The 58,815-nt window shown below is 39.0% G+C and overlaps 1 protein-coding gene across 7 annotated transcripts; it reads left to right on the top strand.

Moving 5' to 3' along the window:
* Positions 1-19,569: 19,569 nt before the first annotated feature.
* Positions 19,570-55,381, top strand: BTLA (B and T lymphocyte associated). Of its 7 annotated transcripts, none has more exons than XM_040980488.1 (7): positions 19,570-19,885; positions 40,474-40,797; positions 46,279-46,326; positions 47,961-47,996; positions 49,324-49,467; positions 50,636-50,688; positions 54,603-55,381. In XM_040980488.1, the coding sequence occupies exons 1-7, from the start codon at positions 19,798-19,800 to the stop codon at positions 54,876-54,878; spliced, it is 969 nt and encodes a 322-aa protein (XP_040836422.1). In that variant the 5' UTR covers positions 19,570-19,797; the 3' UTR covers positions 54,879-55,381. The 7 variants fall into 7 exon arrangements, with proteins under 7 accessions (XP_040836422.1, XP_040836423.1, XP_040836426.1 ...); XM_040980489.1 differs by having other exon boundaries at positions 46,288-46,326; XM_040980492.1 differs by lacking the exon at positions 49,324-49,467 and having other exon boundaries at positions 19,571-19,885.
* The last annotated feature ends 3,434 nt before the right edge of the window (positions 55,382-58,815 follow it).

Here is a 58,815-nt window from a genome sequence, read left to right on the forward strand (position 1 = left end):
CTTGCACTTTGGTATTTGATGCTGGAAAATTCCTTATTCTGATAATTGTCCTCTAGATTGCAGCTTGTTGAGCAACATTCCTGCCCTCTGCCCTCTAGATACTCCTAGCATTGCCTCTTCATTTTTTTTTTTTTTTGCACATTTTGAGATCACCAAAAATGTCTCCAGATGTTGCCAAAGGAACACAATTTGTCAAGAAACAAAATAATGGCCATTTCAGAATCTTTCCTGCATATTGGTCCAAGTCCTTCTGATCCTTAAGTCTGCTGAAACTCTGGAGACAGGTAAGACTTACAGACTATAAGACCCAGCATCCCTTGCAGGTAGCATTCTGTACGTGACAAGCTCTAAAAACCCTCGTGGGCCAGGCTTCAGATATCACAATGAATACCATGAAGCAGCAGCTGGGTGACTTCTTCAATGAACACCGATATGGAAGTTTTGCCTTTGCCCCAACATCCCCTCCCGCAGAAGAGCAGAGGTGAAAGTGGAGGCACAATCTCTGGCTGTACAGGTATTAAGCATAGCAGCACCGAGTATCACTGAAAGAACTGCTGGATAACCTCTCTTCATTGTATTGCTGCTTCTTACACTGCATCCTATTTTCTTACTTGGCATTTCAAAGAATTTGAAATAGATCCATTCCTGATCATACTTGCTAGAGACAATTTTTATCTGAAATGTGGTCACTTTTATTATTAGCACAGAATACAGAGAGTATCACAACCCAAATTCTGGTTTCAGTTTCATGATGGAAGCAGAAAGATACCAAGGTTGAAATTTTTCAGATTGAAAAGCTGGTGAACTTAATATATAAATGGTCAATTGATCCTTGGCTGGTGGAAGTCATGTTAAGTCTGTAACATCAGCCAGAGTATTAAGACAATTTTAGAATATTACCACAGACAGATTCTTGCTGCTTTCAGAATAGTCTGACAAGGTATATGCCAGCTCAAACTGAGGTGTAAGGAATTACCATATGGCCAAGAGAGGTCATTGGCCTGTGGACTGCTTTGTAAGGAAACCAAACTGTCAGTAATTTTGGAATATTGTCATGCTTAAACTTTTGACTCTGATATTTATCCAAATGAATTGACAGTTTATGTCCATACTAAATAGCCACACAGATGTTCATGCTGGATTATTCATAACAGCCCAAATCTCAAAGCAACCAAGATTTCCTTCAGTAAATGAATGGATAAATAAGCTATGGTGTATTTGGAAAGTTAAATGTTGTTTAGTGCCACAAATAAACAAGCTGCTTAGCCATGAGATAACATGAAGCAAACTTAGCTGTGTATTACTAAGTGAAAGAAGTTAATTTGAGAAGGGTGTATGTAATTCCATCCACATACATTCGAGAAAAAAGTAAGCTGGAGACAGTGTTTGCTGGATGTTAGTGAGGAAGGCAGAATAACTAGTCAGGCTACAACGGATTTTTTTTAAGGAAAAATTTTTGATAGCATAATAGTAGATATATGTCATTATATACTTGTCGAAATTCATGGAATGTACAATACTAAGAGTGAAAACTGTGGAGTTTGAGTGATTGATAATGCAGGCACCTCAACTATAACAAATGTGCTACCCTGATGCCATTGCAACTGTTATGTGTCAGGTCAGGATGGTATGGTATGAGAACCCTATATTTTCTGTTCAATTTTGCTGTTAGCCTCAAAACTACTGAAAAAAAATCTATTAAAAACTATTTGTTAATTCCAACTTAGCCTTAAAGGAGATAAGGATCTGACTTCAATTTTTTCAAACAAGCCCTGTAAGAGCTCTTGGATTGAATACAGGAATCAGCTCAATGATAGAATTTTTTCCCACTAAATCCCATTTTTAATACATTTAAGATAGTTACAATTAAAATAAGATTTCAAGTAGGTTGCCTTGCTAGTGCAAGGGATGAAGGTGCTTAATTGCCTGACTCAGCAGTGCCAGCCTCTGCCCACTGGAAAATCATGTTACTTGGTGAAAATCAAGAGTCTAAGGCAGAAATTAGTCTGTAAGAAAGCGATTAAGGATCACTGCCAGTACAGGCAGAGGAAACAACAAGACTGAGGCAATCTTAGCACTGATCTCACCCAAAAATAAAGAGATCAGCAGTCAGGATGACTTGGCAGGATATCTTGGAGTAAGGAGGCCCAGAATTTGCGTATCCACATTGGCCAATCACTGGATTCAAGCCATGTCTAGGAAATGGGTTGTGTACTTGGGAAAAGGTTGTCTTTTTGGCAGTGAGAAATTTCCCGATAAGATTGACTGCTGAAGGCTTTCAGAAACACTCCCAGCAGCTAGCGGAAATCCTGAAAGAGTTCTGGATGGTGCATCACTGTTTTTCGTGATCACAGCTAGGGTGGACAGAAGGAAGCCTTTGGAGGATGTGCAGCTTCCTGTTTGTGCAAATTAGGGTTAAGTACAGTTTTAGTGTTCAACAATCAAAAGCTATTGCAAAATGGTCTTAGAGTTCTCCCCCAAATTTGGTAGAACTGTTTTTAACTTGCATGCACAAACATCTGTAATTACAGAATTTTAACACGGGGACTGGCACTGTGGCATAACAAATAAAGCCACCACCTGTGGTCCTGGCAGAATCCCACCCTAAGTGAAACAAATTGAAGCCCCAATTTCTCCATTTACAATCCAGGTCCCTGAAAAAGCAGTAGATAGTCTGAAAAAGCAGTAGATAGTCCAAGTACTTGGGTCTTTGCCACCTAAGTTGGAGATCTGGAAGACACTTTGGAATCTTGAGTCCAGGGTTCAGTTTGGCAAAGTAAAAGATTTCAAGGGCTTTGAGACAGTTAGGTTTGGGATATGGGCGTAGTTGGGAGGCTGCTAATCTTCTTACCTATATCCCATTCCCCTAGACACCTTCATTAAAAGTCTCCCAGGAAGGAGGTTTTTCTGTTTTTTTTTTTTTTTTAAAAAAAAAAACAACAGTGCTAAATATGGTTAAAGAAATTGTGTACAAATGAAAGACTACCATTAAAATGCTGAAGGGAAAACAAATTATACTGAAAATATAATCAGAGGTTTTACAAGGGCTTAATATCTTACACATACAACGTACTGCATTTAACAAGACACTAAGCAAAACACTAAGATTGTACTATATTGATAAGCAACTAATTCTGTGGGAACAAAATTCACAAATTGGAGGAATCACAAAATTCTATTTTTTATTAAACTTCTTAGATTATATTTGTGAAATTCATGAAATATGTTCTCTTTATATTAAGGAAAATTTTTTAAAGAAAATGGAAAAATCTTGAAGACATAGGATATCTTAAAATTATAATAAGATAATAGTAGCAAGGAAGAAATTAAAAAATTTGGGTATTTTTATAATTGATCTTAGTCTTTCTGAGAAGTTACATAGCACTAAGTATCAGAAGTGTTAAAAATGTTCATATCGGGCCCGGCGTGGTGGCGCAAGTGGTTAAAGGTCCTCGCCTTGCACGCCCGGGATCCCATATGGGTGCCGGTTCTAATCCCGGCAGCCCCGTTTCCCTTCCAGCTCCCTGCCTGTGGCCCGGGAAAGCAGTCGAGGACGGCCCAAAGCTTTGGGACCCTGCACCCGCGTGGGAGACCCGGAAGAGGCTCCTGGCTTCGGATGGGCATAGTATCGGCCCGTTGCGCTCACTTGGGGAGTGAATCATCGGACGGAAGATCTTCCTCTCTGTCTCTCCTCTCTGTATATCCGCCTTTCCAATAAAAAAATAATAAAAATAAATCTTTTAAAAAAATGTTCATATCTTCAACGTATTAATTCTATTTTGGGACATTGCCCCTAATTCTAAGACCAAAAATTTTCATATTGAAGTTAAAAAAAGAAAGGAAAATCCTAATTGTCCCTGCATTGGGGAAATGGCTAAATAAATTGTGATAAATGGATCGTTATTCCGCAATTTCAGTGCTACCCAAGTGTGTTTTCTAAATTACTTGGAAGAGGAGAAATCTCTGGAAGCAGGGCAGATCCATCAAAACCTACTGAAAAGCTCAGGAGAACATTCTCCCTCCAGACCTAAGCCGACTGCATTTCAACCTGCTGTGATGGATAATTTAGGTATGGAGTTCTGTGGGCTTATTGGCACTGACTCCAGTTATCCTCAAAGGGAAAAATAGGCTTGCAGTCAATTTGCATTAATACAGCTCTATCAAATGTTAAACTATGAAATATTATGCTTCTTTTTAACTTTTAAAAAATATGCATTTATTTTTATTGGAAGTGCAGAGACAGAGAAGTATCTTCCATCTGCTGGTTCACTCCTCAAATGACTCAAACAGCCTGAGCTGAGCCAATCCGAAGCCAGGAGCCAGGAGCTTCTTATGGGTCTACCACATGGATGCAGGGTCCTAAGGCTTTGGGCCATCCTCCATTGCCTTTCCAGGACATAAGCAGGAGATATATGGGAAGTAGAGCAGCCAGGACAAAAACCATGACCGTATGGGATCCCAGGACTTAATGGGTGAGGATTTAGGCAGTGGAGTCATTGTGTCAGGTGCAAAATATTATACTTCCTTTTTTTTTAAAGATATATTTTTATTACAAAGTCAGATAAACAGAGAGGAGGAGAGACAGAGAGAAAGATCTTCCATCTGATGAGTCACTCCCCAAGTGACTTCAATAGCCAGTGCTGTACCGATCTGGAGCCAGGAGCCAGGAACTTCCTTCAGGTCTCCCACACAGGTGCAGGGTCCCAAAGCATTGGGCCATCCTCCACTGCTTTCCCAGGCCACAAGCAGGGAGCTGGATGGGAACTGGAGCTGCTGGGATTAGAACCAGTACCCATATGGGATCCCGGGCGCATTCAAGGTGAGGACTTTAGCCACTAGGCCACACTGCAGGGCCCAAAATACTACACTTCTAAACTGGTTGTAAAATGGTAAATATGAGGATTCTTCAAAATCTTTGTGGAAAATATATATTGTAGGGAAACTATGCCTGAATTTCCATTCTGTGAGATAAAATAAGCATATTTAGTTTTTTTTTTTAAATTAAACTGAAACAGCCCCCTGAGACGAAGTGTTCTGGGACTATTGTTTCACCACTAATGCAGATGGGGTGGTGGGTCTTAGGGATAATATTCATGTAGCCTCTGAGTTGCGGTGGATGGGTTGCTTGTCAACTCCAGCAGCCTTCTTGTCCACTGCTTTGGTAAACACCCACAGCAACTCTCTGTTTTATATCACAGGAAACAAAATGACCCAGAGAAGGACTGTCAGAAAAGCTGTCAACACATTGATTTTCCAAGATTCCCATTGTTGGTGGTGGCATCACCGGATTTCAACCACAGAGGGCCACTTTCCAGTTTCCTACTAGAATACAGCTCAGCAAAGTTGGAAGCCATGTGGGTTGTGTGCCAATCTGGTTAGGGATGTAGTCAGCTTTGATGTGGGCTGTATACAGTTCAGGATCCTGATATGGGTGAAGCCAGCTGCTTGCGTTGCAGGGTTATTTTTGCTGTCACTAGATACGTTGTCATGGTGATCATCTTAGCAGGCATATTCCTGACACTGAAGCTCTCATTATACACAGTAAGGGCTTCAGTCAAAACTTCCTGGTACATTCAACAGAATTTTACTTCAACTGTAACATGGATTGCAACAGATGTGAATGCCCTACCAGGCTTGGGGACATACACCTCCAGTGACTCCATATGAACAGCATTCATACCACCAATTTTGCAGACATCGTGTAGGGGTAGACAGAGGGAATTGCCAGTAGGAAAAGCTGATAATAGTTCACAATCCAGGATTTCATGCAGTATGATTCCAATGGCATTCCCACCCCTTGAATCAAGGCATGCCAGCACTTGGTTCCTATATGTTGTCACAATCCCAACTTCAAGTTGGCACAAATGCACTTGTGTCATGATTGTACCCAATGTTTTTAGTGAAAAGTCTGACTTAACCTTTTTTTCTTTCTGGCTGTGGGGTGGCTCAATGGAATCATTTTGTTTATATCTAGAACGAATTGTTTCACATCTAGTGTGAAGGCCAGAAAGACATGCAAATTGATCTTTCTATTCTTGGAAATAGTCAACTTCAAGCTCACTGACATCAGCAGCAACATCAGGCAGCACAGCCAGCCTGAACTGTATCTTCAGTCATGCTGTTGTTGATAAAGTCCTGAGTCCTGGTTACAACATTCAGACAATACTGGTCTCAAATGTCCACATGGAAATGATAGTGATGATTCTTTGTCCATTCTCACCTTTCAATTTATCCAATACAAGAACATTTCTCTTTTTGTAAGATTTCTTTATTTTTATTGCAAAGGCAGATTTGCAGAAAGAAGGAGATACAGAGAGAAAGATTATCCATCTGCTAGTTCATTCCCCAAGTGACTGCAAAAGCTAGAGCTGAACCAATCTGAAGCCAGGAGCCTCTTCTGAGTCCCCCATGCTGGTGCAGGGTCTCAAAGCTTTGGCCTAATCTCAACTACTTTCCCAGGCCACAAACTGGGAGCTGGATGGGAAGTAGAGCATCCAGGACACAAAGCAATGCCCATATGGGATCCTGGCTAAATTAGGCTGTTGGGGGAGTGGTTGAGGATGGAATTCCATTGCTGTTAGGACCCACCTTCAGGACAGAGGGTAGGGGACACAGCCACGTTTCATTTGTCCACTTTCAGTGGGTGCTGGCTATCACTGGATGCACCCCATAACAGAGCTGAGGCTACAGCTGAAGGACTATAGCATTGTAAAATACAATGAGGAGGAGACAGGGGGAAGAAGGAGGAAAAGAGAAAGTGGAGAAGCCCTATACCTACAAAACTAAAACATAGAAAATACATTTAATAAATGTGAAAAATAAAAAAATTGTGAATGAAAATTTGGTGCACTGGATGATTTTTCTGCATCTATTGCTGCAGATGATCCTATTTTTACTATTCATTTTTTTTGAGCAATGTTTTACATTTACTGATTTGCTTTTATTAAACCATCCCTGTATTCCTACCATACATCCCTCTTTATCATGGTGATGATGTTTTTCACATGTTGTTGGATTCAATTTTCAAGTATTTTGATATGAACTTTTGGAATCTCTGTTCAATAGAAATACTGATTTTCAGGCTTTGTATTGTTTTTGATTTTTGCTTTGTTGGATTTAGGTCAAGCTGGCTTTCTAGGAAGCATGCAGAAAAAGTCCCTTCTTTCAACATCTTTAGAATATTTTGATAAGAATTATTAGTTCTGGGCCTGGGTGACAGCGTAACAGCTAAAGTCCTTGCCTTGCATGCCGGGATCCCATATGGGTACTGGTTCTAATCCCAGCAGCCCTGCTCCATTTCCCATCCAGCTCCCTGTTTGTGGCCTGAGAAAGCAGTCGAGGATGGCCCAAAGCTTTGAGACCCTGCACCTGCATGGGAGACCTGGAGGAAGCTCCTGGTTCCTGGCTTCAGATTGGTTCAGCTCTAGCTGTTGCAGCCACCTATGGAGTGAACCATTAGACAGAAGATCTTCCTCTCTGTCTCTTCTCTCTGCATATCTGCCTTTCCAATAAAAATAAATAAATCTTAAAAAAAAAGAATTATTAGTTCTTGAAAGTTTAATATTGCTTTGTGGAAAACTGTCTGCTCCTAGGCTTAAGTTTGATGGCAGAGATTTTTACTCCTTCTTTCTAACAATTTATTATTGATCTTTTGAAATTTCCTATGTCTTGGACCTGGCATGATGGCTCAGTGGCTAAATCCTTGCGTTGCGCACAGTGGGATCCCATAAGGATGCCAATTTGCATTCTAGTTGCTCCACTCCCCATCCAACTCCCTGCTTATGGCCTGGAAAAGCGGTCAAAGATGGCCCAAAGTCTTGGGACCCTGCACACACATGCAGGACCCTGAAGAAGCTTTGGATTAGCTCAACTCTGGCCATTGCAGCCTCTCAGGGAGTGAATCAGCAGCCAAAAGATCCAGAAATTATTTATTCCTTCTATGTTTTCCACTTTGTTGGGGCATATTAATTTCTAATGATATTTTGTATTTCTGTGATATTGTAATTGCTAATACCTTCTTTTGTGTCTCAGATTTTATGTGTCTGGATGTTCTCTCTTGCTCCTTCTCTTTCTCCTGTCAGGCTCATTAATACATATTGCTTGGTAGGTCAACTCTGGTGATTCTTTGTTCTTTTTTTTGTCTGTGTAATGTATTCATTAATGGAATTTGGATGTTGAAATCACCTCAGTACTATTTATTGGAGCTTATCTTTCCTTTCAGGATCCAGTAATGTTTTGTTAATAAAGTTGGATATACAGCAAGCACATTTACAATTTTTCATATCTTCTTTTTAGTTTAGCTTTTAGCCATTATATATGCATCTTTGTCTACTACTGTAGTTTTTGTCTTAAATTCTGTTTTGTCTGATGAAAGTGTACAAACACTCCTACTCACTTTTGTTTTTCACCTATATGGAATATCTTTTTCATCCTTTCACTTTCAGTCTTTGTGTTTATTGATGACATGTGTTTCCTACATGTAGCATGTCATTGCATCTTATTTTTTAGTGCACTCAATCTGTATTTCTTAGTTGGAGAATGCAGTATGTTTATATTCAAGGTTACTGTTGGTAAGTAATGACTTAAGCATCTAAGATTTTTCCTCAGTCCTTTGGAATATTCTTTGTTCTGTATCTAGTGAGTTTTATGCTTTTGCATGTTTTCATGATGGCTTGTTCTCTTGGCTTTGTTTCTCTAGAACTTCCTTAAGATTCTTTGATAAGGCTGGAATTCCCTCAACCTTTGTTTGTCTTGGAAAAATACTTATTTTCCCCTTCTTTTGTAAAAGATATTTTTTTAGGTAACGTACTGTTTCTTCTTTCTGAATTTAGAGTATGTTATTCTCTTTCCTGTGGTTGCTGTAATGAGTGTTCCTTTAAAATGACCTAGGACTTAAATTTTAGAATTCTCTTGCTGTTGTACTTTTGGGAGTTTGACCACATTGTGTCTCAGTGAGAATATTTTCTGATCATATCATTTGGGTTCTGTGGGCCTTCTGTAGTTGTTTTCTCAGACTGGGGAAATTGTAAGCTAATGAAGACTATTTTTCTTTTTAAGCATTGAATATTTTGTCTAGACTTCTCTTCCTCTCTCTGCCCTCAGGAATCCTGATTCAAATATTTATTCATTTAGTGGAGTCCTAAAAATTTCAGAGGCTTTCCTTTTTTTTTTCTTTGTCTCACTGCAATATTTCAGAAAATCTGTCTTCAAGTTCAGATATCTTTACTTTCCAGTCTGCTCTGTTGTTGACGCTTTCAACTGTGGTTTTCATTTGGCTGATTGAATTTTTCATTTCCACCATTTTTGTTTGATTTTTAAAAAAATCTCCATCTCAGGCCTGGTGCGGTGGTGCAGTGGTTAAGGTCCTCACCTTGCACGCCCAGGATCCCATATGGGTGCTGGTTCTAATCCCGGTGGCCCCACTTCCCTTCCAGCTCCCTGCCTGTGGCCCGGGAAAGCAGTCGAGGATGGCCCAAAGCTTTGGGACCCTGTACCCGTGTGGGAGACCTGGAAGAGGCTCCTGGCTTCAGATTGGAATAGCATCGGCCGTTGTGCTCACTTGGGGAGTGAAACATTGGGCAGAAGATCTTCCTCTCTGTCTCTCCTCTCTGTATATCCGCCTTTCCAATAAAAATAAAATAAGTCTTTTTTAAAAATCTCCATTTGTGCTGAATTTCTCCTTCCTAATATGCATGATTTCCCTGATTTGTTTCAATTTTCTTCCTGTACTCTGTCTCTGAGCATCCTTTTATAATGCCTCAAGATAACTCTTATTTAACTTAAAGTATTTTGTTATTTTTTTAATATTTTGATCATTGGACATACCACATTTATAAGTGATATAGTGAGAAAGTGGATTTATTTGCAGAAACCCTAAGTGCAGCTTTATAGTCAAGTTGAACAAATGTGAGTTTACTGGCTTTATCTCAAAGAATATACAATAAAAAAAAACACAAATACTAGACAGGTTAGAGTTTTGATCTGCTGTTTTGATTTACTGAAGTCTTTGAAGAAAAATGGTGTGTTTAAAGTAGCCATTAGGGACTTAGCAGAATGGCTCAGTAGCTAAATCTTCACCTTGAAACTGCCAGGATCCCCTATGGGTGCTGGTTTCTGTCTCTTTGCTCCACTTCCCATCTAGCTCCCTGCTCATGGCCTGAAAAAGCAGTGGAGGATGGTCCAAAGTCTCAGAACTCTACACCTACACGGGAGACCCAGAAGAAGCTCCTGACTCCTGGCTTCAGATTGGCTCAGTGCTGGCCATCATGGCCACTTGGGGAGTGAACCAGCAGATGGAAAGATGGAAGATTTTCCTCTTTATTTTTTCTCTTCTCTGTAAATCTGACTTTCCAATGAAGATAAATCTGTGAAAAATAAAGGAACCTTTACCTATCAAAATTTCTTTGTCTTCTATTTTATTGGGGATCTCCCTTGATTAAGAAACCTTAGCGAAAATGCACTTTTATCTGCAGAATTGTCATCTAGACCTACAGAGAAACATAGTAGAGAATGGAGTGCCATTGATCAAGGGCTTCCTTTACTATGGAGTCAAGGCCCAAGGAAGAATTGTCAGTACTACTCAGGGCTGGGGTATCCCTTTGGATATAGCCATGTTTCCACATATTTTCTTCACTCACACTCAGGTTGAAAGGGCAAAAAACATCAATATGAATCAAGGGGACATAGGAGTATAATATCATAAAGTGTATATACAAAACCCATATCAATTCCCAGACTCATCTAGCCCAGACTTGCCAGCAAACCCCAGAAGAGAGATGTATTTGAGATCACAGTACTTTTCATTTCTTGATTTAGGAGCAAATCAGGAGGGAGGAAAATGTTTTCATAGGTAAAAATGAAATTTTTTTTTGGTCCAAATATGGACAGTCACTGGCTTTGACAACCGAGTGACTTTGGATCTTTTTCCTTCTGGGACAAATGCAACAAGCTTATTGTATTAGGCAGTGCAGAGGACAGTGACAAGAATGGCTGCAAGCCCTGGATGTGTGAAGTAGCGACTGCTCTCTGCATTGACATTTCCAGGATTTCTCACAAATAAATCATCCTTCTCACTCCTCACGTAAAAGCACACCTTCTCAGTTGTCACTGGAGGCAGCTATTTGAGAGGAAGAAGTGGGGAGACAGGCAAAACTTCCTCTAGCAGGTTTGATCTCAGTAGCTGAGATTGTGCTGAATGAAAAGTGAGTCAGGAATTCAATCTATATCTCACATGTGAGTGGCAAGGAAATTTGTACCTGAGCCTCCACCCCTGCTTTCTGGGTTTCCCCCATTGCCCCGCAGGAAGCTGAAGTCAAGAGATAGAGTAGGGAATTCAATGTAAGCACTCTCTGAAGGGATATCAGCATTTTAGTTGGTGTCGTACCTGCGAGGCCAAACAGCCGCCTCTGTTTAAATTGACGTACAATCACTCTTCTTATGGAATCTTTATCAGACATTTCATCAGTTTCCTTTTCTTCGGAATCTGAAACTAAAGCATATGTAATATTTTCCTGCTGATATAAAGCTTGGGAAGAGCAGTGATATCTCAATCAGCAGATATCCTGCCACCCACATGCGGCACCTGGATTGAATCATAGCATTTGATCTCCATAATTTTTTCTCCTTTGATTAATATCTACACATCCAGCAGATTGTTGCTATTACCTTTAGTGCATGACTTTCACAGCAAAAAATTTTTCCCCTAAACACATATCTTCAGATGCCAGTTTTGGACTAATCTCTGATTTCATGTTATAGTATAATCTCCCCATATTTTCTTTTTTTGAAGATTTGTTTTTATTTATTTGAAAGGCAGAGAAAGAGAAAGAAAAAGAAGAATGCAGAGGAAGAAAGAGAGAGAGAGATATATCCTCATCCCCTGATTTACTCCTCAAATGACCACAATGGGCTGGCCAAGAGTCAGGAGTTTCTTTTCAGTCTTCCACATGGATGTAGGGGCCGAAGTACTTGGACCATTCTCTGTTGCTTTCCCAGGTGCATTAACAGGCAGCTGGATTGGAAGTAGAGCTCCCAGGAATGGATCAGGCGCTCCTATGGGTTGCCAGCACCATAGGCAGCAGCTTTTCCCCACTGTGTCACAGCACTGCCCAAACACCCTTGTCCTCGCCCTCAAGCATGTTGTTATCCACAACAATCACTGGCAACAGCATTGAAAACATGGGTGTTCTCTCAGATCTATTAGAGCTGCATGAGTATTGGTAGCAGCCCACGGGCCAGGTTCTATGCTCACAGGGATGCCATTCCAATGTGGCTGAGATGTGGTTGGTACTGGGCCAGGGTCCTAGAAGGGCTGCTCAACAGCCCTTGTTTGAAATCATGGTAATACTGGTAGAAAATCCAATTAGAAAAATGTGAATACTTACAGTGCCAAACCCAGGCTTCTAAGTATTGCCTTGTCCCCCAAGGAAATAATTATTTTCTCTGTGTTGCAGTGTCTGTGGTAGAGAGAAATGGAATGAGTAGTCTTATGGTTACCTACACTACAATGATAGATCACACCCAGAGTCAAGTAACTAAGACTAGAGCAGTACAAGGTGGAGTCAAATCCCACTTCTATGGACTGCATCCTGCTGAGGATGTCTTGCAAACAAGGCTATCGTATCCAATCACAGGTAATACTGACTGACATGTAAATCCAATGGACTGGGGACATAGTTCTCCATCTGGGACAAGGATTGATTCAGGTACTTCTGCTGCAAGCAGCTTGCAAAAAACAAACAAACAAACAAAACAAAAAACCCAGCTTGACTTGATAAAGAAGAGCAATGTAGACTGTGTCTGGAATCTTGAGTTTACAGACAGCTAGCACAGGGACCTAAGTGGATATTTATGGGCAGATGGTCCCATGGGTGGGCAAAAGTCAGAGAGCAAGAGGGAGATCTGTGAGTAAGGGCCCACAGCTGGGTCAGGTCCAAGACCATAGAAGAGTGAACTGTAAGAATATCCCCAAGACAGTCATGTGCTAACTTCTGTACTTGGGTCACACTGTTGCTTCATGATCACCAACCACTGACTAGTTAACATCCATATGGGGAATGGCTATTAAAATCTGTGTTACAGATTCCTGTAAGTTAATTCCCCAAGTAGTTCAATAAAAGATTGAGACAGGTAGCCTTCTTTGTTGACCTCCCTTCCTTAGAGAAGGAGGCTTCCTCTGGCCATTCCTCTTTTATAATCTTTTGTGTATTATCTTGTTTCCCATTTCTTATTTTTAATTTATTATTAATATTTTTTTAATTAGGAAAGTCAGCTTTACAGAAAGGAGAGACAGAGAGAAAGATCATTATCCAAGTGGCCACAATGGCTGAGATGAGCCTGTCTGATGCCAGAGCTTCTTCAGGGTCTCACACATGGATGACAGGCCCCAAGGCTTTGGGACATCTACTGCTTTTCCAGGCCACAATCAGGGAGCTGAATAGAAAGCGGGGCAGCCAGTACACAAACCAGCACCAATATGGGATCCTGGCAGTTTTAAGGCAAGAATTTAGACAGTAGGCTATTATACCAGGCCCATTTCCTATTTTCTTAATCAAAAGATGCATCCCTTTCCACCCTGTTAGGAAGATGGTAACTCCATCTGTAGGTATTGCCATGAAGAACAAGACTGTTAGTATTTGCATAGTGATGGTGTTACCAGCTCTGTGCTCACTTTGGCCTTCCTCACCCAGTGGCTGAAGTCTTGCTTCTTGTTGCCTGCCCCTATTGTGGATGGAGTAATGGAGGCATCTGTGACATTCCCAGCTGACACAAAGCTGTGTTGTACTTGAGTTTTACAGCTACAGGGAACTATGGAATTGTGCAGATGCATAGCAAACATTTACCCAGTGGCTGGGGGCAATGCAGGCCAAACCGCTTATCTGTTTTACTATGGTTCAGGTAGTCATCTGAAGCAGGGGCAGTTCCACAGGTTGTAACTGTGATACTACACTAGAGTTGGAAAATTTAGGGTTTCAAGTGATACTGGATCTCAATGCAGCAGGCCTGGTTTGAGTATTCAAAAAAGGCCCTCAGTTTACTTTCCTACTATAATTTTCGGTGGATGGACTCTTGCTTGGTTGTCTGTCAAAATTTGGGACAAGAAGGTTGGAATCCATTCCTTGGTTACCCAAGCTAACACTAAGCTGGGTCACACCCAAGGTTTTTATTTTTTAAGATTTATTTATTTTACTGCAAAGTCAGTTATCCAGAGAGGAGGAGAGACAGAGAGGACAATCTTTCGTCTGATGATTTACTCCCCAATGACTGCAATGGCCAGTGCTGTGTCGATCTGAAAACCAGGAGCCAGGAACTTCCTCTAAGTCTTCTACATGGGTGCAAAATTCCAGGGCTTTGAGCTGTCCTCGACTGCTTTCCCAGGCACAAGAGGGAGATGAATGGGAAACAAGGCTGCTGGGATTAGAACTGGTGCTCAATTGGGATACTGGCACGCTCAAGGTGAGGACCTTAGCTAATAGACCACTGCACTGGGCCCCACACCCAAGTTTTATAGTCACAGGGTGCTGGCACTGTGTTGTTTCAGGCTACAGGCCAGTACTGTACACCAGGACTACGCAATGCTGACAGTGATACAGGTTGGATTAAATCTGTCCCACCAAGCCACGGATCTTTCAGTGATCTTGGCACTAAACTCCAAGGCAAAACTGATTTCATTTTCCCATCCTACTTCCCAGAGTCTTGCTCCCTTGTGTGTGTGTCCTCTTCTCTGCTTGAGGTTGGTGATACTTGAGTCAAAGTCACAACCTGTAGGTGCAGGCCTGGGGGTGGAGGTTGTACAATCCTGTCTGACTCGAGCTTTTTACCACAGTATACTTAGTACTAAGACTCTCGTCTAAGGTCTGGTCTTTCTTCCTTCTTGCTCTTCTGAGCAGGAAGTGTCCCTTCAAGCTTCACAACTTGCAGCTGCAGAAGGGTGACAGAACAGCTCTCTCCTTCCTGTCTTCCTCAACGCATCATTTCTTTTCTAAGACCGGGTACAGCAGTTGCTCACCTGCCTTCCATGGCATTTGTGAAAGTGTCTTGATGCATAAACAGCTACTCAAAACAGTTTTTGTGGAAAGATTAGTTTGTAAAAGCTCTTCACTGTATTTGATCAAATTCCCAATGGTTGAGCTATCCTCTCTTTTAAGACTAAAAGAATGTGAGCTCTCCATATTTTAGTCTGTTTTATTTGCCTATTTCCCCTGTTTTTGGCTGATAAATTGACTAAATTTTGACTAATTTAGTCCCACAGTTTCCACTTAGTTATATTGATTTCTTGATCCTATTAAAGGTTGCCCCTATGAAAAATATTATCCATTGAACACTGCATAAGGCAAATTGAAATAAAAAATTATGTATTCAATATTGCCATCATGATGAAAAATGATTGCATTGGACTAGGTTCCCCAAGAAACAGATGCAAAAATAAGATTAAAAGTGCAAGAATTTGTTTAGGGAGAAATGTCTGTGAGAAAAAAAGCAGGCAGAAGAACTAAACGATTAGACCATAACACTGAGTGAAGATGAGAGTTCAACGGGGTGTTTCAAGGCATCCTAGATTGCTTTTTCTCTTAAGAAATTTTGGCAAATACTCTGGTTTCTCTTCAGATTGTATAAATCTTTTGCCTTTTACTAAAGAAATTTTGGCAAGGCTATCGAAAAGTTCTCCAAACAAGATAGGCCATCCAAGATTCCTTATCTCTCAGAGATGAGTTCATGTTGGAATTTTTGTTGTGCTCATTGCCTGGGATCATAACTTCAGCACAGTGCTATGATGAATTCTAGAAGGCAGAAACTGCAGCACTGGGTCAACTACAGGTCCTGAAGTTGCAGATCTTTGAGTTATGCCACTCTTCTTTTCCATGTTAGTTCCCTAAACCCCACTTGAAATGTGAGTTTGTAGCTGAAGACTGATATTTTGCTGACATGAAATTTTCAGACAAACCAAAGCATATACACCTCACCAAAAGTTAATAATTAAGATCTTTTTTTCAAAGCAATAACACATCTGTAAGTTGGCTTCATGAGAAAATTAATGAGGTAAACACCTTAAATGATGACAGATACATATGACAATGCAATTCACACAGGTACATAGCAGATAAAATAATCCAATTGTTTTCATTCATGCTTCAGAGATATAAAAAAGAATGAAAGTAGGCATTGTGGTACAGCAAGTTAAGCTGTCCCTTGGATTATCTGTGTTCCCCTTCACTGATGGTTTCAGTCCCGATAGCATCACTTCTGGTATAGCTTCCTGGTAATGTGCCTGGAAAGGCAGTAAATGATGGCACAAGTATCGGATTACTTCTTCCCACGTTAGACCCTCTTGGAATTTCTGGTTCTTGACTTTGGCCTAACACAGCCCTAGCTATTGTGAACTTTCCGGGTCTGAGGAGGTAAAAAGAACTCTCTTCTAGTCTCTTCCACTCTGTGTCACTCTGCCTTTCAAATAAATAAATACACTTTTTTTTAAAGGCCTCGCACAATGTCTAAATCCAGACCTTCCAAGCTCCAGGATCCATATGGGCATGTGCCAGCTACTCCACTTCTCATCCTGCTTATGGCCTGGGAAGCAATAGAGGCTGGCCCAAAGCCTTGGGAACATACACCCACATGGGAAACTTGGAAGAAGCTCCTGGTTCCTGGCTTCAGACTGGCTCCTGGCTCCAGCTGAAAACGACAATTTGGGGAATAAACCAGCAGATGGAAGATGTTTCTTTCTTTTCTCTATAAATCTGGTCTGCCTTTCCAACAAAAATAAATAAATCTTTTAAAAAGATAACAAAAATCGAGACAATAATTTTCAAAATTTCTCCCAAAGTGGTAAGAAGGAAGGGAGAATGCATTTATCAGGATATTAACTTTTACACCAGGCACTGTGGTACATGACTTCAGGTATATTACTTTAAGATATACAATACTGGGCCACGCATGGTAGCCTAGTGGCTAAAGTCCTTGCCTTGCATTTACCAGGATCTCATATGTGCACCAGTTGGTGTGCTGGTTGCTCCACTTCCCATCAAGCTCCCTGCTATGGCCTGGGAAAGCAGTTAAGGATGGCCCAAAGTCTTGGGACCCTGCACCCGTATGGGAGACCTGGAAGAGGCTCCTGGCTTCGGATTGACTCAACTCTGGCCATTGTGGCCACTTGGGGAGTGAATCAGCAGGTGAATCATTTTCCTTGCTATCTCTGTAACAGCTACCTTTCCAATAAAAATAAGTATATCTTAAAAAAATACAGTACTATTCATGTCTCTGAATGCTTACAGCAGCCTAAGTTGCATGAGTTAAATTCCCAGTTCTGCCCCCAAGCCCAGATTCTTGCTAATACGGATTCTAGAAAACAGCAGTTATGAATCAGGTACTTAGATTCCTGTCATTCATGTGGCAGACATGAATAGAGTTCCTGTGTTCTGCTTCAGCCCAGCCATTATTGCCATTTGCGGAGTGAATCAAAAGGCAATAATCTAGCTCCGACTCTCTCTAATCCCTTCAGATAAATAAATAAATAAATTTAGATATGGATAAGTAAAAGCTGCTGGCACTATACTGCACTGTTTTTTTTTTTTAAGATTTATTTATTTATTGGAAAGTCAGATATACAGAGAGGAGGAGAGACAGAGAGGAAGATCTGCCGTCTGATGATTCACTCCCCAAGTGAGCACAAGGGCCGATGCTATGCCAATCCGAAGCCGGGAACCAGAAACTTCTTCCAGGTCTCCCACATGGGTGCAGGGTCCGAAGGCTTTGGGTCATCCTCCACTGCTTTCCCAGGCCACAAGCAGGGAGCTAGATGGGAAGTGGAGCCACAGGGATTAGAACCGACATCCATATGGGATCCCGGGCGTTCAAGGTGAGGACTTTAGCCACTAGGCCACACTGCTGGGTCCTATACTGCATTGTTTTAAGCTGTCATCTATGATGCCAGCATCCCACCTAACCAGCTGTTTTAGGCTTAGCTGCTCCACTTCCACTCCAACTTCCTACTACTGAGCCTGGGAAAGCAGTAGAAGATAACTCAAGTACTTGCGCTCTGGTCATCCATGTAGGACACTCAACGGGAGTTTCAGGCTCCTGGCTTTAGCCTGTTTCAGCCCTGGCTATTGTAGCCATTATCAATCGACTGAAGGAAAATCTCTCAACCTCTCCCACTCTCTCTGTGATTCTGCCTTTCAAGTAAATTAATAAGTACTCCTTTTAAAAAACAGATTAAAAATTATTTCTCTCTGGACTGGAACAATGTGCTGAGTTCCTTGGGTGATTGTGAGAGGGATGTGGCCAGCTAGGGCATACAGCATGGGGCTTTCGTACCTCTTAGGCGTGGGGGACAGGGGAAGGTGGCAGTGCCTTGGTTGGTGCATGCGAGGAGTAGTGCACCTGTAACGCAGGGTATTCTTGGTGGTGGGCTGAGACATGCCTGAGTGGTTCCTGTGGGGCATTCCAGACATTCCTGAGGAGAGGCCAGGATGATCTTATGTACTCATTCTTACTCTGCCTCAGGCCAGCATCCTGCTCTACCCAGCCTAATAATCCCTCGTTGAGACCTGGCACAAATAGTTGTATAAATGCTGGATAAATATTTCCCAGGATGGGTATTTATCAGTAGGTAAGTTCCAAAAGTCTATGTGTAGTTTTCATATTACACGGTGTGTGGCTGAAATATATAAAGACATAAGTGGCAAAATAGAGGTTGATATAAGAAAGCACCACTGGTTGAATTTTTAAAATCAGCAACAGTAACTCATTTATCTTGAAATCTCTAGTCGTAGCACCTTGTCTAGTTGAACAAATGAACACGTGGTAACTGTTGAACTTTGTTGGCCTTGGAAGACTATCTGAAGGCAACACTTTCAACATCAGCCTCTATCAGTGACCATAAATGCCAAAAATCTACGTGTCTCATCTGGAATCTTAACTGGCAAATGCTTTTTATTAACTCCTTTGATTATAAACTAAGCAAATTAGTACAAAGGGCCTTTGAGAAAACAGTTCCACAGTGCTTCTGTTCTGTTTCATCCACAGAGAAACTTCATGAAGACTATTGAAAATGGAAGCTTCCTCGAATTGCTGCTCAAGCTAACTGCTCTCATTTAGTTAGGGACTTTAATATTGAGAGACGCCATCTGGCCAACACTAATGATGATCTTGTTCCATTGATAGGTATCTGCAGATTTAAAAACACTGTCTTTCCTCCTCTGCTGAGGAAGTGCATCCTGCCACTCATTTTCTCCGAACCTTCACATAAATCTTCAGTGATTTAATGGAAATAAGCATTTTCATCTTACTGATGCTTGGGGGAAAGTATAGAATTTTACATAGAGAAGTTATGTAATCAAAAACTATGAAAATGGATAGTCACATAAGTGCTTTTGCCATAACTTTTCTGACCTTGAATTGATTGAGACCTTGATTCTAAGATTGCAACGATTTATATTTCTTTAAAGTTCATTTCACTGAGCTTTGAGAAAAACCTCAAGGTGGGAAGAAAGCGTGGTAGGGCGGAAGGAGAAGTTAGGACTGAGCTACTCTTGCAGATCAGGGTGTTTGAAAGTGAACAGCAGATTTAAGAAGAAGTAGAAACCACAGAACAGAGTCTCACGGAGTATGTTTCTGTTCACGTTGTTTCACAAAATAATTCAGGCTCCTTCTCCTGTTCTCTCCCGTCTCCTCTCTCTTCTCTTTCATTTTATTTCACAGATACCTCTGGACAGGTATCTACTCCAAATCCGACGAATTCAGCGGAGGAAGGGAAGCCTTTCACTTGAGCTGCTTTTTCGTTTCTAATATGTGCAGGAAATGAAGACATCTTCTGCCATGCTTGGAATTGGGAAATTTCTCTGGGTTCTCTTCCTAATCCCAGATTTGTGCATCTGGAGCATCTGTGGTAAGATAACTACTTAGATTGTTTCTCAATTTTCTTTCCTAGGGACAACATTTTCCTTTGGTGAACTTTATAGTGTATGATGTTTATGGCAAATCTGTGATGACAGCTGAAATCAAGGATTTATATTTGTTCAATAAATACTTAATGAGAACATAAAACAAACTGGGATTGGTATGTACCAATCTAAACGGTTGGCTCTGTATTCATGGTTGGGCAATTTTCTTTTGAAAAAAAAAAGATTTATTTTTATTGGAAAGGCAGATCATATTTATGGCAGGAAGAAGAGACAGAGAGAAAGTTCTTCTGTCCGCGACTTCTCTCTCCAAATGGCCACAACATCCAGAACGTAGCTGGTCCAAAGCCAGGAGCCAAGAGCTTCTTCAGATCTCCCAGGCAGGTGCAGTTCCCAAGGTTTTAGGCCATTCTTTACTGCTTTCCCAGGCCATAAACAGGGAATTGAATGGGAAGTAGAGCAGTTGGCACTTGAACCAGTACCCATACGGGATCTCAGTGTTTGCAAGGCAAGGAGTTAGCCACTAAGCTATTGTGCTGCGCCCTTGAAGTAATAACTTAAGGTAACATGAGAGATCTGAGCAGATGCTAACAACTGTTATATACAAATTTATTACCACTACTATAAAAAATGCTCTGATTGCCACACTGATGGTGGATAAATGGCTTACTCTTTCTACACTGAGCCTAGCAGAATGTTGTAGCATTTAAATGGGTCAGAAGATATTGTACGGCCAGGCTATTCCTGTATTAATAGTTACTATCAAGCAACATCGCCCCTAAATAAACTCATGTGAGAGTAGGAAGAGGGAGGGATGGTAAAAGGTTGTGAACTGAGTGTTAGGATATAGGTGAATAGAATGATACTCTCTGGTCTTCCATTGCCAAGTAGGGTAGCTACAGATAATAAAGATGTGCTATGTATTTCAAAAAATACATGTAAGAAGAAATAAGTTTGAGTGTTTTTAACCACAGGAAAATGACAAATATTTGAGAAAATACATATGTTTAACTTGATTTGAACTTTATGCAATTATGAAAACATCACTTGGTACTCCATACTTATTTAAAGACTTTGTATGTCTGTTAGAATAAGTTCAACTTTTGTACTTTGAGAATATTGAATGAGAGAAAGCTAAGAAATGTAGGAATAAGCAGAACAAATAATTTTGTTTTTGTTTTTGTTTTGTTGAAGAAAGTCCTTTCAACGTGGTTGTGAAGGAAACATAAAAAAGTCAAAATCTGTGTAGATGGTGCTCGGCTATTCGTGCAAAGATTTCATGTAGGCCAAAAATGTCATTAATTTATTCTTTATCATACAATTATTATTCCTTTTTGTTGATTGGCACAAGGAGGACCCCCATAATATAAAGAACAAATGTGTGAATGATTAGCAGATTCTGAGTTCTTAATTCTGGCTCAGTATAATCCTCCCTTCTTATTCCCTACAAGCACACCTTTGTCAGTTTGCGTGCTATTCTTTTAAGTTGTGAAAGGTAATCACTCAGGGCCTAGGGGAGGGTATATTCAGTTCCAGAGTGATGTGGTTTGAAGTTTGATGTCAGCACACCACACGCCAGGCATGAAAGTCAAAATATCCTCAGCCATCCTCGTATTTTTATGTTGGTAAGCATTTGGCATTACAGTAGTTATGTGCCTAGATGGTTGCCAGAATTTTGCACCTTTCATCAGACTCCCTACAGTCACATAACTACAGTTAGGGTCATGAATTAGACAGATTCATCCCAATTTGATGCATATAAAAATTCTATTTTAGGTTTCAAACCACACTGAGAATGGAGTAAGTGGACTGTCTTCCTCACGACGTGCTGCAACCTAGTGTTTATGAAAGTGGAGTTGTGTGTTAGGCTTACTGGCTCTACCATTTATTGTATGGTTTTGGTTAAGTTTCTTATCCTCTCTATCTCTTATTCCTTCATTTGTTAAAATTGAGATCATTGTTGTATTAAAGTATGGGCTTCTTGGGGAACCTACAAATGCAATATGTTTATGCATGGATTTAAAATTATTTTGGACCAAAATGAGTTTATTATTTTTAAGAGGAGGTTTATTTTATCGATTATAAATGCTGAGTAGTATTGAGTGAGAGGCAGAAGGACAATGAAATCTCCAACCATCGATTCACTCCCTAGATGACCTCAATGCTGGGGTTGCGCCAGGCAAAAGCTAGGAGCCTGTAAGACCATCCTGGTCTCCAAAATGTGGGCAACAAGGGTACAAGTACTTGGGCTATCTCTTGCACCCCACAACACACTAAGCAACAATTTGGATTGGAAGTAAAGCAACCAGAAATTGAACCGGTGCTCTAATATGGATGCCTACATCAACTTAACCCAGTTTGCCACAGTTCTGGCTCCAAAATTTGGTTTTTAATTTCATATTCTACAAAATTTTTGAGATGCTCATCTGTGAATAAAGAGCCAAACATAGTAATTGCACATAACACAAACTTCATATTTACGTCATTTATGTTGGTATTACTTTCACCAAGCAACCCACACAAAGTTCAATTCAATGAGAAATGAACTTTAACATTTTCATGTAAAATAGTTTCATTTTTAGATTTTTTTGTCAGATTCTAATGGTCAAATATCACACATATGTATGGAGTACAATGTGATATTATTATATATGTTTATCAAATGAATTAGCACCTCTGTTACCCCATGCCCCTTTCATTTCTTTGTGATAACAACAAATAAAAAGCTACTCTCTTAGCAATTTTATATTATTTATAGTACTATACTATGCAAAATATTACTATAAGTTATTACATACAACTGAAATTTGATTTTTTGACTTAGAGGTCTCTGAATTTTTAAAGGTAAAATGCATTACACAGTCTTGAAGTTTTAGTTCAAGATACAGAGAATAAAACTGTTTGGAAACTAAAATGGAAAGAGTTGGAGAAATGCTGACTTAGCCCAGTGTCTAAAAAAGCAGTTGATGCAAGAGATTGTTGTATTACTCACATTAAATAAAAAATATCGACTGAAATAAGAACACCTGGTAAGACTTGTTCTCTCAGAAAAGGCTAATGATTCCATTCCTTAAAACCACATCAATTGAATCTTTATATCTTGGGGATTTCCTGTGATTTACTTAACTACTGATTCTTTATAGTAGCACATTTTTAAAAAGCATTTAAAGCTCATTTTAGAAGACCCTCTTTCTCCCCTCCCCACCCACTGCAAAGCAACCTGAAGCTCTGTGTACATCTTCCCAGGAGAGACACTGCATCTACGATAAGGGTGGAAAAGGATGTAACTTTCTCTATAAGCTTCCTGTTTCAGCTCTTCTTATAAAACTGCTTGCTTGCTAGTGGTGACAGTCAAACAAACAAATAAAAGCAAAGAGGGATACTTGCACTTATGTACAACTTCCGTTCTGATTAAGTAATACGACTATCAACATCTTGTCTTTGTGGGCAGGCTGCAGACAGAGGCTGCTCCTCTCAGCTGTTCAGTTAGGAATCAACTGAGCAGTCCACTTCAGGAAAGCAGGCAGGCTAGTGCAGATAATATTGTAAAATGCTCAGCGCCATATGTGATCCAGAGTAAAGGCAATAGGAAATGTTTGATTAATCACTGGTTATGATGATAAAAATAAACATTCTAGTCCACTGAGGGAAGAATACTTGTAACTCAGCTCTTTCAAGAACACAATGTAAGGGCTTCTTTCTGATTCTTGCTTGTGTCCCTCCTTTTTGTTGTTGCCATTTTTAATGGTTGCCATGGAGCCACTTGGAAATGCCACACTCCATGCTCACACAGTCTAGGTTTTTCCACTGACAGGGCATGTCCTGGAATCAGAACAGACATAGAAGGGCAGATGGTGTACTGCAACCACCATCGCTCAAAATATAAATTTTATAGTAAGGTGCTTTTATTTCTACACTTTATTTAGAATTGTTTGAAATTTACAGAACTAAACTTGTGAGGCAGTAATAAAAAGAGTTGCCATATGCTCCTCTCATTTTCCCTGTTGGTATTTTGTATTTGTAACTTTGTCACAATTAATGAGCTTTATCCAGCTCCTCCTCTTAAAATGCAAAATCTGTTTTTTCCCATCCATCCCTTTTCTTCTCTACTATTCAACATTCTGTCTTCAGATTGAGTGGCCGTGATGTGTGTGTGTGAGTGTGTGAGTGTGTGTGTGTGTGTGTGTGTGTGTGTGTGTGTGTGTGATTTTAGCTTCCAAATATAAAGGAGAAAATGTGAGATCTGTCTTTCTGTGTTTGGGTCATTTTACCCAATATGATATGTTCCAGTTCCATCCCTTTTGCAGAAAATGCCATAATTTCATTCATTTTTCTAGCTGAACATTGTTCCATTATGTATGTGTGCCACATTTTCCTTATTCGTTCATCTGATGATGGGCACCTCGGTTGATATCCTATTTTGGCTATTATTTGCAGTGCTGGCATAAAGATGGCGTAGAGGTCTCTCTGATACAGAGTCCCTGTCTTTGGGATATGTACTCAGTAATGACATTTCTGGATCAGACAGTAGGTAGTTCCACAACTAGTTTTTAAAGAAACCTCCAAACTGCTTTACTGCTTTCTACAGTGACAAACACAATGTCTCTAGCAAGCTTATGTACTTTAATTTTTTGGACTTCGCTATTTTTCTTTCAAAAAGCGCACATACTGGAATGCTAAAGATAGAGCCCTGCTTTGCCAAATACCAAATGCCAATGCAATGTTTTCACAACATTTCCTGCCACACACGATCTAAATATTTAGGAATACATTCTGCAGATGTAAGATTTCCAGGAATAAGACATGAATAAATTGGCCCCATGAGCTGATTGTGGCCTTGAATTGTCTTCCTCACATGAGGAAACTCTTTAAATTGTTTTTGCTTCCTTGGTCCTACCATCAAAATTTCCTCTCTTGTAATGTTGACATCAGAAGCTGTTGTCTTGCTTCACTGGGACTTTCCAGCTTAATTTCCATTATTTAATTGTGAGTTTCACCCTGACTAGGAGTTCAATTGTTGAAGGAAATATATTCTCAGTCATTTGTAATTATAAGTTCAAACATTACATTAAACTTCAGCTTGCTTCTTTGAGGAAGCAGTGTTGTGTTATAATTTAAGATGAGGGATACTGAAAAGAGACTGTTTTATTGAGAGATAGAGAGAGAGAGAGAGAGATATCGTCTTCCCACTAGTTCACTCCCCAAATGGCTACAAAGCTGGAGCTGAGCTCATCCAAAGTCAAGAGTCAGGAACTCCTTCCAGGTCTCCCGCGTGGATGCAGACAGTTAGGGGGCCAGTACTGTGACCATTTTCAGTACTAATATCCCATATGGGTGCCCGTTTAGGACCCAGCTGTTGTTCTTACAATCTAGCTCTCTGGTAATATGCCTGGGAAGTCAGCAGAGGATAGTCAGCTGCTTGGGTCTCCTTACTCATGTGGGAGACACAGAGGAGCTTCTGGGTTTGCACTAGCCCATTCCTGGTTGTTGCAGTATCTGGGAAGTGAATAGCAGACAGAAGACCTCTCTCTCTCTAACTTTGCCTGTCAAATAAATGAAACAATTCTTAATTGCCCATCAGATGCTCATCAAAAGAGGTGTGAATAAACTATTGTACATCTACTACATAGAATGCTGCTCAGCCACTAAAAAGAAGGAAATTCTACCATTTGTAACCAAATGGTCCCAACTAGAGAACATTATGCTCAGTGAAGCAACTCAATCCCAAAAGGACAAAATCATAAGTTGTCTCTGATTTAAGGCAACTTTCATGCAAAATATGAAATTGATACCCCTTTTAATACAGTTCTTGCTGTATCTCGGGGGGGGGTTATATTTTTGTTTATATTTTCATTCATTCAAAGAAAAAGTTTTTGTTTTTCTTATTAATTTCCTCCCTAACTCATAGGCCACACAATAGCATCATTTGTTTCAGGAAAGTCTTTAATTTTCTTTTTCATTTCTGCAGCGACACATTGGTCATTCAGTACCATGTTATTTAACTTCATGTTGTTGTAAATTTTCTATTTTTTTCTTTCTGTTTTTTTTTTTTTTGCTTTTGTTTCATGGGTTTTTATTTAAGAGGGGTTGTATAGTAAGTGTGCAGTAAAGACTATCACAAACAGATGTGAAGATACAATGCAGTGTGCATCTCTATTTCCAGATCAAAGATGGGCTTCCAATGAAACTGTTGAATGTATCTTGATAATAGGATGCTGGCTTCTCTGCCATTGTCCCTGCCTACAATGTCAGGATGTACTTAAATAACAAAATGATGAACTTATGGCTGGTTTTGAAGGAATATACTATTGTAATGACATGAGGGAAATTAGGGGGAAGGGATTTGCAAAAGGAGAAATCCCAGAGCCTAAGGAACTGTATTATGGAATAACAAAATAAATGAATTGATTAAATAATTAAAAAAACTATAGCTGCCAGTTCATGTCCTGGCTATTTCACTTTTGATCCAGCTTCCTGCTTGCGGCCTGGGAAGGCAGTAGAGAACAGCCCAAAGTCTTGGGACCCTGCACCAATGTGGACACTCCAGAAGAATCTCCTAGCTTCTGGCCTCAGATTGGTACAGCTCAGGCCATTGCAACCATTTGGGTAGTTGACCAGCAGATGATAGACCTCTGTCTCTTTTCCTTCTCTGTAAAATCTTTCTTTCAAATAAAAATACAATGGAAAACTTTTAAAAAGCTTGTATAATACCTGGAATATTCAAATTCCTGTGGAAGTTTTAGCAAATGCTTATGATATCTTTGAAGTCCAAAATTTAGGCTTTTAAAAAATAATTACCTCAAGATAGTATTCAGAGATGATTTTTTTTTATTTGGGGTTGACAAAATTCTTGCACCATTATCTATTATCAACCTCAGTTTCCAGGAAATGATAACATAGTTTGAGAGTTCTGTGACTTTGGTGAATTGATATATCATATGCAGTTTGCTTCATTTTTTAATATTTGTGCTTCTTTCACTTCAGAATAACCTCAGGTCATGTAGTGTCTTATGGCTTATCACTCATCTCTGTGGAAAAAGAGGCTTGAGTGCATGTCTGTATTCAAGCTGGCAGCACAGTGAGCTCCAGGACATTTGAAATTTGAATATGTTCTATTAGATTCACTTTGAACCGAATTCAGGAGAGTGTTTCAGGGGCCATGCCGCAGACCTAGCTGACAGAACTTGCAGACTCCTTCCATTTCTCTGATAGCTGTGTTCATCTTATGAGAACACCCTAAAGCTTGCACACATCACCAACAGATCATGGCACACAAGTGTCTGCATGGGAGATTGGGTCATTTAGACTTTTGTTGTGTGGTCACATTCTGGCTTCATCTGATGTTATAAGGGGAATGGCTATTAGGGGACAATCGAGAGTTTTTATCCACATAGATATTATTAAGTATCTCAGGAACTTGAAAATGTCGGTGACTTTCAGTCTCTGAGAAAGTATCATACATATGAGGCACTATCTGGGATGGGCATGTAGATCGACTTCCTGGGCCTTTCTACTCATTACACATAACCCACACTCATTCTGATTATCACAAGTACATCCTTGGACTGCAGGAAGTATTTAGAAAAACTCACGAGATTTCTGGTAAAATGCCAGAGCCTCAGAGGTTCTCTTCCGTGCCACTGACCACGGCTTTTAAGCCATGCTGGGTGCTTGTTGCTTCTTCCCAAAGCCCTGGGCACCAAGGTGAAGAATTTGGATGATTAGTACACTTTGCAGATAGAAGTAATTTTTTAGAGCAGTGCCACTTGGAGGAAGATCTTTGCCATCTTGTGTATGAAACTTCCAGGATTAATGACGTGGGGCAAATATTCAACTTCTGTGTCACTTCTGCAAATTCTTGTCAAAGTGTCATATATGGCATTTATTGTTTCTCATGAGCCAAGCATAGTGCTAACAATGTTCCTAATATATTCTCATTCGTATTACAACAACTGGCTGGGTAAGATCCTTGGAATGAGGACAAAGTTTGAGTTCCGATCTTGCTCCTGATTCTTCTCCTGCTCAGCTAGTTGCTGCTGGTGTTTCATCTCCTCTGATACCAACTGTCCTCAACCTACAGGCAAGAGGTAGACATGTGATGCAGAGGATTAAACTGCCTTTTACCGCATATAAGAGTTTTGGTAGAAGTTCCAGTTCCAATACTGGCTACTCTACCTCTGGTCTAGCTTCCTGCCAATGTGGTGGGAGACAGTGGTGGTATACGTACATAGGTCCCTGCTAACCAAGTGGAGGAGCTAAATGGAGTTCTGGGATCCTGACTGTTGCAGCCATTTGGAGAGTGAACCAGCAAATGAAAGATTCTCTTTATCTCCCTGTCACTTGAGAAAATATATATATAATCTTATAAAAATAAAGTTAAAAAGAGAAATGTACTTCACTATGTGAACCAAATGGAACAGCATGTGTGTGTGGTACCTAAAAAAATGCAAAGCACAAAACAAGATGTTCAAAAATAATTAGTTATCATCATTCTTTCTATCTGCATCCTCTCAGGATGGAGCCAGGATGGCTTTCCAGCACATTGCTATCGTGACGTGTGGGATACATGTAAGCTAGGGGCGGTGAACAAGGAACAGTGATTCTAGAGATGGTCTCCCAAATGTGACTCAAAGTTTTCATCTACTATCTGAACTGAAGACTTTCAAACACCCTTTTATTCTGAACTATCCCAAGGACAGGAAATGGCACAGACACTCCGTAAGCTTTGCTAAGTGTTAGGAGAAAGCTATGGAAAACACTAGAATGACTCTTCACAAAAAACAGTTTCAGAATAGCTCCAAACTGGGTAAACTCAAAAGACACATGAATTAAAGTCTTAAATTTCTCAGGAGAGCAAAACTGAATTTTCTCCCTGAAACAATTATATTACACTGTAAGAAATTTTAGCCCTAGATGAAATTACTTCAGTGTATTTTAAATAAACACAACATGAAAGTGAATTTGAAGAAAGGTTCATAGGCAATTACAGGAAGGTATATATTTTTTTTTCAAGAAGGGGATTTTTAAGAGGAAATCACGATAGAAGGCTGTGAAATTCTGTCAATTTTCTTCTTTCCTGGTCATTGTTTCTTAAGTATTGTGTGTAAACACAGGTTTATACCATGTATATTCTTGGAGGAAGACCAATTCTTTGATGTTTCCTTCTTGCTTAGGAGACTTTACATTCTGTGGAAGGAAATGTGTGTGTTTTTTGTCAACGTGTGTGTGTGTTTTCATGGAGGAAAAGGGGCTGCCTGTCCAAAGACAACATCCACAAAAAGAAGAAAATCTTAAATTAATGATAGCACTATATCTAAGTCTTGATCTATTATGTTAAACACTTTTTGTCAGACTGATGTGCATCAGTTAATTTTATTTTCTAGTAAGGACTCAGACCGAGTCAGCTTTCACTCTGTCTCAGAGAATACATTTCAGACTTTCATGAAATTATCAGTGGTCACCATGGACACAGAAGCTCTAGTTTTGTGTGTGTGTTGTGCGTGTGTGTGTGTGGCATTTTTTTTTAAGGTTTATTTATTTTTTAATGGGAAGTCAGCTTTACAGAGAGAAGCAGAGACAAAGATCCTCCATCTGCTGGTTCATGCCCCAAGTGGCTGCAAAAGTCAGGGCTGAGCCAATCCTAAGGCAGGAGCTTCTTCTGGGTCTCCCACACAGGGCAGGATCCCAAGATCTTGGATCGTTCTCTACTGCTTTCTCAGGTCACAAGCAGGGAGCTGGATGGAAAGTGAAGCATTTAGGGCATGAACTGGTGCCCACTTGGGATTTCTGAACATGCAAGGCAAGGACTTAAGCCTTTACACTATTGTGCCAGGCAAGTGTGTGCTTTTCTTATTCCAACTTCTTCATGTATTCCTTGCATTTCTGGTAATGCTTGAGTTATCGAAGTGGATTCATTTGCTATTAGATAACAGGCTTAATCAGTCTTATGTAATAAAGATTAAATCACTGGTTTCTGTGTGAACTGAAACTCCTAGACTCTTATCTCATGTCACCACATTTTTGATTCTGTGACTGTATGTCAACTGACTTACGATGGGAAGTATGACTTTCTGGGTATCTGGAGTTCTGTGTGATATTTGCAAGGTATCGTGTTGGTGTCCTCCCAGTGTCACTGCTCTGCAGGGATTATTCCTTCCCCTGGTAATGGTCCCTCTTGCCCACCACTTACACCTTACAAAGGAAGGGAGAACACACACCCACATCCTCGGGAGGTTTTACCTTTCCTAAGTGTGAAGACTTCTGCTTCTTTCTCTTCTGTGTGTTTCCTAGCATATGTTTGAAGTTTTTGTTGGTTTTTTTTGTCTGTAATTGTATCTTCTAAGAAAGCTTAAAATCTTGACTGATGGTACAAAGCATTATTCCTGTGCACTTAATACATATTTAGCAATAACTTTGGTTAAAATTGTTTACTTTTGTAGGTTCATTACTAAAAACACTGTCTTAGAATCAAATAAGGCAATCTGCATTTGCTACAGTTATTTCTCTCTATCATAAATGGAACTTTTTTGAAGTTTTCATAAATGAGTAAAATTTTTTAATGGAGAGATAATGAAAATAATCAGCTGAAATTGTTCTCTTGTTAATACTGATAATCAAGCTACATGGTCTTTAAAAATAAGAATGTTATTTCACAGAAGATTGGCAATCATGGCCTTTTTTTAAAGATTTATTTTATTTTTTATGGAAAGTCAGATATACAGAGAGGAGGAGAGACAGAGAGGAAGATCTTCCATCCACTGATTCACACCATGCAGCCGTAATGGCTGGTGTTATGCCAATCTAAAGCCAGGAGCCCAGAGGTTCTTCTGGGTCTCTCACGGGTGGAGGATCCCAAGACTTTGGGCCATTCTAAACTGCTTTCCTAGGGCAGAAGCAGGGAGCTGGATGGGAAGCAGGGCCACTGGGACACGAACCGGCACCCATATGGGATCCTGGCACTTTTAAGGAAAGGACACTAGCCGGGAGGCTACCATGCAGGGTCCTCACAGCCTTCTTTAAAAAAAAAATACCAGCTAAAGTTTTCACAGGGTAGCTACCTATTCAATAAGTGATGATATTTATACATATATAAAAATATTTGTTCAGCTGGATATTTGGGATCTTGCCTATGAATCCTTATTTGTTAAATACTGAACGTCACTCCTGAGTAGGCACATGTTATCTTCTCACTTTCACACTTCTGTATCTTCTGCAAAGATAGGAATCATACTAACAAGGAGGTTTTAGATTAGATAAAAGGCAGATGGCTAAAAACACGTAGTTATAGTGAAGTGATTGCCATGCATAATAGCAAAGCATTCTTTAGGGAATGAGGGTGGGGAGATGTCCTGTGGCTTGGGTTGCAGGAGCAGCTTCTGTATAAGGCAGCAGGGGCTAAATATCATTTGATGAAGTCTGGACATTTTCTCTACTGGCTTTGTGGAGAATCAAGCGGACTTTAGCCAAAAATCCTGCAACTCTGTTTTTATCTGAGCAGTACAAACTGAACTGTGATGTGAAGAATGAATTAAGGTGCTAACTGTCAAGCAAGGCCATGTTTGAAGCACACAAGCTTAAAGATTGTCAAAAATATAATTGAAAAAGGAAAAAAAAAAAAGAAACACACAAGCTGAATTGATATGCTGTGGCAATAACCCACATGATATAAAATGAAACTCAAATTACAATAATGCCTTAGAAACAAATTTCAAGTTTACTTTTTATGGTAAATCAACTTAACTCGGTGGCTGAAGGAAATTAGCAGCGCAGAAGAGATGGAGATAGCTCCAGCTTTGGCCAACTTGATGAAGTAGAGCATATGATCGTGCAGTAACGGGAGGAGAAAGGATCAAGCTTGCCTGTGGATGTGACTGGGAGTAGGAAGTGGAACATTTTCACTTGTGAACTATTTCCTGATTGACTCAGCTTGAAGTGTTCGCTTCCTCTTTGAGGAGTTGAAAGCTTTAAGTTATTCTAGCATGCTCAAGACAATAAGATGAAAATCTAATGGTAAAGTTAAAGAGCCATGTAAACATCTTTTTCAATTTAGTTTTGCTGAAAACTGTCTCATTCCTAATTTACCATGGACAGCGGATTGAGCACACTCTTGAATGTACTTTGTACTGAATTTTAAAACAGCTAAAAGTTGATCTACTTTTAATTGTCACCATGTACTAGCAATCCTAGTAACAATGTTACTTTAACAATCTTAAAGAAAAATATTACCTACACCCCTCAAAATACTTTTAGTCTAAGTTCTAAGTAATTACTATGATTACTGGCAAGTTTCAAAAATACACTTCAATAGCACATTTGAAGTAATTGGCCTTCAATATATGTTGTATTTTAACTGCAAGTTAACTCAGCTTCCAAGATTTTGCACACTCACAGAATCAGCTGCTTATGTACATTCTGAGAACAAATTCATCATGTTTAGAATCACTTGTTTGTGATTTATATCCCAGTTTATATCCCCAATCTCTGTAATGCCATTTATCTCTACCTTTCAACTGTTGATCGAAAAATGAACAATAATATCAGAGAGATTATAGCTACAGAGAAACAGGTTAGGAATAGTGTCATTTTCATTAGTGTTGAAGTTTAAAACAGTGAAACAAGGATGAGCATTTGACTGAGCAATTCAGATGTCTGTGTTTCATATTCCAGTGCCTCGGTTTGATACTCAGCTCTTGCTTTTGATTGCAGCTTCCAGTGATGCAGACACTGGGATGGAGATGAGGTGAGCAGGTGATGGCTCAAGTGGTTGACTCTCCAACTAGATTAGAATCTTGGCTCCCAGCTTCAGCCTCAGCACACTGGTGGGAGTTTGGGAAGATGGGCTCTCTTTCTCTCCTCCCTCTCTTCCTTCCTCTCCTCTCTCTTTCTCTTGTCTCTGTCTCTCTCTCATAAATAGTTAATGAGTATAATAGAGGAAGAAAACAATGAAATGATGCACACACTCTAATGAGTAATTTTTAAAATTTCATTAATTTACCTCATGCATGGATTGTTCTATTGACCAGTAATCTTACAATTAAACTGTATTCTTCTGCTTACATTAAGACTAAAAAATGAATTAAAAAGATGATAATTTTATTTTAAAGATTTATTTTTTATTATTTTTTCATTGGAAAGGCGGATATACAGAGAGGAGAGACAGAGAGGAAGATCTTCCGTCCGATGACTCACTCCCCAAGTGAGTGCAACGGGCCGATACTATGCCAATCCGAAGCCAGGAGACTCTCCCACGCGGGTGCAGGGTCCCAAAGCCTTGGGCCGTCCTCGACTGCTTTCCCGGGCCACAGGTGGGGAGCTGGAAGGGAAGTGGGGCTGCCGGGATTAGAACCTGCGCCCATATGGGATCCGGGGCGTGCAAGGCGAGGACCTTTAACCACTTGCGCTACCGCGCCGGGCCCAAAAGATGATAATTTTAATGGCATAATTTAGTAGTTGTCTGCAAAATTTCTGTGTTAATGAAATTCACCTGTTAGTTACAGGCCAATTATTTGTATAAAATATTATACCGGGTTATAACTATGGGTTTAAAGTTCACACTGCATATATATATGATATATATATGTACATATATATGTATATATAATTTGATTTTACTATCTTTAACTTCAGAACTAAGCCAGCACGCACAGATGTTCAATTAATTAATTTTTACTTCATGGTTAACCAGGTACTCTTAAAGATAATTCTGTAAGTTATTACAATCAGTTTTTTTCAAAGCAAGCCATTATTCATTCCTCAGTAGTAGCCATTTGGTGACAACCAGGACTCCAAGGCCACACATGTGGTTACCTACTAATTAGTAATACATTGCCACTACATTTCTGTTTCTACAACTTATCTATCACTCATTGGGAGAAATACATTAAAAGGGAAAAAACATAAAGATCCAAGACAAAAAGTCGCAAACATTAAATCCCCATACAAGTGCAGACTCTACAACCCCATAAACAATCAAGCAATAATCAAACGATATCTCTATGATATTAATAAAAGCACACTACAATTCTCTAACCAAAAAATTATAAAAACAGTTAAAACAGCTACATTTTTTATGCTCCAAAGAGTTGCAAGGACAAGCTAACCTTTAGGATCACAGTAACTTTATTTTTTGCTATAGTAGTTTCCGCTCATACTCTCATCACTTCCATTAACTTGTAGGATTTTTATCAAGCCATTTCCCAGAAGGCATGCTACACGTCTGGGCCAGATTCCAGGGCAATGTGTAGGCACACAATAAGGTGTCCAGAAATGGCATGGGCTTAATTGTACTCCTGTGTGTAGTTAAAGACACACTCACCAAAACATTATCAAGTAACAGTAACTTCCAAGCTCACATTGGTTGCAAAATATACCTCACAGGAGCAAGCAACAATGCCTTGATGCATTACAGAATCCTTAGGGGGGTGGTTGAGTGTCCATGCAAAAGGGGGCGAAACTGCATCAAGGTGGTTGTAGAGACATCGGCCAGGCCTTGCCAAACAGCTGGAAGCTCCCCAGGCCTTGCCAATGTGGGAACTGTTCTCTTCACACCCTCATGTCATCCACACCCACTGCATGGACCCCAGCATTTTTCAACTGTTTTACTTGTATGGTTTTATGTATGATGTTCCCTGTAAGAAAATATATACTGTCTATATTTCTTTTCTGGACATTTTATTGTTAGCTTCATCTCAAAATTATTTCAGAAAACATCTTTGTACTTAAAGCAATGGATTACTCAGAATGATACACTCTGGACCACAAATGCGTTAAGTATCACCTGATTGTGGAAATATGTCATAGCTCCAATAAGCATTTTATAATGAGACTTAAAGGGAGTATTTAATAGAGGAATGCTTTAAGTTTTCATCTTTCTTAGGCATATATTTATTTTATTTCAATTATTTTAGCATTGAAAACTCCCTCTCATCAGATAGGAAAACTTATGAAAAACAGCTGGAATAGAAATAACAGGAACAAAATCCACTGTTAGATGGCAGCTAAGTCCTGCCAGAAGTGACGATGATTGCTAGTCCTCTTCTGAAAACATTTGATAAGACAAAGCTCTTGGGATGACTTTGTGTGTCCTGGGTGTCATAATAGCATATGCATAATATGATAGGCATAACTCAGAACAAGCAGAAAGGAAGTGATGGGAAATTCGAATGCACTGTTTGGCTTAGTAGATCATTCTTGTACTGCATCCTGGGTAACAGGAAGTATGTTGCTTTGTGGGCATATAGGGAATATTCTGGATAATTTTTAATGCCTATCTGCAAGCATTCATCAGCTATTCATTATTCTGTGCAAATTTGTGTCAGCTCATGTGGTTGTTAGTGGTCTTCATACTGCTCCTAGGAAAATCAAGAAACCATAACAATGTCTGCATAATCTCATTGCATAGCAGTGATATGACCAGGACCAAGAGTTCTTTTTCTCCAGCTCTAACCAACTTGGCACACGCCTCCCAAGCTTATGGTTACAGATTGCTCCAACTAGAAGGGATGTTTTTAATTGTGCTGCTGATGTCAGGTACTAGCCCTAAATGAAAGGGAAGCATATTGTAATAAAAAAAAAAAAAACTACAGACTAGAAATGGTTTTATAATGTTAGGATCACTTGACAGAAGTGAAGTGTGAGTAGAATGGTGAGAAATAACTTTCTATTTTTTTGTGGCTGAATCCTTTATCATAATTTAAAGAAATTAAAGGCTGGTGAGCCTGGGTGGCTGTCTCAGTGCTGCATAGAGTGTTAGCATTTGAAGCAACCCTGATCGATAAATATTCTTATTTCTAGCTACTTCTATACCATTATAGTTATTGATCTACAGTATAAGCATTGTTGTTTTCTCATTTGTCTTTTAATATCAGTACTAGCATACCCAATATACCCTATTCTGATTGTGAAAGCACTACTTATTCACTAAATCCATCTCAAATATAACTTTGTCACTCAGCTTTGCTCCAATCAGCCAGTTGAAGTTAATCTTCTGCACACCCATTCACACCCTTTAAAGTGCTTTGGGCTTTTTTACAAAATTATCTCATTCTTTTATTTGTCACCCATCTTTATTTCCCACTAGCATGCAAACAATACAAAGGTAAGCATTGCTTTTTATTAATGTCGTCCCTAACAGCTCGCACACAAGATTCCTCTGAATTTTGCTTATTTCAGGCAAATGTAAGGAAAAAAGAGACTGGCAGATACTAAGTTTATTTCAGAGACTTGGCCTCATTGATAGTTAGTTCTGGTAAGTTCTTTGACAGCAAATGGTCTTTGTTTTTGTATCTTGTTTTTTACATTCTAGCACACTTACAGACTCCATACAAAACTATGGACTTAAGAAAGCCAAAAGGGAAGTCAGAAGGCTCAGAAGTTTATCAGCTTCAGAGAGAGGCACGATTTTGGTAAACAGAAGTTTCACTTGCCCATTCTGCCTCTGGTCTCCTTGTGTTTTTGTCTTAAGTCTAACCACATCCAGGTATTGTATTGTTAGGCACTTCCTTTAGGCAAATCAACTTACCCTTTCTCTTCAAGTTTTTTAAAAACCTCATTCCATAACTTACTGTTAAGTTTGCTTTCATTTTACTCTGAATTTTTGGAAGCAACTGAGGTTAAGAAGTTTGAAAGTGAGCTTGTTTGAGGTCTCCAAGCAGTTAAGAGTAAATACTCAGAGATTCTCAAAGTTCTTTGCAGGTCCTTTGTCTCAATCTGATTTCTGGAAAGACAATCAAATATTCTGAGTAGTGGTGGACAAGATGTAAACAGATAGCATAGAGCTTTTTTTTTTTTTTTTTTTAGGTGTTAGGAAATAGCTAAAAAAATGAAAGTATTAATTCTGGCTATGGTGTAGAAATAAATTGACCCATTACATTAGGTAGAGGGCATGTGAAGTGTGACCTACTGTTTCAACGTCAGACCAGGCATGTAAACAAATGAGGCCCTCAGCCTCCATTTTTGGGTTTTAGCTACAATCTCAGTTATACTTCTTTTACATTCACCTATGTTAATATGATCTATTCAGGAAAAGTTTGAAGATAAGTGAAAGAAACCAATGATTAAAATGGTTAGATATATTGTAGAAAAAAAGAGTGTTTTGATGCTTAGAAAGATGAAACAAAAACTAATTGAAGTAAAAACACTTTAAGAAAATGTATCTAGTCTTAACACTTATTCAAAAAATAAAAGAAAAATATAAAAATCACCAGAAAGCACTTAGCCAAAGAGAATCTTTGCCTATTTTGGTGATTTTGTTTCAACAGTTTGACAAACCAGATCCATAGTAAAATATTCAGTAACTTTTATATGTACCATGCACATATCACTTGTGTATGATGTTAGTGGTTATTGCAAGTGCATGTTATTTCTTAAGCTAATTTTACCCATGGAACGCACAAAGGAAAATTCAGTCCAGGAATTAGCAAAGAAGAAATAATTTTACATATTTACATATTCTAAGCAATTGAAGTTATTTTAAGGTCAAAACATGTTTTGAAATTTGAGATATATATCTCAAATATATATTATATATAACATATTAAATATATAATATATAATATATGATATATATACATATATATATAGAGAGAGAGAGAGAGAGATTCTTATGTACTTGTTTACTCCCCCAAAATGGCTGCTGCAACAGCAAGTTCTAGGCTGTGGCCAAAGGCAGGAGCTGGGAAATCAATCAAGGTCTCCTATATGGGTATTGAGTACTCAATAACTTCAATAAAGTGTTGTTCCCAGGGTGCACATGACCCAAAAGCTGGAATCATGCATAGCAAAGCTGGGATTTGAACCCAGGCATTCCAATATGGAACACAGGAGTTCCAAATGGCAACTTAATAACTAGGCCAAACACCTGCCCCTTCATAGCATTTTTTTAAATAGTTATTCTGATAAAATTTTGTATATAATGGGATGCATACTTGCTTGTTTAAAAAAATAGATGGAAGTAAACATAATTTTAAGCTTATCAATGATCTTAATCTTTTCATAATTTTTTTTCATCTGGACATAACTGTCAGGGAAAAGAATTATATATAAATGAGGTAAATTTTGTGTCGTTCAATATATACATTTGTTGAGAAAGGATTTGCTTTTTCATGTGTATTGGTTCTCAGATATATTTAAAAGTTTTTTTTTTTTATTTGAAAGTTGAAGTTACAGAGAGAAAAGGGAAATACAGAGACAAAGAGAGATCTTCCATCTGTTGGTTCAGTCCTCAAATGATGGCAATAGCCGGAACTAGGTCAGTATGAAGCCAGGAACCAGGATCTTCTCCACATCTCCTATGTGCATGTTAGGGGAGTAGGGATTTAGGCCCTCTTTTGCTCTCTTCCTAGGACATTAGTAGGGGATTGGATCAGAAATGGAACATCCGGGCCCGGCGCGGTGGCGCAAGTGGTTAAAGGTCCTCGCCTTGCACGCCCCGGATCCCATATGGGCGCCGGTTCTAATCCCGGCAGCCCCACTTCCCTTCCAGCTCCCTGCCCGTGGCCCGGGAAGGCAGTCGAGGACGGCCCAAAGCTTTGGGACCCTGCACCCGCGTGGGAGACCCAGAAGAGGCTCCTGGCTTCGGATCGGCATAGTATCGGCCCGTTGCGCTCACTTGGGGAGTGAATCATCGGACGGAAGATCTTCCTCTCTCTCTCTCCTCTGTGTATATCTGCCTTTCCAATTAAAAAAATAATAATAATAAAAAATAAATCTAAAAAAAAAAAAGAAATGGAACATCCAAGACACAAATGGGGATGCTTGGCACCACAGATGCAGGCTTATCCTGTTATACCATGGTGCCATGCTCAGATATATTTTTGATATCAAAGTTGTGAGTTACATACTTTCAGGATAAATTAACAAGAAAATATTTAATGACATTGAAAATTAAAAATCTATTCTGTCCTTCAGACTTAATAGACACATGACACTTACTAACTAGAGGTTCATAGAGTGTAATAGAAAAATCTATTTCCAGGAGAAAGAAATCTCTTCTCTACTACTCCCAACCCCACCAACCACTATCCAAAGGGAGGATATTTTCAGTATGCTGGGTTGATGTGTGAAATTTTTGAAATAGGTGGAGCACTGCTCCTCTTCCCATTGTGAGAAACAAAAAACATAGTTTATTTTAGAACATTCTGTCTTCTTTTGGTTATTTTGAGTTGCATGATCCTACACAGAAAAAAAAAATCATGGAAAAAACTACGAAGTACCATTAAAGCCTTTGAAACATCATAAAAAATTTTGTAGCTCTAAGTATCCGAGGGGACTGTTTGCTTACAAAAATTTCTCTTTTTTGCTTAATGAAATACATGAAATCTGGTGATAGTAAATGCAATTACTGTTCCAGAAGCAATACAGAGTAATGGCAAATAAATAGAGTAATAAATAAACCTCTGTATGAAGTTAAATCTCTTTTTTGAAAAAAAAAGATTTACTTGTTGATTTGAGAGACAGAGCTCAGAGAAGGCAACAGAGAAAAGAGATGAGAGAGAAAGGAGAAACTGAGAGAGAAACCTTTTTATCTCTTTGTTCACTCCCCAAACACCTTTGATAGCTGGGGTTGGAGCTGAAAATCAAGAGCCAAAAATTCCATCCAATCTTCTATGTGGATAACAGAACCCAGGTAGTTGGACCATCATCTGCTTTCCAGGCTTATTAGCAGGAAGCTGGGTGTGAAGTGTGGGGCAGCTGGGACTTTAAACAGGAGTTCTGATGGGAAATTCCAGTGTCCCAAGTAGCAGAACTCACAACACTGCTCACCTGTGTGTAAATCTTTCTCTCTCTCTCTCTCTCTCTCTCTCTCTCTTTTTTAAGATTTATTTTGTTTTTATTGGAAAACCAGATATACAGAGAGGAGGAGAGACAGATAGGAAGATCTTCCATCCATTGATTAATTCCCCAAGTGGCCACAACAGCTGGAGCTGAGCCAATCCAAAGCCAGGAGCACAGAACCTCCTGGGTCTCCCACATGGGTGCAGGGTCCCAAGACCTTGGGCCATCCCCAGCTGCTTTTCCAGGCTACAAGCAGGAAACTCGATGGGAAACGGAGCCACTAGGATTAGAACTAGCGCCCACATGGGATCCCGGAGGATGTGAGGCAAGGACTTCAGCCACGAGGTTATCATGCAGGGCCCGAGTGCAAATCTTAATGCTGCTCATTATTAGCACGTTTTTCCATCTATAAAATAGAGTTTATAACAACATATATTTATTGTGCAGATTAGTTTATTTCATTTTTTAAAAACAAAGTTTTATTATGTATTTTGTATTAGTCACTTTACTAGTGAGGGTCAATTACTAGAAAGAGTTATCCAGGAAATCTACAGAATCATGCTTCAGCAATTCCTGGCAGAAACTTTTTAAGTGCTATCTACAGGGGCACTTCCATATGTTCTTAGAAGCGTGGAACTAATAGTTTGATTTGTTGCCTGAGTTTTTGAAATCCATGAACAGCTGTTTTGTTGTTGTTGTTGTTGTTTTTGCACTACACATTTCCATGGACATTTTCAAGAACCATCACATGTGATTTTTACAGAAGAGCAGTTTTGATTTTGATTTTGTTCTCATCTTTTAGGGGAAGAATCATGTGAAGTACAACTTTACATTAAGAGAAACTCTGTGCACTCTGTCGCGTCAGGAGATCCCTTTGAACTGAAATGCCCCGTGAAATACTGTAACATCAGACCTAATGTGACTTGGTGTAAGCTCAATAGAAGCAACTGTCAACCACTGGTGGATGGATTTCATCTACACACAAGTTGGAGAGAAGGAGTGAATATTTCGGATTTTATTCTACATTTTGAGCCAGTGCTTCCTAGTGACAATGGGTCATATCGTTGTCAGTCGAAGTTTTCCGTTGGCATCATTGAGAGCCACTCAACAACCATTTATGTGACAGGTAAGGTCTTGACTCGTAGACCATCTAATGCTTTTCTCGTCATTTTTTTCCAGGAAAAAGATCCAGATTCTTGAGTGCTAGGTGAGCAGCTGAGCTCTTACACTACATCAAATGGCTTCTGTGTGTGCCTCTTTGAAGCGTGTCAATCAGAGAAGAGTGCAAGGAAAGTTATGATTCTTGACGTGAAGGCTTGTAAAATGCATGCATGTATGTGTTCATTTATTTTAGATGTTTATTTGTTTATTTGAAATGCAGAATGAGAGAGAGGGAGAGAGATCCTCCATCTGATCACTCCCTAAATGCTCAGAACAGCCACTGCTGGGCCAAACCCAAGTCAGAAGTTCATGTCTCCATGTGCTTAATACAGGAACGAGGCAGAAACTCAAGTATCCAGGCCAACATTTACTGTCTCCCAGAGTGTACGTTAGCAGGAAGCTGATTTTTTTAAAGATTTGTTTTTATTGCAAAGTCAGATACATACAGAGAGGAGGAGAGACAGAGAGGAAGATCTTCTGTCTGATGGGTGATTCACTCCCCCAGTAACTGCAAAGGCCAGTCCTGCCCCATTCCGAAGCCAGGAGCCAGGAGCTTTTTCCAGGTCTCCCACGCAGGTGCAGGGTCCCAAAGCTTTGGGCCGTCCTCGACCCCTTTCCCAGGCCACAGGCAGGGAGCTGGATGGGAAGTAGAATAGGGCTGCCTGGATTAGAACCAGTGGCCATATGGGATCCTGGTGCATTCAAGGCGAGGACTTCAGCAGCTAGGCCACCGTGCCGGGCCCAGGAAGCCAATTTTTTAAAGCAGAGACGAGACATCAGGTAAGGCTGCTGTCTGTGACATCAGCATCCCCGTATGGGGTCAGTTTGTATCCTGGTTGTTCCACCTCCTACGCGGCTCACTGGTAATGGACTGGAAAAAGTAATAGAGGGTGGACAAAGTGTTTGGGCCCCTGCCATCCATGAAGAAGACCAAGATGAAATTCTTGGCTCCTTGCTTTGGCCTGGTCTAGCCCCAGCCGTTGTGGTCATTTGGGGAGCGAGTCAGTGGATCAAAGACTCACAGAACTCACAACACTGCTCACCTTTCTGTAACTCTTTCATTCCTTCTGTAACTCTGACTTTCAAATAAACAATAAACATAAACAAACAAACAAAAATTCCACAAGAAGCAGTGTTGCCAGGACTGCAACCAACCTTTCGGATATGAAATGCAGGCATTCCAGGTGGTAACCTAGCCCACTGCATCAGAACACAACCCCTCTAAAACCTTATTTAATAAAACTAAAATTATCAGTGAGCTACTGAAAAAATTTTGACGGAAGCATCAATAATTTTGGAGACCCTTTATTCTTTATATTTCTTTTCTTTTTCTTCCATTTTTCTCTCCTTGATTTTTCTTGATCAAATCTTTTGAAGTTACATGATGCTTGCACAGTTACACACCTGTGAATAGTTCACAAACAGATAATGTAATGATTGATGAGGTAATGGGAATATGCAGAGCTTCAAATGCCTCTCCAGCCCCCCTGGGGACCTTTAATAGCCTCTGACAGTCAAAGAAGTATACCTAAAGCTAAAATAGGAAAACTAAGATGAACAACACTTACAGGGAAAAGAAATGGTGAGGAATAAGGGAATAGCACGTCTAATGTACGAAAATACTATAGCTAGCATCATGAACAATGGTGAAAGAATGGATACTTCCACTGAGAACCAAAACAAGACAAGAACGTTTCTTTTTGCCTCTTCAACACTGAACCAGAAATTTAGCCGGGGCAGTTGAAATATGATTAAACAGGCATTTGAATTTTTAAATTGGAGTGGAAGGAGTAAGACTATCTCTATTCACAGATGGCAAGATTATACACAGACATACATATATATTCTTTAAAATCCATAAAAACTACTAGCAATACTATAGGAATTCAATAAATCTGCATGATATGTGATAAATGATAACATCAGTAATATTTTCAAATACTAATAATAAGCAGGCTGATAAATGAAGGAAGCAATTGCATTTTTAACAACAACAAAAATCATAAAATACCCAAGAACAAATTTAACTTAGAAAATGTAAGACTTAGACAATGAATAAACCGCAAGGAGGTAAAATAAATTAAATAAGATGTAAGTAAGTGTAAAGATATCCCATGTTCATGAACCAGAATATTTAATGTTAAAAGTTGTAAATATTCTCCATTATGATCTATGGAGATACAGTCCCAATTAAAATCACAGCAGCCTTTTTTTTTTTTTTTGTTACCCTCCAGAAATGGAAAAGATGGTCAGGTGAAATTTCAAAAAGAACATTGGCAGCAGAACCAGTTTTGAAGAAAAAGAACAAAACTGGATAACGCTTCCCTATTTTAACGCCTAGTAAAAATTGTAATAATCAAAATAGTGTAGTTTTGGGCATTGATAGGCATAACGGTTGATGTAAGAGCAGAATAAACCTGTACATCTATGTTCAATTAATTTCTGACAGGAATTACAGGAGTCAGTGAATTAATGAGTGAAGAATAATCTCTAGTTAATGATCCTTGGACAATTGTATGTACTTTTGAAAAGAATGAATTTGGGTCTGTACCTTATATCATATTATGGAAATACCTAAATGGATCAGGTATTTACATATAGAGCCGAAGTAGAAAAATTACATCGATGTAAAGCATTATATCAGAACTCAGAATAAGCACAATGACAAAATAAATAAATAAAACTTTATGAAAAACTGAAACCATTCTTGTATCACAATACTTTATCTAGTGAAAAGACAACCCACAGACTGTGAGAAATTGCTAGCAAATTACATGTCTGTTACTTAGAAAATGTAAAGAACTCCTCCAATTCAAGTACAAATAGAAAATGTAAATGTAAAAAATGATAAGGACTTGAATAAATATTTTACCAAAGAAGGAGTACAAATGATTACTAAGCACATGAAAAACTTCTCAATGACATTAGTCAATATGGAAATGCAAATCAAAACCATCATGGCATATTACTCCATACTTCTTTAGACAGCTATAATGCTAACAATAAAACAGGGAGAAAAAGGTTACTGTCCTTATTTCTTCAGGAACTAGCACCTCTGTGTCTGCAGCTTCTCCTTCCTGCTCCCTCTTTCCCACTACTCGCTCTCCTCTGGAACCCACCATAGCCCTACTGAACTGTGCTCACAGCTTCTCCAGGATCTTTGGCATGCTACAGACAGACAGACACCACCACAGAAGCTCTACTAACACCAGCTCCTGGTGAACCCATGTGGAAATTGGTTATTGGTGCTGCCTCCTTATAGTCACAGAAAAATATAAGAAACACATGAGCAGCAAAAAGATGGTCTGGGAGTTGGTGCCTACTGGAATGATAGTACAAAGCTTACAAGCATTTGGAAGACAGAGGCCCAGTTACTGTAAAGGAAAAAAAAAGGACAAAGAATGCCTATAGACCGTGCTTTTGACTGAATTACCTAAGTGACCTGTAAAGCAAGCCCTTTGTTTCCCAGGAGCAGCTGACCAAGGTGTTCTCTGTGTGCATCATGAAGGATTACCATGTCTCCTGGCAGGGATCCCCTCCACCAGCATGGCTACCTTACCCATACCTTTGACCAAGTCACCATGAAATTGTCCTGGTGTGAGGGAACAGAGACGGTTTTTTGGAATTTATTCTGTGACACTATGACATTCAAACAAAGAGAGGGTGGAGGATGGTGATGAGGGGATCGTTTTTTTTGAACCAAGATGCATTACTCTCAGTGATCGTGTTTCTCAGAAAAGCATGTGCAGTAAAGTAGGACAGGAGGCCTGGTGGTTAGCGTCTGGAACTTTGTGACTCTAATTGAAACTCTCCCCCATCCTTTTACCTCAACTTTTCCAAAAGAATTTACATGTGCAAGAAAGCCTCAACACCAGCAATGAAAGAAGCTGGCAACCCATTCACTACAACATTTTAGAAGATTTAACTGCAGCATCTAATGGGCTTATTATTCCCCTGTGGACCCAGCATGAGGACAATCAAATATCAGAGGGTTTGAGACAGATAAAGTTCTATTTATCAGTTGTCTTCATGTTTGTTCCTCCCCGATATAGCCACATTATCGCCAGGCCATAATGCAGAAATCGTGTTTTGTGAAAATGAACCGGTTTGCTGCTAGTGCCGCAAGGAAAACAAATGATACTGTTTCCTCTCCTCATATTTAAGGAAAAAAGAAATAAATCTATCTGTTCTCCCATCCCTTCCCGTTTTCTCCATTAGACACAAACATCTATGATTAGCTTAGCTTTTCGTTCCATTCTATAGCTTCAACTTCATCCTAACAGGATTTTATTTCAGAATGAAGAGCAGAGGTGGACATTTGATGCGGTGGTTAGGATGCTGATTGGGATGCCTGCATCCCATACCAGATGTCTGAGTTTGAGTCCTGGCTCTGTTCCTGATTTGAGCTTCCTGATAATGCACACGATAGAGGCATCAGGTGGTGACCTTGTCACCCATGTTCGGGGTCTGAATGGAGCTCCAGGACATTTGGAGAGGAAACCAGCAGATGAGGTTCGCTGTGTCTTTTTACCCTTTAAATAAGTAAAATGCATAAAATTTTAAAAAATAGATAAAATTTGCAGGGATGTTACTTCCAAAGTGATATCATCTTTGTATTACTAAATATAAAAATTAGATGCTACTGAATATATAACAAGCACTAATATAATGTTTAGTCAACTTAAATTTAGTGACATTGAGTCCATCTCCTTTGGAAGAAAAACTTTCTTGTGTAAATTAGTCTTCTTTTATGGCAATTAATCCACATCTTATAAGAAAAAGGAATTTCACCAGGATCAGAGACAAGCTGGTAATTACTGAGACACAAACGTCTCCCAGTAGTATTAGCTTTTCTTCTACCCAAAACTGAACTTTCTCTGTGGCCATTAAGCTTGGTTTATGGCATGCAAAGTGCATAAAGTCCTTAATTCTGTTGATCAAATTGAGACTGACTTGATAATCCAGTGGAGCAGGTGTTTGACTTCAGGGCCAGGAGCTAGTATTTCCTTTTAGACCGTGTGTTTAACTTGAAAAATGTAAGGATAAAGTGGCAAAAGAAGAAGTCTAAGAACTAGAGAGGAGACACCAATAGTGTCGTAGGTTTCATTTTGGAGACTTTTACTTTCTTTGTTTCCTACATTCCTACCATCTACATTTCTTATCACTTGATTTCTTTTCATTTTGATAATTAGTGCTCCAGGGGGCCCATTGGAAATTCCCCTAAATTTTAATTTGATTTCCTAGACTTTTCTGTCATTCTGTGATGTGTTTCTTTCTCTCTGAGCAGCTCAGCCCTTCATTATGTTCCTTTCAAAGGATCCCATTTATTGTGCAGGTCTATTCCTTGTCCTTAGTGTATCCCCATTTAGTACATTTTTGCCCAAAATCTTCCTAATGCACTTAATTTACCTGCTCTCCTTCTTTCATAACGTTATTTTTCTGTGAGTTTCTCTAGGAACATCTCCAGAGCTCAAACCATCAGCCTGTGTGTTTGGTAAGCAGCAAGGTTTTGCACAATTTGTCCCCATACAGCCATTTGGCTTGTTTCTGCACTGCATGTAGAATCCTTCAAGTCCAGACTAACCACCTGGCTGACCATTGCCATGTCCTCACCATGTCCCTTTCTTTGCTGCCTTCCCCACTTACATGGAACCACTTCATCTGTCTCCATCTGTCAACTTCTATTCCTGTTTTTCTCTGCCTGGCTTACAGCTTAAATTCCAGGGAAACTCTCTATAAACATTCAAGAGGAAGTGTTTCTGTTATTTTTTAAAATGTATTTCTTTTTTTAATGCTATTTACAGTCAGTGTCTCTCGTTTATCACATTTATTCTTCCGTTGTGGCAATGTGTGGAAATGACTTTTAAGTTACATGAATGATTGCAATGTGGTGGAAGGCACGAATTGTATTTCTTTGGATTGTCTCTACTTCTTAAGAAAAGTCAAATCATTAAAAAATTAAGTTTTACATAAGTTTGGTATAGATTTAAATTAGTTGTAACTGAATATGTAATTTTTCTTTAGTAAAATCGTTAGAAACAAAGGTATCAGGAAAATTCTTTTTCCTTCTGAAAGTACTTAGTAAATAATGGGGATACTTCAAAACTTTCCTAGGAAAATGGAACTAAAAGATGAGTTCACTTTGGTGCAAAAACTTTCAAAGTTTGTGAAAAATATTAGAATGTTCACGTTTATCAGCATTCTTGAAGATCAAAAAGTACTGGTGAATTTGTTGTACCAAACTAAAGTTACCACTTCATTCCATTTTTGAAGTGCTCTTTTATGAGGGAAAAATATATTGTGGAATTATGTTAATGCTCATGCTTTTTATAAGTAAATTTTGTAAGTATGCTCACAAGTATTTTGTTTCTCTTCCCCATGTATATTTCTGAAAGGATATTGGGAATTTTTTCATATTTGTATTTGACTCTCCTCTGCTATTTATGTTCAAGAACTGGTTCATGGAAAAACATGACAGAATGGGGACTTAGGTGCTCTTGGGAAAACCATGTTCTCACAGAATGAAGGAAAGCACTTTTCTAAACATAGCAAGCTGCTGGGAGAGAACTGGCCGAGCTGGGACATGCATTCTCAGCTAAGCCAATGCTCCCCACACTGCTCTTGGTCAGGCTCTGGCAGGAACATCATGAAGGTGCAATGGTCATTACTAGTGCAGGACAAGGAGTGTGCAGTAAGCAGGTGGGAAGGAAAGACAAAGTTTCCTCTCAGAAAATAGCACCCCAAATATCTCTGAGAGTCTCCTTTCCTTATGGCTCTCTACACACTCCCTGGGAACACATCTGGTCAATGTGCATCTTGTTACTTCAGGTGCCAGAAGGGCCTAACACGCTGGAACAGGTTCTTGTACTTAAGGAATTAGGAAGAGGATGCCACAGAAGGCAGGAGACAGTTGCACTGTGTTTCCAAAGTCTTTATCTACTCCACCAAATAAGCCCAGCAACTTGCTCTGTATCTTATCTGTCGGTGATGATCCATGTTTTTGACACTGATCTTGAGCTGAGTTCCTGGTCTGTCTTCCAAACTAGCTCTGATTTTAGACATGACTGAAGTATGTCTTTATTGGTTTTCTCAGTTTCAATTATTTGTGTGTGTGTTTTTCTGTTTCAGATCAGATTCAAAATAAGTCAGAACGCCCTCTAATGAGTAAGTGTTGAACTAATATATAAAATTAAGGAAACTGGTTTGTTTGGTTGCAGAAGTACCAGAAGGTGGATCCTCTAAATGAGAGAATTTGTTTGTATTAGGTTATCTTCTGTGGGAACTACAGTGCTTACTGTTCTCCAACTCCTCCCCCCGACAGCTGAATCTCCCACTCTTGCCAAGGTTATGGTTGCTTGCTCAACCTGAACAGCAGCTCTGACATGATAAATATGGTCTTTGTTACCAACTGTGAGTTTCTAAACCACTTCATTTGAGGCCTTAGTTACCCAGTTTCCCTGAACACGCACATTGTAGCAGTAATTCCGGTGATTTTTATGCTGTGCTAACAGCAAGCCCAGTAAAAAAACCCTACATAACCTATGGAATAATGTTCACAGTCACATTTACCGAAAGCAGAGTTTCTTTATTAACACTCAATTTGTTTATTCTTTGTTGCATTAAGACAGGCAACACATTATATGTAAGGTAAGCTGTTTAGCACAATTAGTAGCTTCTACTCATTATAGTGTCCCCTAGACACCATGACAATCAGAAGTGTCTCCATCCATTGTCACATGTTCCCTGGGAGGCAGTATTATCCTAGGTGACATCATTTCTCTAGAAAACATGTGGTACACTCTGAATTTTCAATTCTCTTCCATCTCAGTTTTAAAAAGTAATATTTGTGATCTACTAAATTATTTTACAACCTATGAATATGAACAGTAGAGAGCAACAGCTATTTGCCAGGCAAAGCTATTTGGAGATACCTAAGGTATTTGGTATTTGGAGATACCAATGAGTGAAGAGTTGAGAGAGGAGTATTGTGATGAAGGAACACGAATTTGCTGCCAGAACCATCCTAACTTGAGCCCCCCCACCCACCACCCTTGCTATGTCTTAGCTCTCCGACCTTGGGCAATTCTCAAAATCATTACAGTCTTTGATCATTGGACTGGCTGAAAAGAAGAGTTTTTCTAATATTCTTAAATGATGAGTATGAGCACTAAAACTAAATGCTGCAAAGGAAAGGCCTCTGGGAGGCATTTCTTGAGAGATGTTTTTGGAGATTCTTCTCCAGAAGATTCTCTCCAGCTTAATATAATAAATGATTTTGTGGCAAAAACAAAATCTTTTTTTTTTTTTTTTTGTCAAGCCACATATGCTGAGGAATAAAGCAAGAGGTAACTAAGGCCTGGGATTCTTAGGGAATATCTGAGGGGGAAAGACCTGAAAAAATGCCTTCCTTCAAATCCGACCAAGCAGTGGGCTATGGAAGAACATAATCAATTCAGAGTTCCTGACTCTCCAGCATTGACTGACATTCCAGGTGCAACTAGTACTGCAGGACCAGCCTCCAAGGAAGAGAAGGCAAGCCAACCGTGGCTCCTGTATGGTTTGATGGTTTTGGGAGGATTGCCCCTGCTCAGTATCATCTGCTTCTGCCTCCTCTGCTGCCTGAGAGAGCACCAAGGTGGGCTCTGGTTCCCCTTTGCCTTTCTGTACCGCACACTTGGGGAATTCTCATTCCTGGAGTTCCTGAAATTGTGGATGTTTCCTGTTGTTGGCATTTTGGATCTTCTAGGTTAAACTAAGGGTAATGATTTTGTAGGGGAAAAGTCATACTTCTGCCAAAATGTCAGATGGAATAGCTTGGGCTGTCTCCAATTATGAGAAAGTATGTTCACTTGCCATGTACAGGCTTCTACCTAGGGCTCACACAACCTAGGGCTGTGGCTAGGAGAGGCCAAAGGCTTCAGCTTTTTCATGTCATTTGCATCAGATTGAGGTTTGTAGAAGGAAAAGTTCTTCTAAGCTTTAAGGAGCTGACAGGGAGGTTGAAATCATCTCTCAGAGAAACAATCTGGCTTAAGTTATTTTGCATCCTTTTGTCCCCCCACACAATGCCACACCATGCTGGCACACACACCCTTATCTAAAGAAAGAATCAAAAGCCTTAGAAGGAATTCATGTGTGCATACTTTTTGTCACCATCATAAACACTTTTCTACAACCATAATGCATTTGAAAAATGTGAGTTTGGCTATGATGGAAGAAGTGTGATCTTCTGGAAACAATTTCTATTTTTGAAAATTTCCATCAGTACCACAGCCAAACATTTAGAAAAGCTGAGAGAGGGATGTGGAGGTAATTCTGATCTGGCTCTGATCTGAACCACCACAGCTTTCTCTTCTGTTCTTTCCTGCACCACCCTCACCCTTTTTTCCACAACAGCCACAGTGTAGCTATGGAACCAGTAGGAACCTTCACTTTGCTGCCACAAGGGGAAACCAAGTGCAAAAGCACTTCCAGTGCTCCGGAACAAGGACTTCCAGACGATAGCCTCCTCAAAATTCTGAGGAAGTCCACTCTAACCGCAGTCCTGCGTCTGTGCCTTTAAAGTTCATCCCGACCTTCATCGTTTTCCCATGAACCTGGTGTGGATTCTTCATCTTCTGTGAGGTTGTTGGAACCTCTCTGAGAACACTGTCATTTCCCATGGAGGTCATGCTAGGCAAAGTAAATAAACAAGTAAAAAGTCAAGGCAACAGGATCACCGGCTTGCAAGGGTGGGGATGGAGGGAAGGGCACTCCTGCTTTCTTTACTCTTCTCAATTGCTTATATTCTTTTTGTCTTGCAGGCAAACAAGAGAAGCCTACTGATACAGATAGAGCAGGGAGAGAAATTAACCTGGTATGTGTGGTAAATGTTATTTGCACTGTTCTACCTCCTCATTCATTTGTTCACTCATTCATTCATTCAGTGAGTCTGTAATATCACATGCTGGGCATTGTTCTACAAAATATTTAAGATATCCGTTTTACATTAGCTGCTGCTTGTCACAAAAGCTTTTCTGGATTAATAGTTCTCATAATCAGAGTTTCTTTGGAAAGGTGTAAAAAACAGTTGAGACTCACATAATCTTGGCTCTACTCTTGCCTATTATGTAACTTCAGGCTATTTTATTTTTCACAAAATCACATTAACATCTTTCTGGAAGACAATAGCAATTTGATGAAAGAAGAAGCACATCAATAGCCTCCTGGAAAATGGCTCAATTTCTTTATAAAGCACAGCAGCAGATGGAGGCATGGTCCCAGGCACAAATTGTGCACAAATTCTTGACAATGGGTGTGGACTCCTGGAGGAAGAGACCACCCAGACATACCCAGTCAAGGGCATTTTGGAGACATTTTTTTTTTCCCGCACAAGCTTGGAAATGTAAATTTATATTCAATGTTTTATGCATATTAGAACTGAAAAAACAATGCAAGATGAAGCAACTTCTTGTGAAAAAAATTGTTTTGAAACTCTTTGGCTGATAATAAACAGTTATAAGTGTGGAATAGGTTGATTTGTATGTGTGTGTTTCAGTAAGGAAGAGTAGCACAGAAGCAGTCATAACCTTGAAAGTTCCAGAAAAGCAAAATATTTATTGACCAATAAATCCAATGATTTTATATATACATCATATTAATGGCATTCAACATTCCTTGACTGAAGCTTAGTTTTAAATCAAAGCATATACATTTAACTTGCCAACTTTTATTAAGTTTTTAGAAAATATCTAAAGCATAGTGCTGAGTGCCAACACTTTGTGTTACCAAATAGAAAATGTGTTCTTAAATGTTATTTCCTTTTTCCCTAGGTGAAAGATAACAAAAACTACATTTTATCACAGTCAGGCATGAGAACTATGAAACCATTTAAAACAATCACCCATTTTGTGTTTGTGTGGCTACAGTTCTGTTTTTTGTTTTTTTGGTTTTCTTTTTTTCTGTGTAAGCTGGAAAAATGATTTGAAGGTGAATTCAAAAAGATTTTTTGTATGTGTAATTATTTGTGAGGTTTGTTTGAAGGTGTTCTTACGAGTCACAGAAATTTGAAATTTTTGTTTTATTTGAGTTGCCTAGTACTTTCAAAAACAATCAAATTTGCAGTTTTTGTGATTAACCATTAAGAAGGATGTGTATAAGACCCAGTGGGAAAATCCAAAAAGGAGGAAGGAATTAGGGAAAGCATGGAAGGTCCCTGTAAAAGCCAAAGTAATGATCATTTTAATTCCGCTGAATCTTATACTTGAGAGGATGAATTTTATGGCATCTGGATTGTAAGTCAAGACATCTTTTGGCAACTCATGTCTTTTAAAATTTTTTTAAATTCTTATTTTCCATTATGTAGTTTTGTAGGTAGAGTCCAGCATCTTGTTGTCAAGATTATATTTAACAGTTTTATTACAGGCATTTTGTTCGTGAGTAGAGGTACATGCTACATTTTTTCCTTTCCCAGTACTCTGATCTCCGTTACACTGTTTGTTTATAAAATTACAGGTGCATACCTGTTTGCCTATATTTTTTTTTGTTTTGCATTTTGCATGAAAGTTCTTTCGTGTCCCATAACATATGATATTTGTCCTTTTGTGATTGACTTAATTTCACTGAGCATTGCAAATGATAGAATTTCATTATTTTAAATGACTGAGTAGTATTCCATAGAGTAGAATCCTAAACAGTTTCTTTTTCAAATCCCCTTTCAATGGTCATCTAGATTGCTCCCATGTCTTTGCTATTGTGCATTGTGCTGCTGTGAATATAGGGATGCACATATTTAATATCTCACGGTTGCTACGAGTGAGATAAGTCTGGATACAGCTTATCTAAGTTCTCTCCTTTGGGTCTCACAAGGCTGCCATCAAGGTGTCTGTCAGGTTGTGTTCTCATCTGGAATTTTTGTCCTCTCCCAGCCTTATGCATTTGTTGACAGAATCCACTTCCTTGCACAGGTAGAATAGCATTCCAGCATTCCCCTCCACACCTCACTCCTCGCTTACGTCAGCCAGGTGGCCACTGTCAGTTTCCTCCTGCTTGCCGTCGCTACTCGGGTCTCTGATACACTTTTTTAACAGTGGTGTAATTTACTCCTTCAAGGCCACAAGAGCAATCAGTAACTCCATTCTTCTAATACAGTCCTGAGCCGCAGAACCGATTCAAAAGATTAGCTATCACGTTCTGACTGTATCAGCCTCTCCACATTAAAGCGACTGAAAGCAACTTGCAGGTTCTTTTCACACTACAGGGGAGGGGATAATAGACAGGTTGTTGCTCATGGAAGGGCGGAAGGTCATTCATTAAGGTTTGTTCAGATACATAGCCCCTGACCTTTCCATGGGACTCAAACAGAACAACTCAACTTTTTCCTGGAAGACAAGACCAACAGGAAAGTATTGGTGAGTCTTAATGGTTGTAGGGTCAATCCTTTTAGAATATGCTTTGTTAAACTGTTTAGAGCCATAGGAATGGAAGGTGGAATGCATCATGATGCATTAAACTCGGGGCACCTATGGCTTTGATGGGGTGCAATGAATATGTTGGCTTGTAAAACACCATGTTTTCTTTTACTTTTTTCATGCTAATGATTTTTTTAATGGAAATGAAACATATACCTGGAGGAGATCCAGGTAGCTGAAATGACCGACTTAGGTGAAAAGAATATGACAGGGACCTTGCTGATCTGTTGAAGATTTGAAGCCATTCTTTCCAGACCTGGAAACGCCTGCCTTCTGACTTTAACCAGCTCCTTCCAGTGGAGGCAGCTGCACTTCCCATCTCAGCAAAGCTTGTCTCTTTTAGTCATCAGTGTATTTTTTTCTGGGCAGCAGTTACTGCCCAAAAGTGTTATCAGCATGTACTATCTAGTTTTTCCAGATAATGCCAGATAATGAATTTCCAGTTCATGACAGAACTCTACCAAGCAGATGTTAGAAACATTATACTTCACATTATGGTGTGGAATGCCAAAGTATAATATAAGACAGATAGATTATATGACCTGATACCTTAGAGGAGTCAGGCCAATCTTTACAAACATAAATTCCTAGTAAAACTGGGGCTTAAACAATTAAAGTAACAATCCCTAACATAAATATAGCATCTTCATTTTAGCCAAATATGTATACATAAAATCATATATGCAATTTAAAAGGGCTAACATGATGAAGAGTTAAAAAAAAATCATGTCTATGAATTCACCTCTCCCACTGAAGTTTTAAGATACTTGGTTCTGTTTGAAAGTATAAGAATTTTGTTGTGTTAGAAATAACAATTAGAAGAATATTTCAGAACTTTACCCAAGCTTTACCTCTCCAAAACTGACATCAGTTTTCTAATTACTGGATTCATATTACTGTGATGACCCATTATTTTCCTTCTTTCTGTCTCCTTGGTAAGGGTTCATAGAAACCCTTTTTATTTTAAATACATTAGTACTATTCATTGCTTGATAAGCTTCCTGAGATTTTTGTGGGATACTTAATGATTTTTCCAACTAATTTGAACTATGCTTTTCATTTTGAAGGTGGATTAAAGTGTTCTGTTGCACCAAAAATAACCCATAAGGAAACAAAAAATGGTTGTTTAGGAAAGTCAGAGTGTTTTTTTTTTCTTTCCTAATTTCCATTCTGCTAAAAATGTAGATGCAGCAGTATATTTGAGGAAGAGCAGATTATTTTTGTTCATGTGCATGACTGCATTAGCCTTTCACTCGTAGTTGGCTGACAGGTGTTCATTATCACATCCTCCCAGGTTCTTATGGCCATGTTTCTCTTGTAGGTTGATGCTCCCCAGCTCATCAGCAGTGAGCAAGCAAAAGCGGGCCCCAGGAAAAAATCCCAAACAGTGCCAGCAGAAACTGGAATTTATGACAATGACCCCTGGTTTAGGTTGCAGGAAAGGGCTGAAGTTTATTCTAACTCATGCCTGGAAGAAAACAAGCAGGGTATCGTTTATGCTTCCCTGAATCATTCTTTCTTTGGAATGAACCCCAAACAGACAAGAAATGAGAAAGAAGCACCAACAGAATACGCATCCATATGTGTGAGGAGTTGAATCTTCTTGTGACTCTAAGCTGTGATTAATAAATGTCAGAATATCAATGCCATTGCCTCGATCCAAATAGCATCGCTCAACATGGCAGTTGAGCCTCTTTTCAAAGAAGCTCATACTGGTGCTTGTGTCTTAAGTGCCCATAGAAACCATGATTAAGGCTTCTCCCAAAACCTTTTTCCAATTATGGGCTTGAACAACAGTTTTTTCTCTAAAACTGAATGACATCAAGAGGATCAGAACACTTACTTTAGATACATTTTGTCCAATGTGCAAATTTAATCCTTCTTTTAGAGCTGTAAGAGACTCGTTGGGAAGAGAAAATTTATGTTACTAGTATGAGTTCACTACACGTTCTTGAAAAAAGATGAAAAGAAACAGTGGGAGCCCAAGTGGTGGTGCAGCAAGCTAATCCTCCGTCCTGTGGAACTGGCACTCTGTATGGGTGCCAGATCTTGTCTTGGCTGCTCTACTGCTGATTCAGCTCTCTGTTTATGGCCTGGGAAAAGCAGCAGAGGATGGCCCAAGTCCTTGGGAGCCTGTACCCATGTCAGACACACAGAAGAAGCTCCTGGCTCCTGGTTTCAGATCAGCTCAGCTCCGGCTGTCAGGAGTGTTGTGGGAGTGAACCAGTATTGGAATAACTTCTCTCTCCTGTAAATTCTGCCTTTCAAATAAAAATAATAAAACCTTCAAAAGAAAAAGAAATAATGTCCCAATTAGACTGCTTAAAACACAAGGATCACAGTGACTGTATTTTTGCAATCTTCCATGACAAGAATTTTTTATATGTCAGTCGAAGATTGATGTTCCATAAATATAAATGGGAAATAACTTTGGATGTTAAATAAGAAAAAATGGAAAAGAAAATTGATGCAGCAAAGATGTAGAATATTCAATTGGTTGTGGGGTAAATATTTTCCATACTTGGCAAGCAAATCCTTTTGTGTACACAATTAGATTGCCCAGAAAATATGGTTATTGATGAAGTAATCAGTGTACATTCATTTTTGAGTAAAGTGGTGACTTGGTATTTGAATCCCCTAGATTAATGTGTATGAATGCTACTTCGTTTTGAAGGAATATACTGTGGGCATCTGAATAAACTTAAAATTAAAATAGGTGTTGCTAGGTATGTGCAGATTGAAAACTGCATCATGGTTGTCCTGATAGCAAATTATAATCACTATTAAAAAAATGAAGAAGAGTGCAGAATATTAAGTTAGCTAACAGGGATCAACATACTTTCATTGGTATCTTCATCTTTCTATTTTTCTTAGGGAATCAAAACAACTCACATGTAGTGAAATGTTACAGTGGTGATTTTTAAATGCTGAGATTGCAGCCACTTAACAAAAAGAAAGATGGTTTTATGTATCTGAATTTTTGGAATACTTGAGTTTGATTATTTCAAAAATAGTCCAAGGCTGTTGACCAGCTTGAGGCCAGAGTTTTCAGGTGCTGCTATACAATAATACAATAATCCTTATACAGACTGGCTAGTCAAAATTGGGATTCATTTCAGCAAATACACAAGCTATGAATACATGAATGAGTGTATGCATGTGTATGTTAGTGTATAGATGGGTAGTAACATAGAAATTGCACAAGAGAAACTGTTGCAGTTTCAGCTTGCTTATGAAACTTAAAATACTACACGAAATGGATCATTAAAGAAAATGTATCAAATTGGGGATGGGAGTACTGGCATACACAGAAAGGAGACAAAATTGAGGGCTTTCTTATGCAATATTGGTATTATGGTTTACTTAACTGAAATGTGGGGCAGAAGAGATAGTTGTTGAGTTGATGTTACTAGCCAGTATGGTAACATTACAGCAAAGCTTTTAACAAAATTGTACATTGACCAAGCAGCATTTGTGGACGACTTATGTAAAAAGTAGAGAAGAGTTGTTGTTCAACTCCTAAAATTAGAAACAGGAAGCTTGGGGAGGATACATTTTGGTCTTCTCTTATCAGATAAACACAAAGTTGAACAGTTCCTTCCTAATTTTCTCCCACTTAAAAAAGCAAAATCCATCTAGTTACTAGAAAGTGCTTAGAGTGGGTTACAGTAAAGATGTTAGTGATTTCATTTTTCTAAATGATTTTTATGCTTGTACAATGCTTGTCAAAATACCAAGCTATTTATAATTTTATTCCTTAATTATATAAAATGTCAGAGACACATATGTATTTCTTCCAAAAAACTTATCTCGATGTTCTTCCCATGACTTATTTCATTAATTTACAGGTGGTTTTAGAAACAGAAGAAAACAATTTAATTAATTTTTGATAAATTTTAAGCTTGCTGATTGTTCTTGTTAAGAAAAATAAAGTTATTAAGATTTATTTGAAATTCACTTGGTATTTGTGTTTTATTTTACTACAAATTATATGGACCTAAAATAGAAATAATTCTTAAATTTCAAAGCATACAAAAAAAAAAAAACAAGAACTTGTTAAACTCCCAGCACTAAGAAAGTCTGACCCTGAAGAACTAATCTACGGCTCTATTACCTTTTCCAAGACACAGGGAGAGAGTCTGACAAGTTTCTCAGTGCATACAACTTGTGAAGGCCAAATCAGTGGCAAGACTCAATGTATGGGATTTATTTGGCAAGTTTTGTGTACCAAACAAGAATTTAGTTCTCAAAATGGATTTTCTGGCTCCACTATATTTTATATGTATATTTATGCTTAATAATATGTATATTTAGGAGTAGTTTTAGTTTTGGCTAAGCAAAATATAAGGCAAGATTTCACACGTAACCTTCTTCTCAAACATGCACTGACTTTCCCATAATCAGCACTACATGATGTGAACTACAGTGTGTTAACTACACTGCTACATGTATTACAGTCAAACTGATGCAGACACTTACTCTTAACGGCATAGTTCTTCAGTTTTTGGTTTGTACAATAGCATGTACCAATTATTGTACTGGCCTACAGAGAGCGTTTCTACATTCAGAATCCTTTGGTTCTTCCTAAGTTCTGGGAACTACTAATCTGTTTATGAAATCCAGATTTTGGTCTTTTGAAAAATGTCATGCAGTTGGACCTGTGTTCAGTGTAGCCTTTCAGCCTGGATTTTTCCTCTTTGTAATATGTGTGGAAGTTCCTGCCATTTGTTTTCATGCCTTGCTGGCTCATTTCTTTTTAGTGCTGCATAACATCTCATGGTTTGGATGTGTCACAGCTTATTTATACTTTCATCTATTGAAGTGTATTTGTCTTCTTCTACATCTTGAAAATTGTACACAAACATTTGTCCGCAGGCTTTTGTGTAACACATTATTCTTCAATCCATTTAGGTAAATATCAAAGAGGATGGTTATGTATAAGAATATGATTAGTTTTGTAGGAACTGCCAAATTGTCCTACAATGTGACCATGCCATTTTGTAATTTTACCAACATTAAATAAGAATGACCTTTGGTGTTAGCCATTATTTGTTGCGCTTTTGGAATTTTGCCAATAAAAAAAGTCATGTAGCAATATCTTGTTGTTTAACTTTCCATTTCCTGATGACATATCCATTATCTTTTCTTCTCTAGTGAGATATGCATTCAGATTTTTTACCCATTTTAAGTTGAGTTGCTCATTTCCTTCTTGAATTTTAAGTGTTGTTTTGTATAGTTTGGAAAATAACAATATGTTATCAAATATGTCTTTTGCAAGTATTTTCTCCTAGTTTATGATTATTTTTTCATTTTCCTGTTGATCATAGAACTTGCTTGTTATTATGTTGCTGCAACTTTACTCTGTGGAAGTTTTATAGGTAAGAATTATGTCACATTCTTCCTTAGTTTCTTAACTCTAGTGCTTAGTATATGTTAGAATTTGATAATGTTGAATGAATCAATGATTGTGTTTGTGAAGTTGGTTCTCTAGTCCTCAAGTCAGCAGCCCGAGACTCCTTTGGGAGCTTGCCAGT

This window comes from Ochotona curzoniae, unplaced genomic scaffold (assembly GCF_017591425.1).
Source record: "Ochotona curzoniae isolate NIBS_2020 unplaced genomic scaffold, NIBS_Ocur_1.0 contig_3498, whole genome shotgun sequence".
Taxonomy (NCBI): domain Eukaryota; kingdom Metazoa; phylum Chordata; class Mammalia; order Lagomorpha; family Ochotonidae; genus Ochotona; species Ochotona curzoniae.

What these genes read in the sequence shown, in the direction of transcription:
- BTLA (XM_040980488.1), top strand. Translation starts at nt 19,798, where the DNA reads ATGAAGACATCTTCTGCCATGCTTGGAATTGGGAAATTTCTCTGGGTT. An exon ending in GTGCATCTGGAGCATCTGTG is followed by an intron (nt 19,886 to 40,473) that starts GTAAGATAACTA and finishes CTCATCTTTTAG; the next exon opens with GGGAAGAATCATGTGAAGTA. An exon ending in GTCAGAACGCCCTCTAATGA is followed by an intron (nt 47,997 to 49,323) that starts GTAAGTGTTGAA and finishes CTGACATTCCAG; the next exon opens with GTGCAACTAGTACTGCAGGA.